At 39.8% G+C, this 72,089-nt stretch overlaps 1 long non-coding RNA gene, 1 other non-coding gene and 1 pseudogene across 2 annotated transcripts; all 3 read left to right on the plus strand.

Annotated features, from left to right (window-relative positions):
- Positions 1–12,258: 12,258 nt before the first annotated feature.
- On the plus strand, positions 12,259–34,852 carry LOC122422841. The gene is made up of 5 exons (XR_006263978.1): positions 12,259–12,268; positions 14,152–14,155; positions 15,469–15,474; positions 19,106–19,107; positions 34,729–34,852. It is a non-coding gene; the product is annotated as an uncharacterized LOC122422841 (long non-coding RNA).
- Positions 14,011–14,082, plus strand: TRNAC-ACA. Its single transcript has one exon. It is a non-coding gene; the product is annotated as a tRNA-Cys (tRNA).
- LOC122422952 lies at positions 34,659–34,849 on the plus strand (annotated as a pseudogene).
- Positions 34,853–72,089: the final 37,237 nt, after the last annotated feature.

The following is a 72,089-nucleotide window of genomic DNA, read 5'->3' on the forward strand; positions in this document are numbered from 1 at the left end:
CTCTTTGTGACCCCACGTACTGCAGCACACTAGGCTTCCCTGTCCACTATCTCCCTGAGTTTGCTCAAACTCATGTCCACGGAGTCAGTGATACCACCCAAACATCTCATCCTCTGTCACCCCCTTCTCTTCCTGCCCTCAATCTTTCCCAGCATCAAGGTCTTTTCCAATGAGTCAGCTCTTTGCATCAAGTGGGTTATTAGTGGGAATGCAGAAGTGATGTCCCCTGACATTCTATAGCTAAGAAATGAGTTAAATTTAAGAACACATGAATTGGGGGATTTGTGGTACAAATGGATGGGAGATTCATACTCTGGGTTCTTGGGAAAGATGTCCTTCTTTCAATCTATCCCTCCCCATAACGTACAGAATAGAATCCAAGCATTCTAAGTGCCAGCCTACATTCAATGAGTTGTATCCTACCTTCCCCATAACAAAGCCTTCACTCCAACCAATCAAGCTCAATCACTGTTCTCAGTTCATGCTTTCCTCTTTCCCTCCCAGTGGAGATTGGAGCAGGCAGAAATTCTGCTGGAGGTAGCTGCAGAATCGGCTCCATTATGTGAGGGATGTTTCCAGCACCACACAGTGAGTTCCAAAGTCCCAAATCATATTATCAATAATCAAATTAGCAACTGAAGGAAAGACTAATCTCAGAAATAAACATCTAGAAATAGACACCTGACGCAAGGTAATGAGCTAAAACAACAGGTAGCCTTCCTGAGGGAGCTAGATGCTGTGGCTTCAAAGCCATTTCAGAATGGATCAGGCTTTCCTTTTAATTAATTCTTATTGGAGTGTAGTTGCTTTACTATGTTGTGATAGTTTCTACTGCACAGCAACTATATCAGCTTCCCAGGTGGCGCTGGTGCTTAAGAACCCACCTGCCAATGCAGGAGACATGAGGGACGCGGGTTCAACCCCTGGGTCAGGAAGATTCCCCCAGAGGAGGGCGTGCAACCCACCCCCATATTCTTGCCTGGAGAATCCCATGGGTAGAGGAGCCTGGTGGGCTACATACATACATGTGACCGTCAGGTCACACACATCACCATTAGTACCGGGTAGAGTTCCCAGAGCTATCTAGTAGGCTCTCGTTAGTAGTGTATATGTGTTAATCCCACTCTCCCAATTCATCCCACCTCCAAGCTTTACTGTGAAAATGGCATGCTGACCAAAGATCTAGTTAACCTAATCTTTGGTACCAAATGAGAGATGAAAGCATAATAAAGCAGTAATAATTGTTGTTGTTGTTCAGTCGCCCAGGTGTGTCCGACTCTTTGCGACCCCATGGACTGCAACACGCCAGGCCTCCCTGTCCAATAGCTAACATTTATTTACCACTTGCAGTGCACCAGGCACAATTTTAAATGCTTTACATGTATTGATCCACTTAATCCTCATAGGAGCCTTCTGAAGTAGGTAATGTTTATTATGTTCACATTATAGGTGAGAAAAATGAGGTCAGAGGTTCAGCAACTTGCTCCAAAGCACACAATACCTAAGTAGTAGACTCGGAATTTGACTTCAGGCTATATAATTTAAGAATCTATGCTCTTAACTCAGTAGCCAGGAAACATCGACTATAGGTAGGACTATGTACATGAAGTGAATCTTGATGCTTCAGGTTTTCTGGGATAAAAATATTTACGGATTAAAAATCAAGAGGAGGTATAGGCTTATTTTTTATACTCGGTGAAATATTTTCTTTATCCAACCAAAACACAAACGACAAAAAAGACTTCCTACCAAATACATCTTCAGACACAGGAAAGATGAGCTAATGCCTTGGCCCAAATTACCATAAAGTTTAAAGAATTGATCAAATTTTTCTCCAAAAGTCTAGACAAAAGATGTACACCCTGACCTACAAAGTTTACTGTGAATTTATCCCATTTGGCAAATATCTTAATGTGAAGGAAACTAATTGGTTTTTAGAAGACTTTTCACAGAAAGAAAATATGAAATTTTATTGCACCTTACATCTCCCTCAGCAGTCCTAAACATGAATCATAATAATCCATTTGTAACATGAATCCTTCACTTGCTTGTTTCTGTTATACAATGGAATAATATGCATCTATTAAAATCAGCTTTACAAACAGTTTATAATTAAGAGATTAAAGAGTCTTATACTATAGCTTTAAGTGAAAAATGACACACAATTTTATATTTAGTATGAATACATGGCTGGGAATACACTTTCATGAGAAATAGGCAGAAAACAGTAATGTTAATAAAACAGTTGTCTTTGGTGGCATGTTTGGATTTTTTTTATGCTCTTATGTATTTCTGTCTCTCAAGATTGCACATCTCTATGTTTGTAAGAAAAGAAAGCAAAACTTTAAAGTAAATATGAACAAGAAAGTCATTAGCAATCCAAGTTCTGTTTCTACTCTCAGCCCTTTTAAGGAACATTTTACCATCTAGTTAAGAAAATTCTCTTTGAACCACACACCAGATGTAAGTTTACCTTTATGAGACCGCTCAGCATTTTATAGACAACCACTAACCCAGAATAATAAAGAAAATCAGACATTCTTTCTCTTGGGGGGGAAAACATTTTTCGTTAATTGAGAAGAAATAAAATGGGCTTTGGACTACGTTTGAATCCTGGTTCAAATACTTCAGCAAATTAGTTAAGCTCTCTGAGCCTCAGCTTTCCCACATGTAAAAAAGTTCTTGTTAGAATTAAATTCAATAGCATCAGTCAAGGGGCTAACTCAGGTGACTGCAGCCCCAGCCCACGTCTGCCTAAAACTGCACTGCTAGTTGCTTTCCTCTCTTAGCCCTTAAACCTAGTACAGCATCCAAAATTGGAAGAAAACACAAGTGAATTTCACATGGGAACTTCATGTTAGATTCACCTAAAATACTGGGGACTCCAAAAGTAAGGTACAGAGAAAAGTCAAGACTATTTTCCCATCAACATGCTTACCATTCTTGTCAATATAGAATGATTCCAGTTCTTAAATGAGAATTTAACTCTCTGAAGAAGAATGAAAAATTAATCTACTTAATTTTAAACATATGTTTCATAAGATAATGTGTTAAATTTACCCATCTTGCTTATCTTGGGGCTTCCCTGGTGGTTCAGGTGGTAAAGAATCTGCCTACAATGCAGGAGACCCGGGTTCGATCCCTGGATTAGGAATATCCCCTAGAAAAGGAAATGGCAACCCACTCCAGTATTCTTGCCTGGAGAATCCCATGGACAGAGGAGCCTGGTGGGCTACAGCCTATGGGGTCACAAAGAGTCAGACACAACTGAGCAAGTAACATTTTCACTTTCTAGCTTATCTTCTGTCTGTCTGCTTTTTCTTCTATTATAACTTTATTATAAAAATAACTTCTATTATTTTTGACAAATGGGGAATGCAGTAGCTACTTCATTAAACGCCCAAAATACTAAGTATTTTCTTGTAACTGGATAGTCAATCAGGCACAATTTTATCTAAAAGGTTAAAATATATTATAATTCATATATGTCAAGAAATATATCAAAGAAAAGTCTTCTGCTTAGTATGAATGTTTAGTAGAATGGGTTAGAACTCTCACGTGATACTTCAAACAGGCATTTTCTCTTCAAAAACATTTACAATCTTTTTCATCTCCTGACCTTCAAAGTTTCCTTAATAGCATTCTATTCCTCATAATATAGTTATTTTAACTGGTTTTACAGATCATAAGTCCTTCTTACCTAGCATCAGTGACAGGACAAATATGAAAAAGGATTAGATGTGTATAACAGATTTTATCATAAGAATGTCATTTGTATAAGCATTCATTATTTTTATATTTGTGGAGTTGGTAACTCTTCTCTCTGCCTTGATAATTCCCACTTTTTAAAGATTTTATATACAAGTAGCATTTTCTGAACTCCTACTCCTCCTCTCAACTCACCACCTCAGATGAAGTTGGTAGCTCTAATTATGTCTTTTCATTATACACTAGGTTACTTTACACCACTATCCCTACAGTAACTAAACCATTACTAGTTAATCCTCCACTAATGTCTGTCCATCTGAATAAACTATGATTTCAATGGAATAAGGGTGTGCTTGTCTTATTCATCTTTGTACCCCAGGTCCTCCTGTGCTATCTAACCTGTAAAAGATGCTCACTAAACAATTACTGAAGAAACGAGTGAATGAAGCCTTCACTTGGTGCCAGTAGAAACAGCCAGTTTTCTGCTTTCAGTTTAGGGTAAAACACCCTGAATCTCAAGGGCCCGTTTAGAATCAACTGTACTCAACTCACTGTATAGTTTAGTAAAAATATGTCAAGGAACCATTCTTCATCTTCCAGTAAATATCTATGCCAAAATAAGCAAAGTTTGGCTGCCATTCACACAAGTTTTTGTATTACCAAAGAGTATTTACAACTGCAGAGTTGGTAGCAAAAGATGCTTTCTAAATCCAGATGTGGACAGGCAACTGCTTTATCAGTTTTTTTCTTCTCTTGAAGATTTACTATGAGAATTAATGTAATGTCCACTTTCAGACATGACAAGGGCTATTTCTGATAGCTATCAGAAAGATCATATGCAATGAAGATGAAGTATATTATGAAACATGAACACAATTAAAATCAGAAATATGGAAGTTCTCTAGTGAAGTAGAGTCAGAGGCTCAAAGTTGCCCTATACCCCACATCAACAAACAAGCTCAAACAGCCAACATGATCACTTTTACAGAGCAGAGTGAGCATTTTGAGCTAATAGAATGTTCACCACGGAGGAACCTCTAGGTTTATACATTACAAACAGTGTAATTCAGGTTACTCTACTTGCCTTCTGAAGTCATGAAAAACAGCTTCATTCTGGGACAGGCATGGGTGTCAAGTGGACAACTTAAACTCCCGCCATGTGCTAAAAAGGAAATAACGAGAACACAGGAGTGAAAAGCCAAGATCCAAACCCTCGTTACAGCAGGCGCCAGACAGTTATCAAAAAGTTACACCAAAGGATTTGAGACAATAACATAGGATTTTTCCTAACTTTGTTCAACAAATAATTATAGACTTTTATGTGCCAGGCATTGAGCATGCTTTAGTGACAAAGACAGGCTCACATCTTCACTGAGTTTACAAAATGTCTTCTGAAATACAAGCAAGCAGCACTAATTTCTAAAGAGTGTCAGTGAATGCCGTTTCCTTGCTTGTCATTAATGAATTGCACAAATGGTATGCCATGTGTCCCAGTCACTTAGAATACCTTTCAAGAGTTAACAAGTGAGTGATCCAAATGATAAAGACTAAGAGAGTTCAAAACAGAGGCCACTCAGAACAGCAAGGTGGGGACGTTGTCATGTGAGAGGTGGGGCTTGAGCCGGGCTTTGAAAGAATACAGAAGAAGGGAAAAGGGAGGAGTGACTGTGACCTTGAGGAGAAGAGTGAATTGGACCATGAGGCTGTGAGGAAAAAGAAGTGGGAGCAGGAGTGTTGATGGCATCAAGGAGAAAGAAGGTGGGTTTGACTGACTCCTCAAATACCTTATACTTTACACTGTAAAGTTCTGAGCTTTCAGAAGAAAAGGTTGAATCTGGTAGTAGTTTCTAAAATCTGGCTTGAAAATTGGTGCCAGCTGGTTTAATTAGAATCTTCTGGGGCACTTTATGAATACCACAGATCCCAGGTCCTACATGCCCTCATTCCTAGAAATGTAGACTATAACTGAGAATGGATTTTTTTTTTTTTTTCACTAGTATCTTAAGTGATTTCCTATGTGATTCTGAAGCACAGCCAGGTTTGGGAAGAGCTGCTACCACAAGATGAAATGAAAGTTCTGACCGCACTGGCTTAGGAAAAATGATCAGGGCCAGGCCTAGAGAGAGTTTAGCTTCCCTGAAAGACAGGCAGACTGCTCAACCTAAGTCAAAACTATGAGGTCTAATTGACATCTGGAAATATTTGTAGGAACTTTTGACCCCAAAAAGTACATTACTCTTACATTGCTGGGCTCATTGTTTAGAATAAAAGGTTTATTATGCAAGGACTCTAAATGAATCAAAAAAACTACATCTGCACATCTTGACTCCATCTGTTTTCTCCACTCCCTTTCCCATAAAGAGAAGGCAAGTTCCTGGAAGGCAAAGAACCCACTCTCTGCTCAATCTCAGCCCCTACAATGGTGTTAGCACAGACTAGGCAAGCAATCTTTTATTTTTTAAACAAATGAAGAAAAACCAGTCTTCTTGATCACTGAAAAAAGCAGCTGACACTCACAGATCTTTGGGAACCATGTCTAAAATACTCATTTCCCAGGTAAAGATAGAAAAAATTCAATTATATCCATCATGAATACTGAATGCTTTTGTATACGCTTGAGGGTTTCAAGATAGGAAAGAAGCCCGGGAGAAACCTCAAAGAAAACAATGAGACAAGGCAGCAAGAGTAGCAAAATCCTCATTGTGGGCTAGTTTCAACCTGATTATGAAGTGTCTACCATCTGTAGACATTAAGCATTTCTGGGTTTTTTTCACCTCCTAACATCTGCAACAGGGAAGAGGATTGGCTCAGAGGTTAAAGCGTCTGCCTGCAATGCAGGAGACCTGGGTTTGATCCCTGGGTCGAGAAGATCCCCTGGAGAAGGAAATGGCAACCCACTCCAGTATTCTTGCCTGGAGAATCCCATGGATGGAGGAGCCTGGTGGGCTACAGTCCACGGGGTCACAAAGAGTCGGACACGACTGAGTGACTTAACTTTCACTTTCACTTTCAACATCTGCAACAGAAACTCTGGATCATAAAGGAATTTCTTTTCTTCCCATTTAAGAGTTCTAGAAGTTTGAGAGACTATCTTTAAATGTCCAGCATTACTATTTGAGAGTTAATAGACCTCACATATTTGTTTTTATAAAAATGAGCAAAGCTATCATAGTTATATAATCAATTATTATTCCTTTAGTACAGATTTTTGAAAATTATCCTAATTTGGCATAGTTAGTTGAAATGACCATGTTGTTCAATTACCTGACTAGTTCCTTTATTCATGACTTTTAGGAGCATCAACCTGACTTTAGGAAAAAAAGAGGCCAGGAGGCCTGGAGAGTTGACTCTGTGTCCAAAGTTTCAATGGTTACACAGTTTCAAAGCCACCATGACAACCAAGGGCTTTGCATCAAGAGTAAAGCAGTTATACAGAGTGAAGTCAGAAAGAGAAAGACAAATAGTATATATTAATGCATAAATATGGGATCTAGAAAGATGGTACCAACAATCCTACATGCAGAGAAGCAAAACAGACATAGATGTAAAGAACAGACTTCTGGACATGGTGGGAGAAGGAGAGGGTGGGATGATTTGAGAGAATAGCATTGAAACATACACATTAACGATAACCCTATATGCAAAACAGAAAAAGAGACACAGATGTACAGAACAGAATTTTGGACTCTGTGGGAGAAGGCGAGGGTGGGATGTTTCGAGAGAACAGCATCGAAACATGTATATTATCTAGGGTGAAACAGATCACCAGCCCAGGCTGGATGCATGAGACAAGTGCTCGGGCCTGGTGCACTGGGAAGACCCACAGGAAATCGGGTGGAGAGGGAGGTGGGAGGGGGGATCGGGATGGGGAATACATGTAAATCTATGGCTGATTCATGTCAATGTATGGCAAAAACCACTACAATATTGTAAAGTAATTAGCCTCCAACTAATAAAAATAAATGAAAAAAAAAAACACACACATTACCATATGTAAAATAGATAACCAGTGCGAGTTTGCTGTAGCATGCAGGGAACCCAAAGCTGGTGCTCTGTGACAGTCTGGAGGGATGGAGCGGGAAGGGAGGTGACAGAGGGGTTCAGAATGGAGGGGACACATGTATACCTATGGCCAGCTCATACTGATGTACGGCAAAAACCATCACAACATTGTAATTATCCTCCAATTAAAATAAATAAAATAATTTTTTTAAAAAACAGTAAAGCCAACAATACAGTGCTTCCTCTCTTAAAACAAACAAACAAAAAGCCGAGGATTTAATGCATTTTAAACCTAGCAGTTTTTCTTATATAGGCACTTTTCTTTCAGTAATCAAGAAGCAACTTAATGAGAAACTGATTTTTAAATTTTTGTGGCTAAGATTGCTAATTTTAAATAATTCCATTTCACCAATTAAGAGAGATTAAATTGCCCTTATGACAGATTAGAAGGGGAAAGCATAACATATAAAAATAAAGTATGTTTAGTTTCTCCAACACAAGTTTTTAATAGCATTGGTTAGGGGTGGCACCTGCCTCTGCAGGTAGGAGTATTTCTATTACATTGCACTGTTTAAAATCACTGGAGCATGATAACAATACAAAGCAGGCCGACCTAGTTTTATTATTGTTTTTAAATTCTATATGGATAATGTTCCTTCCCCCCACTGACTGCACCTGGGGCAGCCGGCTCCCACCATGACCCTTTGCAGTCCAAGATGGCTTCCCAGGAGGCCCAAGTGGTAAAGAATCCGCCTGCCAATGCAGGTAGACATAAGAGACACAGGTTTGATCCTTGGGTTGGGAAGATCCCATGGAGGAGGACGTGGCCACCCACTCCAGTATTCATGCCTGGAGAATCCCATGGACAGTGGAGCCTGGCGGGCTGCAGTCCATCGGACACAACTGAAGTGACTTAGCACGCACACACACAGAGTAAGGAGCTGCACTTTGAGATAACCCAGTGACACAAATCCCTGCCACAAACATCATCACCAAGGGTAGCAATGATATTCAAGGATCACCATAAAAACATTTGAGATCTCAGTAAAGGGTATACAAATGGGTCACACTAAACAGAAAGCAGTTGAAAGCGTATCTTGAGTGATGTGTTAAATGAGAGAGCTCTGAGTATATGGCACATGAAAGTTACACAAACTAAATGAAAGACTGTTCTAAGGGCAGCTCTTCAGCCTCTCAGACCACAGGAACTGGCCTTCAGCTTCCTCGTTAGGAAGGTTTGCCTCACCATCCGTTTACTAATGTGTAAATCATTCGTTGATAGATTAATGTTTTAAAAACATAGTGAAAGTAGATATACAGAATAAATTTTATGATGCTGAAAGAACAGCTCGCAATGTGGCATGGAGGAAGGGTCCCCCTGCAGTTCACCCAGCCTCTTCGATTCCTGACTTTGTGCTGTTCAGGATGCCTGTCTTGGTCATCCATTCCTTCCAAAGCCCATCCCGTGTGGTAGGGAAAACACTGTGGATTCTTGGGTAGGCATTCCAGGACCTATTTACTAGGCAGGTGTCGCTTTCTTCACTCCCAGTTCAGGTGTAACCCTCCTCTGAGGTATAAAATGACCATCACAAACAGGGAAATTGACTTTGGCAACATATTCTCCCATTCTATGGTCAAGGATTCTTCTGTCCAGGTTTTCAAGGTCAAAAAGTGAAGGTCAAAAAAAAAAGTGAAGGTCAATGCTACGTACTATATACTCTTCTCAGAAAGTCACAATACAGTTCAGTCATATCACGGGCTCTAAGAATGTGAAGAAACATGTTTAACTTTGTTTTATCAGGTATTTCTGCAAAATCAGTAGAGCACAGAAGCCTTTTTTTGTGGACCAGTATTCTGAATTCAGAACCAAGTGGAATTCAGGTATTCAACCTTCCTTCCAAACATATTTTCTGAAACAGAACAGACTTATAGAAAAGCAAGTACTCACATTTGGTTGTACAAATAAAGGAATGACTTGAATTATAGAATTCCAGAAGAAAAAGGCCAGGCTAAATGAGGCCAGACTTGAAAGTAGAAACTCATTATTGTATTTCTGGTGTTCATATATATGTTAAATTTAATAATGGCAGAACAATGTTGAGTATTTAATTGTATGTACTCCACATACAGGCTTTCCCAGTGGCTCAGCGGTAAAGACTTCACCTGCAATGCAAGAGACCCAAATTCAACCCCTGGGTCAGGAAGATCCCCTTGGAGAGGGCATGGCAACCCACTCCAGTATTCTTGCTTGGTGAATCCCACGGACAGAGGAACCTGGCAGGCTACAGTTCACAGGATCACAGAGTCTGAGATGACTGAAGTGATTGAGCGCGCAAGCACACACTCCACATACACATGGATATACAAAGCCCATGAGCATTTAATTGTTCACCTCAACATTTACCCCCAAAGAAGTCTCTGGTTATGAATTCTTTTTTGAGTTGTAAATTACCAAAAGACTAAAAAATGAGAGGTTTTTATTCTCAATTTAAGTCAATGACAGTTTTTTAATGTATTTGAATTCAATCTCCAGTTTACAAAACAGCCACACATTTCTTCAAATGTATGTGATCATTTAATAGAAAGTTATAAAGTTTTGAGAACGCATGGGTATCAATTTAATTAAGGTGCTTTTTAAACACATTTCTAACCACCTGTTATTCTGACACTACATTTAGCAGATGTTATCTCTGAGACCAATTAGTTTTTTTCATCCAAGAAGGGTGTGGGAGGTGACAGATTGTTGTTGCCATGCAAGAGCAAAACTTCACATTCATTACTCTCAATTTAAAGCCCATTTTTTCTGGCACCTTTAATTTTTTGTGTCACATTCTTTCCTTTACCCTTTAATAACAACCTCCATTAGTGGACTTTCTCTCCTTGGGAGCTGTTAGTTATAAGATGCCCTGAATCAGATGTCATTAGCTAATACGACATTCATCTTCTTGCAGGATTAGAAAAACCACCAAATAATGATTAGAGACAGAGTGTTTTTAGATATCCTAACCATATATCTCAATTCAATATTGATTTAAGTGATTAATTTTTCTATGATGATACAGCATCCTGACCAATAAAATATAATGCTTACAAGGTGCATTAATCATAGTTTACAGTTTTCTTATACATATGATGGATGGTGAACATTTTATGAATCAATAAATTGACAAAAAAGTATTCAGGACTAGAAATATGGGAGCCCACACATGACTTGCTCAATTTTTATATGTTTTTAAAATTCCAGCAGTCTCTCAATTATATACTGCATTTCAGTTTATATTTAAGGTTTTCTTTTATCAGCTTGTTTTCAACAATATGGAGCAATAGAAAACAACTTCAAAACTTTAATACAATGTCAAACTGAAAATAATAGCTAGTGGGGTGATTTATCCAGAAAAAAACAATATTTTAAGTACAACTGCATAAAAATGATCTGTATATGTTTCATTTCCTTGGAGAACAGTCAAGATTTGAAGATTAAACCTAAAGTATAGTGGGCAAAAATAGATCAAGATTTTGCCAAGAAAACAGAGGTATTGAGACAATAGAGGTTTCTTCTCACAGTTCTGCATGATCATATTTCTTTTTATTGTTTTATTCTTTATACTAATTCATATCATTTTCTTATGAATAATTAATTTTTAACTTATTTTGATATAATTTTAATTGTTGCCAATTTCATCATGTGTATTTTAGTTCCATATTTTATCCTTCTTGTTGGAGTCCAAGAATTACATGTATTAAGTTCCAGAGGGCTTTCTACACTTTCAGCTTAGCCTGTTTCTAACATCAGGAAATTGCCTACATTGTTCCAATGGCTGCTCCTTCCCTGGAGCAAATTTTCCAAAGGCAGAATTTTGAGCAGCAGCTCCTTCATTTTGACATGTGCTGGAATGGAGCTTCTAAATACATGAAACCGGAAAGGGGATCTCAAGGGGAGAACAGGGTCATATCATTTGTTTCCTGCACCTCTAGCCAGTGCTACTACAATAGAGCATAATTATGCGAGGACGAGTATCATGATAAGAGGTGATGCATGACCTCTCATATTTGCAACACATGTAGCTCTTGAGTTCCAAAACCCCGGGCTGATTTGCCCAGTGAGCAAGGAGGAAAATGGTGTCTACTGCCTGTCAGCAGACAGTAATCAAGGACTGATCCCCAGACAGCATGCTTGATCTTAGGAAAAGACTCTTGGAAATTTATCTGAATTAAAAAATGTTACCTCTCTGAGTTTTGCATTTAATTGGTCTCTTCTGAGAGTTTTCAACAAGGAGATGCTTCCATTATCCAGAAAACAGCCCAGTACTTGAGAAAAAAGAAACTGAAAATTCTCTTATGCTCCCAGTGATATCCCAAACACAGGATTCACTTATCCTTTTGGGGGTACCAGTTTAATATTAGAGAAGGCAGCTTGAAAATATTATTTATGACATCATCTTTTCATTGTGTTTTATTTACCACTTATCCAAAATCTACTATGTAACAGGCATTTGCTTTATTTACACTGAACACTGAAAAAAAGGATAAGACAGTCCCTGCTCCCAAGGAGTGCAGAGTCTAGGAAGAGAAGTAGACAAGAATACAGATGCTTTGGAATAGATGCGCCAGTGCTGTGACTCAAAAACAAATAAAGAACAGTAAATGTTTAAGGTGTGAGAAACTGTTCTGCCAGAGGAAGTCAGAGGAGACTCCACAGAGGAAGTGAATTTGAACTGAGTGTTAAGGAATTAGTAAAAGTTTTCCAGAAGAGGAAACATGTTCCAAGAAGAATGTGTTGCAAAAGCAACATGCCAGAACCTGGGATATTTTAGGAATGATGAAAAGGTCCCTGAGGCAACACCATGGGGTGTTTAAGGGTTAAAAACAGGGGCAGGAGATGAAAGTGAAGGAGACAGATGTAGAGCAACAGTTAACATCTGTTGTTTGCCTATTGTTGGATCTTTTGAGGAAGCACTCCCCTACTACTCCTAGCTGGGAAAGCTGACAATACCTTGTTTTTGGCTTCATTTGTGGACAGGTGAGCCAGGCCTGGCCAATCAGAGTGCTCCATACACTGGACCAAGGGCTATATTCAGGGATCCATGCCTGAGCCAACCTGGGCCAACCAGAATCCCCATCAGGACTATGAGCAGACACAGGTGTGTGACCTGTTCATCACAAACCTGTGCTCAACAGGTTTACAGGTTTGGTTTAGTGTTCTGTCCTTGCCATTCTGAAGTTCTTAATAATTTTTCCTTTGAACTTGTGTTTTGTAAGAGAAGCCCAGTGGGACAATGACCATGCACATGAGCAGAAGAAATACAGACTTCATTTTCTGCATAGCACTTATGATGCCCATCAGCATAGCATTCTAGTGGACCTACAATGTGAGACAATTCTATGAGACTCAAAGTGAATACAAAGTAAGTATGTTATATTTAAAACAATAAGTGACAACCCCAAGAGGCCATGTTTTCCATATTAGCCAGAGCTTACTTTCAGTGCAAAAGGAAGCAGCAGCATTTTACAAAACAAGATCGAAGAACTTCACCATATTCTTTCGTACATGAGTTACTTCCCTCTATTAGACAAACTCACTGAGAGGAGCCAAGATGGCGGAGGAATAGGACGGGGAGACCATTTTCTCCCCCACAAATTCGTCGAAAGATCATTTGAACGCTGAGCAAACGCCACAAAACAACTTCTGATCACTAGCAGAGGACATCAGACACCCAGAAAAGCAGCCCACTGTCTTCGAAAAGAGAGAGAAGAAATCCAGCTCCACCCACCAGAACACCGACGCAAGCTTCCCTAACCAGGAAACCTTGACAAGCCAATCGTCCAACCCCACCCACTGGGAGAAACCTCCACAATAAAAAGGAACCACAGACCACCAGAATACAGAAAGGCCACCCCAAACATAGACAAACTCACTGAAAATTATGACACAGAAAGAAAAACCCCATAATTCCCTTTCCTTCCAGTTCTTCCTTACTCATCAGTAAGCTGAAGAGCATTGGCAGAATGTAACAGTACCAAGAAGTGAAATGAAAACAATTGAGTTCATTTTATACAACACATCCACTAATCTACTAAAAACAAAATACATATACATATATGAAATAAAACTATGCTATTTTGGAGCTTCCATTTTGAGTTAAATGCACTGAAAACTGGCATTGCACAATATAAATGGTAAGATTCATATTCATAATTTAAAATAGTTTTGTAACTTCAAATGATGAAATATTTATAAAAAGGTATAAATAATACTGGTGAAAAGTAGAAAAATATCAATAAAAATGAATGAGCTTGACTTCCCTGGTGGCTCAGACGGTAAAGCATCTGCCTACAATGCAGGAGACCCGGGTTCGATCCCTGGGTTGGGAAGATCCTCTGGAGAAGGAAATAGCAACCCACTCCAGTACTCTTGCCTGGAGAATCCCATGGATGGAGGAGCGTGGTGGACTACAGTCCATGGGGTTGCAAAGAGTCGGATACAACTGAGCGACTTCACTTTCACTTTGTACTTAACGTGCAATTTAAAAATTTCTACCAGCGCCTCTGAGGCACCATAAGACCTCCCCAATCTCCCCCCCGACCACTCCCACATACCCACCCCAAGGTATCCATCTGAACTTGGTAATTAGCCTTCTCTTGCTTTTCCATATAATTTAGTAGCTTTCCCTAGTGAACTGTGGAAGAGGAATTGGAGGAGGCTAGTCTGGAAGCCAGGCTTCCCTGGTGGCACAGAGGTAAAGAATCCGCCTGCCAATGCAGGTTTTAATTCCTGGGTTGAGAAAATCCCCTGGAGAAGGAAATGGCAACCCACTTGAGTATTCTTGCCTGTGAATCCCACAGACAGAGAAGCCGGGTGAGCTACAGTCCATGGGGTCACAAAGCGTCAAACACGACTTAGCGACTAAACAACAACAACAATCTGGAACCAGGAGATCAGATAGGAGAAAATCTGAGTTCAACTGAGCATCATTTGTGAGTGATTGGTGTAGTCACCAGATCATGTTTTGTCAACTAAAATTTGGGCAACAAATTCATAAAGTGACATTTTTTCACAAGTTAAAAAACAAAGCATCTTTGTCCTTTTTTATGGGCAACTATTTAATCAGGCAAAAGTAAAAGCCTCACTATACCATGGCCCAGTTACTCAAGTCTAGAAATGAACTTTGGGCGTTAGGTTCATGGATTTGCTGCCTGCCTCATCAGTGGCAGTGAGAAAGGGAAGTAGAAAAGAAGAGGAGGAAAGAAGGGGCAAAGACATAGAGCAGTTTCTTGTCTCAGGCCACATTATCCTCTCTCAACACGTTAAAGGCTAGCTGATAAATAATATGGTGCTTCTCATGACTTTATGTATAACTGCCCTTCTCTTTCCATCATATCCATTTTCAATAAATCACAGGGCTAAGAGAAGAAATAACCCAGATAAATGATTCCTAACTGTAAAGCTTTGTGCAGTGTGGCACTTAGTTAGAGGTATGTAGGAACGGAGCTTCCTAGTATAAGTGGAACCTTCCTTTTATGTCCTCAGATTCTTGCAGGCTCTCAGAGTAAGAACTTCTGCTCTAGCTGTGGAAACTGTAGCTATCTGGATCCTACCCACTGGCTTCCAGGAGAAGGACCAACTTCCTGTGACTTGTGCTGAGAGCCTGACGTCCTTGGTCCACTCTTCACCGCTGGGCAGGTCAGCGATGCAAGGCCGCCAGCGGCCTCTCGGTGTGCGCTGGGCCACGGTCTTCCAAGAAGACAGCAGGGAAACAGTGCTCTGTAGGCACAATCTGTCCACCACAAAGGCCTCACCAGCTACACTTGGAAGAAAGGGGAATAGGAAGTCCATTCTGGCCCCACATCTAAGTCTAGTCCTGTTTTGCTTTTTTTTTCCTCAGTGTCCATTTCCTATGTCTGTTTCCCAGTTGATTCAAAACTCAGCTGGGAGATGTAATGAACAGATTGACCCCTTCAAACCCCAACACTCAGCATCCCTCATATTATATAATTCAGTTAACTAATTTATAAGACTGCTTTTTAAGCATAGAAAATTTTCCCTCCTTGTGAAGAAAATCAAATGGTACAAAAAGTCATGTAACACAATTCTAAGGAGTATACAAAACACAGATATGTAAATTCTTAATATGAAAATTTATTTTCTGCCTAACTTATAAAGTATTCAATAAAACAATACTATTCTTCCCACTTTTCTATAAGCCATGACCTCCTAAAATACAAGTTCAGGATTTGTAATGCTCTCCAGACTTCATGAAACAATCTCCAAATACTTAAGTCAGCAAAACAAATTTACCAGTGAGCAACCTAGGAGCTGCCAGCATCAATTAAAAATAAGTGGTATAAAACAAACTGATGAAGGATAATTTTGATGCAATACCATTTCAGCTTATATAATGCCTTCCATCTCTAAAAATAAACAGACCTGAATAACAAAAAAGAAAAAAATTTCCCTAAGAAACAAACATTTGTTCCATTCAATAAATATAAATGGCTTTTATATTATCTGAAAGGGTTCAGTCAAACAGAAATATTGGCTTGAATCACAACATTTGAATATTTTGGCAGAAGTGCTTTTAAACCACTTCTTTACATGATTTAATAAAATGGTGCTACCACTGGAAAAACAATGGAACAGAAAACTTTGCAACATATAATTGAGTTACCATAAAATGTAAATAAGCTTTATTATGCTAATGGTTTATATGGAACTTATCCCTAATGCCCCTGAAATTTTATATTTTAAAATGATGAGTTTTAAAATAACATGACTCCAAAATCTACAAAAGATAATTTTCTATTTTAAAACTATTGTCTCAAATCAATAAGGAAAAGCTGTTTCTAAATAAGTCATCAGAAATCCTTATGTACTGAGTACTTTTCAGGGCCAGTTTCCCACTTCCCATACTGAGTTTAAATTCCTTTCCTTCATTCCTATTATGATCGCTCCAAATCTTCTCCATACTGCTCAGACACACTGCTGTGTCCTCTACCTAACTAGTGGTGATGAACTTGTGATACTAACAGGCTCTCATGTTCTTTCCTCTTCTCCCCAAATTTTCTATCTTCAAACACCCTCTTTTTCCTTCCCACTTCTGTGTTCTTATTCCAGACTAACCCCCAGAAGCTCTTCCTTTATTCCACCTTCCCCTCTACCTGCTCCAATTCCCTGCTATCCACTCCCCACAACAGCCTCAACATGGACTTCTCCCCCTGCACCTCTGCTAAAAAAAAATTCAACCAAGTAAATCTGAAGATCTAATTGGCTTTATTCAGCCATTCATAAATTGGGAAGCATCCCATCTAGAAAACAGAAGGGCACTCTGAAAGGCTGTGAAATGAGTACAACTATGTGGTAGTCTGAACATTCTTTGGCATTGCCTTTCTTTGGGATTGGCTTGAAAACTGACCTTTTCCAGTCCTGTGGCCACTGCTGAGTTTTCCACATTTGCAGGCAGCAGTTTCACAGCATCATCATTTGGGATTTGAAATAGCTCAGCTGGGAATTCCATTGCCTCCACTAGCTTTGTTCGTAGCGATGCTTCTTAAGGCCCACTTCACTTCGCACTCCAGATGTCTGGCTCTAGGTGAATGATCACACCATCGTGGCTATCTGAGCCATTAAGATCTTTTTGCATAGTTCTGTGTATTCTTGCCACCTCTTCTTAATATCTTCTGCTTCTGTTAAGTGCATACCGTTTCTGTCCTTTATTGTGCCCATCTTTTCATGAAACGTTCCCTTGTTATGTCCAGTTTTCTTAAAGAGATCTCTAGTATTTCCCATTCTATTATTTTCCTCTATTTCTGCACACTGTTCACATAAGAAGGCTATCTTATCTCTCATTGCTATTCTCTGGAACCCTGCATTCAGTTGGGTATATCTTTCACTTTCTCCTTCATCTTTCGCTTCTCTTCTTTTCTCACCTATTTGTAAGGCCTCCTCAGACAACCACTTTGCCTTTTGGGATTTCTTCTTCTTGGGGATGGTTTTGGTCACCTGTACAATGTTACAAACCTCTGTCCATCGTTCTTCAGGCACTCTTGTCTATCAGATCTAATCTCTTGAATCTATTTGTCACTTCCACTATATAATCATAAGGGATTTGATTTAGGTCATACCTGAATGGCCTAGTGATTTTCCCTACCTACTGCAATTTAAGTCTGAATTTTGCAATAAGGAGTTCATGATCTGAGCCACAGTCAACTCCAGGTCTTGTTTTTGCTGACTACCTAGAGCTTCTCCATCTTTGGCTGCAAAGAATATAATCAATCTGATTTTAGTGTTGGCCATCTGGTGATGTCCATGTGTAGAGTCTTCTCTTGTGTTGTTGGAAGAGGGTGTTTGCTATGACCAGTGCATTCTCTTCGCAAAACTCTATTAGCCTTTGCTCTGCTTCATTCTGTACTCCAAGGCCAAACTTGCCTGTTACTCCAGGTATCTCTTGACTTCCTCCTCTTGCATTCCAGTCCCCTTTGATGAAAAGGACATCTTTTTTTGGTGTTAGTTCTAGAAGGTCTTGTAGGTCCTCACAGAACCGTTCAACTTCAGCTTCTTCAGCATTAGTGCCCCTTGGAAGAAAAGCTGTGACAAAACTAGACAGCATATTAAAAACAGAGACATCACTTTGTCAACAAAGATACGTATAGTCAAAGCTATGGTTTTTCCAGTAGTCATGTATGGATGTGAGAGTTGGACCATAAAGAGGGCTGAGTGCCAAAGAATTGATGCTTTTGAACTGTGGTGTTGGATAAGACTCTTGAGAGTCCCTTGGACTGCAAGGAGATCCAACCAGTCCATCCTAAAGGAAAATCAACCCTGAATATTCGTTGGAAGGACTGATGCTAAAGCCAAAGTTCCAACAGTTTGGCCACCTGATGTGAAGAGCTAACTCATTAGAAAAGACCCTGATGCTGGGAAAGATTGAGAGCAGGAGGAGAAGGGATGACAGAGGACAAGATGGCTGGGTGGCATCACCGATTCAAGCGACATGAGTTTGAGCAAGCTCCAGAATATTGTGCAGGACAGGGAAGCCTGGCGTGCAGCAGTCCATGGGATCGCGAAGAGTTGGACAGGACTGAGCGACTGAACAAGTGAAAGGCTATACAAAAACTGGAGGTTCTTACAAGCAGGAGGGTGGGGCAAGAAGCTATTAGCAAAAGAAAAGAAAGGACTGTTTCAAGCCAGGTCATCTTCTTTTGAGGGAAGAGCAGAGGTCTATAATGCAGATTATTATCTTCTTCCTTTGGGGGGCAGGGGTGGGCAATAGAGAGGGCCCACGGGACAGATTACCTCCTTGATGCTGATCAGAATATTCCAGGTGGGCTGACTAAGGTTCTGTTCTGGGGAAGGTTGAAACTACCACTAAAAGTGAAAGTGAAAAGTGAAGTGGCTCAGTCGTGTCCAACTCTTAATGATCCCATGGACTGTAGCCTACCACGCTCCCGGCAAGAGTACTGGAATGGGTTGCAATTTCCTTCTCCAGAGGATCTTCCTGACTCAGGAATTGAACCCAGGTCTCCCACATTGTAGGCAGACACTTTACCGTCTGAGCCACCAGGGAAGCCCTAACTGCCACTAAGTCAGGTGCTAAATCTAAGTTTGGTATGGGCTTTAACACAAGGGATGCCATTCAGGGCTTTTGGTTTCCTCTTTAACACCTACAAAAGGAGCCCGGGGCTCCTCCTCTCCCTTCCACACCACCTAACAGATATTTGCATCAAGTCCAAGTCTTAAATTCACTTTCCTACAGAGTCCAGGGAGTTCATGCACATGAGAGAAATGAGCTGAGTGGAAAGGATAACCACAGGGACAGGACTGTGTGGTGAACCAAGAAAGCAGTTATTTCTAAGGTAGATGACCAATTATTGCCAACAGGAAGCAAACACTTAGTATCAGATCTCCCAGTTCTTTCAAGAGAAATAAAAAATTATGTTTTATATGAAACTGCCCAAGTTATAAGTGTTGAAAACTATTTCTGTAGCATTTGAATGCTTTGAAGGACAATTCTGTGAAGGTCATTCAAAGTACATTTGTGAGGCACATGCGCCATCAGTTGATCACCTCTGTCAGTACTCACTACTTCCAGGTTTTCAGGCTCCTACTCCTTACTTATTTCACACACTGTCTTCCAAACACCATATGCTGAAACTCAATGCCACCCTCTGGCTTCTTCTGGCTCCTCACCATGCCTAAATCACCACAGCATCTGGCCGTGACAGGCACTGATGACCAACTCACACTTCTGAAGGCCGCTCTATTGGTGACCTGGCCGTGGTGTTTCCCTGGTTCCTCTTCCCTCTCTGACTTCTTCTTCCCCAGTCCCTCGAGCTCCTCCACACCTCCCACATCTTTCTATACCGCCTTGTAGTGCAGCATGGGCAGGTTCACACAGAAAGAATGCCTGCACCACCAACTCCACAAGGGCAGTTCAAGAGGACAATACTGTTTGAGCGGCAACAATGCTTTTCCCTCAGAGGGGATATCTGGCTGTGTTTCTGACCCTTGAATGCATATTAAAATCCCCAGAGAAGGGGAATGCATTTGGTCTGTATAGTACCCTGGCCTAAGGATTTTTTTAAAGTTCCCCAAGTGATTCTTACGCACAGCAAAGTTGAACACCACTGGTACACATGGTGTCTAAGTAAGTGGGTGATAACTCAAAATTGGTGGGTCTCACCTTGAGCACCGTGCTGCTTTCAGGGTCCACCAGACACTGCAGCTCCACATAGTCATTCAACCAAGATTTCTGAGTGCCAAGATTTCTGCACCACAGACCTAAAGGAAGGCAACAGAAGGCGGAGCCAGCATGGGTGCTGAGCATCCTCTCTCAAATTAGATCTTGTAAGATCTTAATCAAACTCTTCTGTGAAAGCAAACTGTTTCACTGGAATACAGTTTGTAGAACCTTCTATTATACCAAGTTTTTCCCCTTTGGCTTGTAAATGAAACTTTCCAAATTTATTCTCTGTCCCTCTAATTCTGAATGCTCTTTTAACTTTTGCCTTTCTGCTGTCAGTGAATTTAAGGTCCTTTCTTCCTCGCAAAAGAATTCAGGGATGAAATGATAGCTAAGAAATGTACTTACTTAGACAGAAACATACTCCACGGAGTGTAAGGCCATCTCAGAAGATGAAAGGAAATGACAGGGTCCTGAAACACGGCATGGTTAGTTTTTATGGGCTGGGTAATTTCACAGCCCAGTGAGTGGGAAGACCATTCCAATTATTTCGGGGAAGTGAGTGGGGATTTCCGGGAATTGGGCCACTGCCCACTTTTTTGACCTTTTATGGTTGGCCTCAGAATGGTCATGATGCTGGTGGGTATGTCATTTAGCATGCTAATGTATTACAATGAGTGTATACTGAGGCTCAAGTTCTACTGGAAATCAAATCTCCCACCATCTTGGACCTAGCCATCAGTTCTAACCAGTTTTTGTCATGTCCTATGGCCATGTCATTCTTCTAAAGGTTGTGCCCCGATCCATTACCTCCTGTCCCATTTCCAGCCTCCTGGTAGACACTGTCACATCTCTTCTCCTCCTCCTCTTCCCTCCCACCTCCCACCTTTCTAATATTCATTCTTCTAATTCCTCTAAGATTGATTCTTCTCTCACACTGTCTCTGCCATCTCCCTTCCCACTACACCTTCCAACTTAAGACACAGCTACTTCATTCCTCACCTATGGCCATGGTCCTCAATGGTCTCCCTGCTCTCAGCCTCCTCCTTAACCAATCCATTGTGCTCTGAAACTGTTTTTCCCGCTTCTTACAAACCTTGTTTGCACCCTGCAGGAATAAACTCAGACATGCCTACAGCCTAGATCTCCTCAGCGTGTCAATTCCACCACCCAATCTCTTGAGTAAAGACTTAGAGATGGGCTGAGCTTCTTCTGGAACAGTTTCTTGCACCTGGTAAGCAAGTATACCCAAGCCAGTGTCTACAACACAGTCAGACAGGTGGCAGGAGGCTATAAAACCCGCCAAGAATGTAAAGGTGAACCTCTCACTCCTGGCCAACTCACCACCAACAGAAATAGTCAGCAGCAGCAGTGCCCTCTACAGAACTTTGGGAGACTTTTGCTTCCATGTGGGACTATGCCAAATAGACTTCTGCCTTATGTAGTTATTCCAAGTGAGGCTGTTTCTGGGGATCCTTTGCCACTGAAGAATTTTTCACCCTCTTGTTGTGTCTGTTGGTATCTTTCTATATTCCATATCATGCTTCCAAAGTGACAGCCCCACAGATTTCCAATATTCAACAAGTAAGATCCACTCTCCTCAGGGCTGGCATACCATGCCTTTTCCAGTCTATCATCACCAGTCCTTCTGACCTTGGCTCCACTACACCTGGGCTCTGGTCCTATTGGGATTTTGGCAACATTCATTAAGGCCAAGATATATGTCAATCATGAAATACCCCATCCAAAAACCTATGACCTTCCATATTTTCCATTAAACTGTGAAAACACAATGTATCTGAAACTAATAATCTAGCATAATGTGCAATGTTGGAAATTATAATGAAAATTAATCTTGTTGATTTTAATAAGCTCTATGTCTTACGTTAACATTATAATTTTACATAACACTGATGGCACTTGAAAAGGTCCTTTGCTTACATTATCTCTTTAATCCCTTCAACAATCCTATGAATATTTACAGTTGAGAAAGTGGAGACACACAGATATTACTTTCATTTTGCCAAGGTCACACAGTTTCTGGGAGACACAGATGGTTTCCAATCACACATATGCTGATTTTTTAAATTCCATTAACATTCTACCACCCAGTCTTGCTTTATTTATCAATGTAAATCTCCACAATGTTCACCTAAACTAACAATGAAAATTAATGAAACAAACTACTCATCTTTGCAAATTTCAATACAAAAACTATGCTTTCTTGACACTGTTCTGATTCTTTTAGTGCTATAATAAGGGGTATATGCCTCTCTGCAGATCAGTGCCACTAGAAACCTCATACACTCAACCAAGACTGTCCACAGATGGAGAAATGAAAGCTTGTAAGAGGCACTAGAAATGAACGAAAATGATAGTAATGAAAGGGTAGGAAGACAAACAGTATTTCAGCAATTACACTGTTCTGCACCGATAGTTGCCCAGCATCAAATATTGGCTTCTTTATGTTGTTATGCAAACATCTAATTGCACCATTTACCTTCAACCGTGCTGAAGAGAGACCAAATGAACCAAACACTATTTCTGTATTTGTCACCTGCCATGGATTCTAACGCTAGAAGGGAGGAATGGAGAGCATATAAAACTGCAAGAATCTACTCCGTCCTGACACAAGGGAAGAGAAACATCCATCCCCAAGAATCTACTCTGTCCTGATACAAGGGAAGAGAAACATCCATCCCCAAGAATCTACTCTGTCCTGATACAAGTGAGGATAAACATCCATCCCCAAGAATCTACTCTGTCCTGATACAAGTGAGGATAAACATCCATCCCCAAGAATCTACTCTGTCCTGATACAAGTGAGGATAAACATCCATCCCCAAGAATCTACTCTGTCCTGACACGAGGGAAGAGAAACACCCATCCCCAAGAATCTACTCTGTCCTGATACAAGTGAGGATAAACATCCATCCCCAAGAATCTACTCTGTCCTGATACAAGTGAAGAGAAACATCCATCCCCAAGAAGCTACTCTGTCCTGACACAAGGGAAGAGAAACATCCATCCCCAAGAAGCTACTCTGTCCTGACACAAGGGAAGAGAAACATCCATCCCCAAGAAGCTACTCTGTCCTGACACAAGGGAAGAGAAACATCCATCCCCAAGAATCTACTCTGTCCTGACACAAGGGAAGAGAAACATCCGTCCCCAAGAATCTACTCTGTCCTGACACAAGGGAAGAGAAACATCCGTCCCCAAGAATCTACTCTGTCCTGACACAAGGGAAGAGAAACATCCGTCCCCAAGAATCTACTCTGTCCTGACACAAGTGAGGACAAACATCCATCCCCAAGAATCTACTCTGTCCTGACACCTGGGAGGAGAAACATCCGTCCCCAAGAATCTACTCTGTCCTGACACAAGTGAGGATAAACATCCATCCCCAAGAATCTACTCCGTCCTGACACAAGGGAGGAGAAACATCCATCCCCAAGAATCTACTCCGTCCTGACACAAGGGAAGAGAAACATCCATCCCCAAGAATCTACTCCGTCCTGACACAAGGGAAGAGAAACATCCATCCCCAAGAATCTACTCCGTCCTGACACAAGGGAAGAGAAACATCCATCCCCAAGAATCTACTCCGTCCTGACACAAGGGAAGAGAAACATCCATCCCCAAGAATCTACTCCGTCCTGACACAAGGGAAGAGAAACATCCATCCCCAAGAATCTACTCCGTCCTGACACAAGGGAAGAGAAACATCCATCCCCAAGAATCTACTCCGTCCTGACACAAGGGAAGAGAAACATCCATCCCCAAGAATCTACTCCGTCCTGACACAAGGGAAGAGAAACATCCATCCCCAAGAATCTACTCCGTCCTGACACAAGGGAAGAGAAACATCCATCCCCAAGAATCTACTCCGTCCTGACACAAGGGAAGAGAAACATCCATCCCCAAGAATCTACTCCGTCCTGACACAAGGGAAGAGAAACATCCATCCCCAAGAATCTACTCCGTCCTGACACAAGGGAAGAGAAACATCCATCCCCAAGAATCTACTCCGTCCTGATACAAGTGAAGAGAAACATCCATCCCCGGTAAAACCCTTGGCATCCATATGGAATGTGGATTTGGGAAAAGCAGGAGTGAGTGAAGGAGCATAAGATGTAACTCTCAGGACCTGACTCATGGCACATACAGGAGGGCCAAAATGGCTCCATTTAAAAATATAAAATATGAATATTTTTCACAGAAAAAATATTCACTCACTTTTAAAAAGAAATGACTCCCATATCTTTAAACTCCTTACTTCTAGGAGTTTACTTGAAAAGAAACACACACAGACGCACACATCCATATGTTACAAAAGTTTCAATGCACACGAACACACTCACAAACCCCTGTATGTAATAAAAGTCTGGCTGAGATTGAGAAGGGTATCAGAGGAAGACAAGGAAGGGTTGGAAAAGATTTAATTTTTACTATATCTTTTTGTACCTTTGGACTTTTCTCCAATGAACACCTATAATCCATACAATAAATTAACTAATTTAACAAAAATATTTAATCCATGCTTCAAATACACATACCCTGTAATCCAGAAATATCTCCTTTAAAAATATTTACTGGTTAAGAACTTGCCTGCAAGGCAGGAGACCTGGGTTTGATCCCTGGGTTGGGAAGATCCCCTCGAGAAGGCAATGGCTATACACTCCAATATGCTTGCCTGGAGAATTCCATGGACAGAGGAGGCTCTTCTGTCCACTGAAGTCACAAAGAGTCAGACACGACTGAGTGAGTAAACTTTCACTTTCAAGCCCCAAGAAGTTTATACAAGGATATTTGGTGCAGTAACATTTGTGATACAAAAGATTAGATGGAATCTAACTTCTTCCCATCAATAGGGAAACACTTCCACTCAGAGTAAAACTCTGCAGCCATGAAAAAGAATAATATATCCACAGGCAAAACAAATCATTTTTAAAGCAAAGTGAAGAACAACATGTATAACTTACTACCATTATTGTAAAAATAGTGACTATATATAGATATAAACTTCCTAGAAGGAGACTAAAGAAACGGTCTAAGTAAAAGCGGTTAACAGTTGAGAGGGTTTCTGAGAGGTTCATGATTTTCAGTATATACCCCTTTTCATTTCATTTTTTATTTTTTTGCTTTTAATTTTTTAGTATCAGTATGCATTAATTTTTCAATTAAAAAAAGATCTTTCAAAAATCAGTGCCTTTCCACAATGATACAGAGAAAATCCACAGCAGCCACCTTTATCTATGAACTTTGTTCTTTAATTATGAACCTGAGCAGAAAATCAAGCATTAATGGTATCCAAGGAACAGCAAGAATCCAAGAGAAAAGAACCAAGACAAGTAAAGAAAACACTGACCTGATACAAAAGAAAGCCACTTAGTATTCCCAGAGATAGCTAAGATGATATTATAAACATTTCCTTCCAAAAAAAAAAAGCAAATAGAAAACAAATTGTCCTTGGAAACTAAAAATATGATTGACAAATATAAAAGGGTCACATACATTATACAATCAAAAGAAAAAGAGAAAATATGAAAGAAAAGTTAATGCATAGAAGATAAATCCTCTAGAACACATTTGTATCTCATAAAAAGTAAGAAAAAAGAGATAAGATAATGAAATAAATAAAAAATTACTGAAGAAGATTTCCCAGAGCTGAAGAACAACATGAGTCTTCATATGAGAGTGCCAGTGACAGCCAAGCAGAAGACCTGAACCAACCCCAGTGAATTTCAAGAGCCCCAAGGATAAAGTCGTTGCTATTGTTCAGTCACTAAGTTGTGTCTGACTCATTCCAACCCCATAACTGCAGCATGCCAGGCTTCCCTGTCCTTCACTGTCTCCCTGAGTTTTCTCAAACTCATGTCCATTGAGTCAGTGATGCCATCCAACCATCTCATCCTAAGTTTCCCCCTTCTCCTTTTGCCCTCAGTCTTTCCTAGTATCAGGGTCTTTTCCAGTGAGTTGGCTCTTTGCATCAGGTGGCCAAAGTACTGGGGCTTCAGCTTCAACATCAGTCCTTCCAATGAATATTCAGAGTTGATTTCCTTTAGGACTGACTAGTTTGATCTCCTTGCTGTCCAAGGGACTCTCAAGTGTCTTCTCCAGCACCACAGTTTGAAGCATCATTCTTCAGCACTCAGCCTTCTTTATGGTCCAACTCTCACATCCATACATGACTACTGGAAAAACCATAGCTTTGATTATTTAGACTTTTGTCAGCAAAGTGATGTCTCTGCTTTTTAATATGCTGTCTAGGTTTCTCATAGCTATTCTTTCAAAGAGCAAGCAAGCAGCTTTTAATTTTGTGGCTACAGTCACCAACCGCATTGATTTTGGAGACCAATAAAATGAAATCTGACACTGTCTCCACATTTTCCCCATCTATTTGTCATGAAGTGATAGAACCAGATGCCATAATCTTTGTTTTTTGAATGTTGAGTTGTAAGCCAGGTTTTCCAATCTTCTCTTTCACCTTCATCAAGAGGCTCTTTAGTTCCTCTTCACTTTCTGCCATTAAAGTGGTATCATCTTTTGCTATGGTCTCTTTAGTTTCTTTTGCATTTATTTCTGCCCTCATTTTTAAGATTTCTTTCCTTCTACTAACCCTGAGGTTCTTCATTTCTTCCTTCTCTAGTTGCTTTAGCTGTAGAGTTAGGTTATTTATTTGACTTTTTTCTTGTTTCTTGAGGGAAGCCTGTAATGCTCTGACCCTTCCCCTTAGCATTCCTTTTACAGTGTTCCATAGGTTTTGGGTTGTCAGGATGGCTGCTACCCAAAAGTCTACAAGCAATAAATGCTGGAGAGGGTGTGGAGAAAAGGGAACCCTCTTATACTGTTGGTGGGAATGCAAACTAGCACAGCCGCTATGGAGAACAGTGTGGAGATTTCTTAAAAAACTGGAAATAGAACCGCCATACGACCCAGCAATCCCACTTCTGGGCATATACACTGAGGAAACCAGATCTGAAAGAGACATGTGCACCCCAATGTTCATCGCAGCACTGTTTATAATAGCCAGGACATGGAAGCAACCTAGATGCCCATCAGCAGACGAATGGATAAGGAAGCTGTGGTACATATACACAATGGAATATTACTCAGCCATTAAAAAGAATTCATTTGAATCAGTTCTAATGAGATGGATGAAAGTGGAGCCCATTATGCAGAGTGAAGTAAGCCAGAAAGATAAAGACCAATACAGTATACTAACACATATATATGGAATTTAGAAAGATGGTAACGATAACCCTATATGCAAAACAGAAAAAGAGGCACAGATGTACAGAACAGACTTTTGGACTCTGTGGGAGAAGGCGAGGGTGGGATGTTTCGAGAGAACAGCATCGAAACATGTATATTATCTAGGGTAAAACAGATCATCAGCCCAAGTTGGATGCATGAGACAAGTGCTCGGGCCTGGTGCACTGGGAAGACCCAGAGGGATCGGGTGGAGAGGGAGGTGGGAGGGGGGACAGGGATGGGGAACACATGTAAATCCATGGCTGATTCATGTCAATGTATGACAAAAACCACTACAATATTGTAAAGTAATTGGCCTCCAACTAATAAAAATAAATGGAAAAAAAAAAGTGGTATCATCTGCATATCTGAAGTTGTTGATATCTCTCCAGGCAATCTTAATTCCAGTTAGTGATTCATTCAGTCTGGAATTTCGCATGATGTACTTCTGCATAGAAGTTAATTAAATAAGCAAGGGTGACGAGGGTGACAATATATAGCCATGATGTACTCCTTTCCCAATTTGGAACCAGTCCATTGTTTCATGTTTAGTTCTAACTGTTGCTTATTGTCCTGCATACAAGTTTCTCAGGAGGCAGTTAATGTATCTGGTATTCCCATCTCACTAAGAATATTCTACAGTTTGTTGTGATCCACAGAGTCAAAGGTTTTAGCATAGTCAATGAAGCAGAAGTAGATGATTTTTGGAATTCCCTTGCTTTATCTATGATCCAGCATATGTCGGCAATTTGATCTCTGGTTTCTCTGCCTTTTCTAAATCCAGCTTATACATCTGGAAGTTCTTAGTTCATGTACTGCTGAAGCTAGCGTGAAGGATTTTGATAATCTTGCTGGAATGTAAAATGAGTACAATTGTACAGTAATTTGAACATTCTTTGGCACTGCTTTTCTTTGGGATTGGAATGAAAACTGACCTTTTCCAGTCCTGTGGCCACTGCTGAGTTTTCCAAATTTGCTGGCATAATGAGTGCAGCACTTTACCAGCATCATCTTTTAGGATTTGAAATAGCCAGCTGGGAATTCCATCATCTCCACTAGCTTTGTTTGTAGTAATGCTTCCTAAGGCCCAACTGACTTCACACTCCAAGGTTTCTGGCTCTAAGTGAGTGACCACACCATGGTGGTTATTTGGGTCATTAAGAGCTTTATTGTACAGTTCTTCTGTGTATTTCTTGCCACCTTTTATTAATCTTTTCTGCCTCTGTTAGGTCCTTGCCATTTTTGTCCTTTATTGTGCCTATCTTTGCGTGAATTGTTCCCTTGGTGTGTCTAGTTTTCTCAAAGAGATCTCTATTTCCCATTTTATTGTGTTTTCCTCTATTTCTGTGCATTGTTCACTTAAGAAAGCTATCTTATCTCTCGTTGCTATTCTCTGGAACTCTGCATTCAGTTGGGTATATCTTTCCTTTTCTCCTTTGCCTTTCACTTCTCTTCTTTCCTCAGCTATTTGTAAGTCCTGCTCAGACAACCACTTTGCCTTTTTTAATTTCTTTTTCTTGGGGATGGCTTTGGTCACCACTTCCTACGCAATGTTACAAACCTCCAACCACAGTTCTTCAGGCACTCTGTCTACTAGATCTAATCCCTTGAATCTATTCGTCACCTCCACTGTATAATCATAAGGGATTTGATTTAGGTCATACCTGAATGGCTAGTGGTTTTCCCTACTTTCTTCAATTTGAGCCTGAATTTTGCAATAAGGAGCTGATGATCTGAAGACCTTCCTGAGGATGAAACAAACCACATGAAGCAAAGACAGATTTCACCCATAGGAATGAGAAACATAATGACACTAGATTTAACATCAGTCACACAAAGTGCTAGAAGACAGACAAACAATGGTCTCAAATTCAGAGGAAATAATACTGAATCCGAAATTCAATACCTAAGAATCCTATCAACATGAGGGTAAGATAGACATAGTTTAAGAAGTAAAAGCCCGAGAAAATTTATTTCCCTTGTACACTAATATGGTCAATCTGTATTAAAGAAAAACTATGGTTAAACAGCTGACAATGTTAGGTTAGGCTGTCTTTCTTATATAAAAGACAAAGTGTCAGGAAAAACAAATATGAAAAAGAATGAGGTCCAAATAAACAGTGGCATGATCTTGAAAAATGACAGAGTGTTAAAACAAAAAGTCCATCTGAACTTTGTGCTTATGACATTCTTTTATAAGCAACACTAATTTTGTGCCATTAAAATTATACCTCTCCCTAAGTCCAATCATACTATTTGGTTTGGCAAAGAAATTATTGATATATTATAAAAACTCTATTGGGACTTCTCTGGTGGTCCACGGGTTAAGACTCTGTGCTTCCACTGCAGGGGCCCCGGGTTCAATCCTTGGTTAGGGAACTAAGATCCCACATGCCATATGGACAAAAAAAAATAAATAAACAAACCAAATGTGCCTATTTTTAAAAAAGAATATTTAAAAAAATAAAATAAAAACTCTCTGTTGATTTTCTATTTTCACAATCAACCTACAGACCAACATGTATATCCAAACACAATACAAATATGATATATCTTGACAATGTACAAGTAACATATGTGATAATAGTTGTGAGTTGGTTATATGGGAAGAGGAATTGGAAAGGATAGGAATGCTAATTTGTTCATGTCAATCACAGGGAGCAAGACTTTGTCTAAATCATATCAAGAAATAGGGGTTAGGTATATAATTTAAAATTACAAAAGTAATCAATAGAAACACTAAAAAATAATTAACTCAAATGAAGCTAGTGTGGTGAGGGTAGAAAGAAAATATGCAAGCAGCCTTAATTCACTAATATTTATGGTGTAGGGTCAATTGACACTATTTAAAGTTGATAAATCACCTTAATGAGTATTCTGGAGACATTTTACATAAAAATTAATTTTTAAATATTTTTCAGAGGCTTCCTCTGGGAAGTAAGGTTAGGCTGTAGGACAATAAAGTCTTTTCATTTTTGTTTTATTCACATTTATGCTGTTTGAATTTTCACTTCAATGTTCTTAGCTTTTTCATAATTTTTTATAATGTACTTCTTGTATAATTCAGCTGCCTCATAAACTCTAATTAAGACATTTATATAAGTATTATTATGACAAAAATCATGAGTAAAAATATATTTTACTGAGATCTTTTTATGTACTATAGGTTATGTGAGCACTCCCATTGATTCATCACAACAATCCTATTATAGACACTGTTACCGCCTACATTTTATGCATAAGGAAACTAGTCTTAGAGATTAAGTAATTTCCCATAGTAACACATCAAATAAAAACCAAGGGTAGCTATGGCTTAAACTCAGGACTGTCTGACCTCAAAGTTCATGCTTATAACCATTAAATCCTGCTGCCTGCACTTATCCTATCATTTTGAACATGCAACTTGCAGACTCCATTGTCTCTATCAATTGTATCAGTTCTGACAGTTCTTTACTTGAATTCCAGGGTACTTTGAAGACAAATTTCAAGACCAACACTTTATATACCAGTTGCAGTAAAGGCTAGAAGGTAGAAAAGAAATGGCCACAAATTCTGACAGCAGATAATTTTGACTAAAATTCAGCATCGAAGTATCCCATCAAATGTAAGGATGAGATAGAGATATTTTCAGATATAAACAGGACTGAGAATATTTATTTCTGTTGTATCTTTTCACAAAAAAAAAATCACCTGAAGATTTATGCTAAAGAGGGGGAATACACATATGCAAAATTAGACTACTTGAGTTTAATTTTTTTTTTTAAATCTGTCATTCCACTTCCTACGGGCTTTACAATTAGGAAAACAAATAAAAAGTCACCACTCATTACTTCATGTGACAAGTTAGTTGGGTTCTACCTTTGACAAATGGGAACAGATTCTCGTTATCCTGTCATTCAACAGGTGTTTGGAATCACATTTCTTGGTGCTGGGGATATGACAGTGAACTATAGAGCCAGTTTTGAGTTGCTCATCATAAAACAAATTGTGGTTGGAGGGGTGCTTGAAACTCCATCATCTCAACCAGCATCTCCATGCTTACTCTCACTACCATTCTTCTCATTTTTCACAAAGATTTTAGCACTAGGCAAATAAAACTTCAAGTCCTCCATACATTCCTCCCCTCAGAGAGATTGCAGCCCCTAGGCCATCCTACATGAAAATTCAGAAACCATTATGAGAGCTTAGTCTTGTGGGGACAGACAAGCAATTAACCAGAATTATATTCACATACACAGGTAATGAAGTAAAGGGTTCTTAGCTTTTTTATTATTATTTATATGATTTTATTGTTACAGTAAGTGGAAGAATGAGAAGTTATGGGCCACGCCATGCAACATAGTTTCAAAGTAAAGGATTAGAATAATCAGTCACATTTCTTATCTACCATATACTTTGATAAGCTATAAACTATATTTTTACATTTCAAACGTGTTTAAAATTTCCACATTTCTTCTATAGGTAGAGACACAAAAATCTCTTTGGGAACCACATGCTTCTATTTGCCAACTTCAAACAAGCCTCAGGATAGATCATATTATTAAGATAACACAAAATGCATCCTTTTTTCAGAATCCTCCCCATAAACTCCACAGTCAGATATTCTTCAGAAGTCTCACCTTAAAATAGAAATTCTCTTCTATAGATAGCTGAAAAAGATTTGAGATGAAGAAGGTTAACTGCTCTTTTGTGGGTCACAGCACTGATGCACTTCAGCCCTCACAGCACTGCTGAACTTTTACTCATTGACTAAAGTAGTTAGCACTTCCTTTCCCTCAATGTCTTTCTGACACATTGGTTTATTAATACATTGGCCCATATGTGGTAAATTCATTTGATAGCTCCTCCCAAACCCTTCAGGCTTCCCTGATAGCTCAGTTGGTAAAGAATCCCAATCCCATCATACTAAATATTGAAGTTTGATTAGAGATGGAAAAATGATGCTACTTATAGTAGAAGAAACCAAAATCCAGTTCTCTCTTTTCCCTTTTGCTAAAAAGATGCCTATATTGTTTGGGTATCTCCTCCTCTCTGTACATTGTGATGCTCAGGAGAGGAAGGAAGACCTACTCCACTCTGCCTGGTTTCCTGTTCTTATTGTCAAGGATTAGTTTGAATATGCACATGAGGTATAATTCTGGATACTATGATGTGTGGGAAATTTTGGAAAAGCTCTCCTTATTAACAAAAAAGATAGTTGGGGATAACCACCAGCTGTGCCCAATGTCACTGTGTTGGTAATGATTCCTGGAGCTATGGCAGCCACCTTGCAACCATGTGGGGAACTAAGTCAACAGGTCCAAGAGGGCAAAACAGAAAGATGCAGGGAACTTATATTCCTGCTCTTGTTGAGTAGTTGAATCAACAGCTCCAAATCTGGAGCTGTTCACATTTGGACTTACTGCCATGTGAGATAATAAATAGTCCTTATTGTGTAAACCATTTTGAGTCAGGATTTTCTGTTACTCAACAGATAAACATGTCCAAACTTGTCCACACAGATGAATTCTGTTATCCCCTTCTTCCTCCACCCAGCTGCCATCCTTAACATAGTCCAATTGGTATCAACATTTTTACACAGGTAGACTTTAGCTTTCTTCAGTGATAAATTTAAATTCATCCTCATATTTTATACTTTACTTTGGGAATCTAGTTTAAGAAACTTAATCTTATCAATGATATCTGGTTATGACACTCTTGGGGCACTAATAATATTCCTAAGGTCATAGGAATAGCACTAGGTCTTTTGATAACCTAACATGTCCATTTGGACCAAGGACTCTTTTCCCAATTAAAAAGGACAGAAAATAAAAAACTGAGTTATATGGGAAGTATTCTAATTCTTACCCCAATTTATTTCTTTTTGGATAGACTTTCGTTATAGCACTCTAAGCCTGACTCTTTGGCTTTCACAGTTTAATTTCTTAGCTTTGAGTTAACACTATTGCCTTAATCTCACTAATCCTCTAAGAAAGATGAACATAATGGTGAACTTCATAGAAGAAATACTCTGTTAAATTTGAAATTATTAAATTGTACACATAAAAATAAAATATGAATCTACATTGAATTTATATAACTGCCTGCCCATATTCCTGAATTTTAAGCCATATTTCACCAACACCACTTCCAAATGTCTCTCTATGTGAGCTTATCAAGACGAGTATCAAAATTCATAAAATCAGCCAAAGCAATTGAAAGGCCCATGCTAACAATAAACCATAATACAAGTCAAGTTAATTACAATTAGATTTTAAATATTTTGCTTGAGGATGCTAAGCTTATTTCGTCTGGAATATAGTTTTAAAATGAAATGCTTGCATGTAAAAGATTAACAGTGTCAAACAGCTTCAAGGTAGAGGGAGGAACCCTACCTGGCACCATTTAAACATTACAGATTCATCTCCAAAATAACAAAAATAAGCAGTTTGACTGCAAAGTTATTCTCAGGACTTTTAACCTTAAAAGAAAAAAATGTAACGGCTGTAATCTCTTAAGCACTTCTGGGCAATAACAATTTTTTTAAAATTGTAACCTAGGGAAAGCTAAAATACCAACATTCATTTTTTTGGATTTTGCAGCCAACTTTGTCACACAAAGCGCTTTACTAACATTTCTTGTTTTCCATTTCTGTGTTCTATTCTAAGAGGAATTCTCTAGAACAAAGCCTTAAGCTTAAATCAAAGACAAATTATTCAGAACCCAGCCTACCATATCTGTAGTGTTTCTCTAGCTCCTTATAAGGAAAAATACTGGAGATGCTGCTGCTGCTAAGTCGCTTCAGTCATGTCCGACTCTGTGTGACCCTATGGACGGCAGCCCACCAGGCTCCTCCGTCCCTGGGATTCTCCAGGCAAGAACACTGGAGTGGGTTGCCATTTCCTTCTCCAATGCGTGCATGCATACTACGTCGCTTCAGTCCTATCTGACTCTGTGTGACCCTATGGACAGCAGCCCACCAGGCTCCTCTGTCCACGGAATTCTGTAGGCAAGAATACTGGGGTGGGTTGCCATTTCCTTCTCCAACTGGAGATGAGGTTAGAATTTTTAAAAGTAAATATGAGGCCACGAGGAGGAGACGCAGCGTTCTCTCCTGAGCGTGAAGCCGGCTTTTGGTGTTGCTTCTGCAGCTGCTATTAGCCATTGATGATCGTTCTTCTTTTCCTTTTTGGAGATGAAGAGGGAGAGAACGTAGTCTGAGTGGCTTCGGGTGAAAAAAAAAAAAAAAAGTAAATATGAGGATGTGGTAAAGAATTATCTTCTCCAATCTGTAAAGTGGGTATGGGAGTTTTAAAGTCCAAGAATAGTGGACAGTCTCATCCAAAAACAGAGACTGAAGACATTCCTTAAGTTAAAAAAAAGAAAAGAAAATTCCTTAAGGAATGTTTGAAGGAATTTTGAGAATTTCACTTCAACTAGGCAAGATATAAACATCTAGAGGATCTGAGTGGAGAATATGTACAGTTCTTATTTTTAGTAATTTTTTTAAAAGTCTAAAATTATTATAAAATGAAAAGTTTTTCAATGTTTTAAAATCATTACTATTTTGGCATGAGGAATTAATTCATCTGTCTAAAATGTTTTATTTTCTAACCAGAGCCATAATATTAAAGAATATTATTGTGCTAGAAAAAGTTTCAACGAGTGATCTACAACCTCGATTCCTATCTTGGTTCTCAGTGGTATTTAAAGACATCCATCTCCATCAGTAGATTTTCAGACAGATGAGTTCAACATAGAAGAAATAATTTAAAAGTTCCATGTAATATATGTTAATTATTTTTCAATAAAACTGGGGGGGAAAGCTCCATGGACATTTGCCTGGTTTGGTTGGTATTTAAAATCTGACTTAAATACACAGCTTTTTCATTTGGTGGCTTATGAGTTCCTGCCAAATTATTTCATAACATTCCTATTTTTATCAGTACTTAAAAATAAAACACAGGGATTTTCCTGGTGGTCCAGTGGTTAAGACTCTAATGCTTCTAATGCAAAGGACAAAAGTTGGACCCATAGTCAGAGAGCTAAGATCCCATACGCTGGGCAGTGCAGCAAAATAAACAGATAAAAGACAAAATTGTTGACCTAAACTGGCTACAATCGTAGACTCAGACACTCTCGGAGCTCACAACAATATTATAGATCATCCTGTACTGAACAGGGATATAAAGGAACTTATCCAAAGCCACACAGTGCAACCTAACATATCACATCAGAAAACAGAACACACCAGCCAATTGCAACGTAGGAACCTAGACTGGCTTATATAAAAGACATTCTTGTAACAACTAGAGAAACTTAAATATGGAATGACTACTAAATAATCTCTCTGATTACTGTTAACTTCCTTAAGTATAATAAACTATTGCCATTGTCTTTACTGTTAGATGATACATGTTGAAATATTTATAATTTTGGAATTTTACTAATTTTCAAAAAGTACAGCATATGTGTTTGCATGTGTTAATATGTGTGTGTTACTACACTGAGGGTGAAAAAAAGAAATGATAGAAAAATGTTAACAATTATTTTTATTTAGGTGGAGAGCACATAGGAATTCAAACTTTCTGTATGTTTAAAAATATACAGTAGTCAGGAATTCCCTGGTGGTCCAGTAGTTAGGGTTCTGCAATTTTACTACCAAGGGCACAGGTTTGAACCCTGCTAAAGGAACTAATAATAAGATCCTGCAAGCCACATGGAGTAGCCAAAAAAAAAAAATGCACCATAGCACTGTGCCATAATAGCTCCCACAACAAAATGTACTAAGGACTTTGTTTAGAGCCTTAGAGATTCTTTTTAAGCAGACAGTTCTTAATAAAGTTGATTTGTCTGTTTTTCTTTAGTACAATAGACTAGAAGTAAAAGTTAAAAGAGAGAAATGGATATTAGAGGCAGTCATTCATGGTCCACTTGACAAACATTTATAAAGAGTCTCTCAGACTTGGGAGACAGCAACGGCCACAACATGTTCTTGGCCCTGAGGAAGCCTACAATCCAGTTGGTAACAAAGACATGCAAACAATTAGCCATAATGGATAACTAAGATACCTAATACAGAGAAATAATATGAAACAGTAGATAACAACTGCATTAGCAACCAGTGCACAATGAGAATCATAATGACTATCCCAAGCCATAAGGGAAATGTCAAATTTTATTTCATATACATTAAGAAAGTTAGAGAAGTTAACACTACATTTTATTAATATTATTGTGAAAGTATTGTATTATGCAAAGTTTGAAAGTTTACAGAGAAATTTTTTTACATATTAAAAAATTTATTTCCCTGGTTAGGAAAAGTCAATACCCTTAAAATATTAATTCTCACCAACTTAACCTTAACTCCAAAATCACTGCAGATGGTGACTGCAGCCATGAAATTAAAAGACGCTTGCTCCTCGGAAGAAAAGTTATGTCCTACCTAAAGGGCATATTAAAAAGCAGAGACATTACTTTGCGGACAAAGGTGAATCTAGTCAAAGCTATGATTTTTCCAGTAGTCATGTATGGATGTGAGAGTTGGACTATAAAGAAAGCTGAGCACCGAAAAATTGATGCTTTTGAACTGTGGTGTTGGAGAAGACTCTTGAGAGTCCCTTGGACAGCAAGGAGATCCAACCAGTTCATCCTAAAAGAGATCAGTCCTGGGTGTTCATTGGAAGGATGGATGCTGAATCTGAAATTCTAGTACTTTGGCCACCTCATGCGAAGAGTTGACTCGTTGGAAAAGACCCTGATGCTGGGAGGGATTGGGGGCAGGAGGAGAAGGGGACGACAGAGGATGAGATGGCTGGATGGCATCACCGACTCGATGGGCATGAGTTTGAGTGAACTCCGGGAGTTGGTGATGGACAGGGAGGCCTGGCGTGCTGCGATTCATGGGGTTGCAAACAGTCGGACACGATTCAGTGACTGAACTGAACTGAACTAAATCTTTGACAAAGAAACAAGGACAATTCAGGGGAGAAATGATAGACTTTTCAACAAATGGTATTGTAACAACTGGATATCCACATGCAAAAAAAAAGAAGAAGAATCTAGACACTGGCCTTACACGTTTTGCAAAAACACTCAAAATGGATCATAGGCCTAAATGTAAACTGTAAAACTATATAACTTCTAGAAGATAACATCAGAAAAAAATCCAGGTGATTTTGGGTTTGGCAATGAGTTATAGAATAACTACATATGCACAATCTATGAAGGAAAAAATTGGCTAGTTGGACTTCAAGAAAATCAAAAGCTTCTGTTATGCAAAAGAGACTGTTAAGAAAATAAAAAGACAAGCCAAAGACTGATATAAAATATTTATAAAACATATCTGATGAAGGACTTATATACAAAGTCCTTCAAAGAATTCTTAAAATGCAATAATAAGAAAACAACCCAATTACAAAACCGGCAAAAGATCTAACCAGATATCTCACTAAAGAAGATAAACAGATGGCAAACAAGCATATAAAAAGATGTCAAACATCATATATCATTAGAGAATTACAATTAAAACATCACTTGGATACCACGACATATCTATTAAAATGGCAAAAAAATTTTTTTATTGTTTTTATTTTTTTTTCCCCATTTATTTTTATTAGTTGGAGGCTAATTACTTTACAATATTGTAGTGGTTTTTGCCATACATTGACATGAATCAGCCATGGATTTACATGTGTTCCCCATCCCGATCCCCCCTCCCGCCTCCCTCTCCATACCATCCCTTAAATGAACAATAGCAAATGCTGGCATGGATGTGGAACAACAGGAATTCTCATTCATTGCTGACAGGAATGCAAAATTTTATAGCCACTTTTAAAAAGTTTGGCAGTTCCTTACAAAATTAAATATAGTTTATCATACAATCCAGCAATCGCACTCTTAAGTACTTAGTCAAATGAGCTACAAGTTACATCCGTACAAAAACCAACCCACAAATGTTTATAGCAGCTTTATTCATAATTGCCCCAAACTGGAAGCAAACAAGATAGCCTCCAAAAAGTGAATGGATAAGCAAACTGTGGGACATCCATACAATGGAATTTTATTCAGCAAATAAGAAGAAATAAGCTATAAAGCCATTAAAAGGCATAACAGAATCTTAAATGCATATTTCTTAGCGAAAAGAACAAGTCTGAAAAGTCTACACACTACATGATTACAATTATATGATACACTGGAAAAGCTAAAACTATAGTGACAATAAAAAGATCAATTGCCAAGAGTGGGAATGGGATGAATAGGTGGACCATAGAGGATTTTTTTATATCAGTGGAACTATTCTTCAGGATGTTAAAATAATGGACACAAGACTATGCATTTATCAAAACCCATAGAACTTTATGACACAAAAATGAGCCCCAATGTAAACTAGAGACCTTAGTTAATAATAATATACCAATATTGGCTCAGTTGTAATAAATATACCACACTAATGCAAGATGTTATCAAGAGGGAGCACTCTCAACAGGGGAGAGAGGGAACTCTGTACTACATGCTCCAGTGTCTGTAAACCTAACTGCTTTAAAATATAAAGTCTGTTAATTTTTAAAATTTGTGTGTGTGTGTATGTGTGTAACACTCATTTTCCCCAAATGCCAAATAATGAAGCTCTATTAGAGTAAGCATGTGTTGCTCACAGTTAAGTCTTTACCTACACTAAACTATTTTTTTGTGAATCATCAGTCACTTTTAGAAATGCTCAAATAATGAGCACATAAATTATGGGTAGGCCCTGGGCAAAGTTTCGAAAAGTGTGGTCTTCAAACCACCTGCACCAAAATCATTGGATGCTTGTTAAAAATCATATCCCTACTAAATCATAACCTCAAGGGGTGGGCAATCTGCATTTTTAACAAGTTCCCTGGGGATTGTGATACATGACAAGTGTGGGAAGCACTGCATTAACGGTGTATAAGGATACTTAAGGACTACTCCTTTTATTTTACTGCTTATAAAAAGCAAACAATTAAAACATACCAGCTGCCCGGTAATTGAGAACAGGTTTCCCTTCATCTCCCTGTCACAAGCTGACTTATTTTGCAGTTTCAGGAACTCCAACCATAAGGACTAACTTCTCCAGAAGCAATTTATTATATAACACCATGGTTTTTAAAATTCTGGTCTTTCAAGAAAGAAATAACTAGACAGTGAAGGCTAGGATGATGCTTATGGCCCTTTTGTGCTTTTTTAATTGAAGACTTTTAAATCATACTTTTAATAAAGGATTAAAGAAGAAGCTTTCTGATGCTTTTATCATTTATTATTCCCCAAATTGAATAAATATTTTTAGATAAAAATTTTCAGAGAACATTGTCAACCCCTTTTTATCTGAGGAAATTAACTTCTTTGAAATAATTTTTGTCTTGCCCATTTCTGGAAGATATTATTTTACTGCATCTAAATCAAAGAAGGTCACAGAGTCAGAACCCAGGGCAATAGGTTCATGATCACGTCCCAAAACAATCATAGAGCGTGCCTGATCAATCCCGGCTGTCATCATTTCTTTGACTCTCCACCTTGCCCTTTTGTGACCTCGGCAATCCACCTTTAAGCAGTGTGGTATTGTTACTGCCCCAATTTATCCAGTGGTCAAACTTCAAGCAATCTTAGTCATTCAGAACACAGCAGAGACATGTGTCTTTCAAATCTTTGCCTTGTCTTTCTACATCCTTTCCCTCTTCAACAAATCATTTATAGTCCTTCCCTAGTGGAAGCAATCTGAGCTTCATCATTTATAATCTAGGGCAGAGCTGCTCAGACTTAAGCATGCATAACAGTCATCTGGCGGGCTTGTTAAAAGACAGATTGCTGGGCCCTGTCCCCAGTTTCTGATGCATTGAGTCTGATGCGGCCCGAGAATTTGCATTTCTAATAAATTTCCAAGTGATGCTGATACTGCTAGCCCAGGGACCACACTCTGAGAACCATTGATATAAGGAATTTGCCGCCTTTGTTCTGGTATTTGCACCAGAAAATGTTATGACAGGTGTTGTAATTTATATAAATTGTTACAGGACTTATCAGAGTGGTAATCATAATCAACAAACCTTGGATGGTATATTAGAGACTATGCAAACTGACAACTCCTTTTGACAGTGGTCAAGGCTACTATGTAGATACACCGGTGTATATAGATACACCGGTTTGGCCAAAAAGTTCATTCAGGTTAAGATGTTATGGGAAAACCTGAACAAACTTTTTGGCCAACCCTGTTATTACTTTTCCATTGTCCCAGAGAAAATCATGCAACAAAAATCTCAAGTTAGCTTGTCAGAATTCTTGCGTTTTATTTATTAATCAGCTCTTAGCTAGCCAAACCACTCACCTGTCCCTGCCCCGCACACTTTCACTCAATTTCCAACTGCCTGCCTTGCAGTCTTGGCTAATCTGTTGGACTTGGACCCACTCCATGAAGACCTGCCCCTTCCCACCACAGACCCATGCTGCCACTGCCACCCTGCAGAATCCAACCTGGCTTTCCGAGTCTAGTCATGGATCTTCTCCATCTTTCTTCCTGAGGACCCAAGGAGTTCTGGCCCAATTCCTCCCAGGGCTCCCAGGCTTCTAGATGCGTCATAGATCTCTGGCATTAGTCCCCTTAGCTGCCTTACTAGGCATAATTTGGAGAAGAATGTTTATTCTCTTTTAAAGGGAATTGGCAGAATGCCAGAGCCAAGGCGAGGCCAGGGCCACTCTGGGAATTAGATAGTGAAAGTGCCCTCGTTATGTGGCAGGAGAAAGGGGAACGTTCACACACAGGAGTATATTGCAGAAGAAATATCAAGTCCTACATTCTTTGATTTTCTCTGATATATTCCTTATGTGAGGTGCCAAACAGAATGGTTTCTCACCTTCAAATAACAGCTGCACACTCAGCTGAGAGACGTTGCACTAGGAAGATCAAGATCAAATCCACAAGAGCTCAAGCAACAATAAAGGTGGGCTACATGGACAGCAGAGGGCGGCAGACCACATCACAAGAGGGACTCCATCCTCAAGCCGTGCTTCCCATAGGAAGTTCAGGTCTGCTGAACTACTGGGGTTTCAAATGGGAGTACATTGGAATATTATTAATTACTTCCATTTTATTACTCCTCATGGCTGGATGCTAACAAGAAAATGCCAGCATAAGAGAAGAGCACTGGATTTGAAGTCTAAAAAGCCAGATTCTAGCATTTTCTCTTTGACTTGGCCAACAACCCAGAGCCTCTGTATTCTTACCAGTGAAATGGAGGGGGGAAATATTCAAAAGCAATCAATAGCAATCACCTGTGGTTCATAAGTAAAAGGAAAAAATCCATATGTACAAACATTAGTTATCTCCCAGGTTGTAAACTCAAAACAAAAGATGTTCATCTCGAAAGGTCACCTCAGCTCTTCCTTCCACAAGCCCAATGCTTGAGAATCCTTTAGCCTTTATAACTATTGTGGAGAGATATTCTAGGCACTGGCCTGTAGAAATAGAGGGGATTTCTGGAGTAGGAGCCCATTCAGGGAGGCACTTAAATCCCACTCCATAATTAACGACACAGACCACGCCATCCCAATCCCAGGTACTTAAGCGAGGCTGGCAAAAGAGAATCCAGGAGCCTCAGTGCAGAGAATTGGGGGGGGGGGGGGGGGCAGATTAAAGAGAAAGACTAAATCTAGGGCTGTCTTTTCCAAACAATTACTGGAAAATTGCAGAACCAATCTGCCCCAGGGAACCTCAGGGAAAATATTACTTTGATTGTGTGATTGCATCTTTCACCGAGCACACGAGCACCCTGGCCAGCATGGCAAGGCAGAAGCGTAGAGCTCCAGGGGTTCTATGATGCCTTTGTGGAGTTGCCATGCTCAGCTAATGTTGAAAGAAGCACAAAATTTAAATGCCAAAGTTAAAATCACAAATTCTGGAACAAACTACAAGACAGAATTCCAGATATTTCATTCCATTTTTGTGTGACAGGCTATTTATTAATTGCCATCACTGCAGAGAATTTTTATTTTAGAACAGCTAAGATTTCTGTTACTTCCAAGCACAACCAACACTGTCCTCTCTTCTGCTAGAGAAATTTCTCTAACCAATCTTCCTGTCATTTGCCTCAAGGGCTTACTCAAATTGACCCTGGGGAGTTAATTTACACCTTCCTATTTTACAAAAACAATCCCAGAAGTACCAGATGATCTATCCTACTTGGATTAAAAGTCTAAATTCTAATTTTTGGTCTTTGCTATGGATTATATAAATGGGAACCCTCATAGAAGCTAGGAAATTTTTTCTGTCCTTTATTTTCTCAACATATCTGTGCTGGTTACTTTTAAATCTGTCTCTTCCTCAAAATCTAGCTAACAAACATATCATTATAAATGCTGCCATTTGGGGGAAACAAAATATAAAACCACTGAATTCTTCTATAAGAAAGTAATTGATTCAGATAACTGAATTTGACCAATTTCCGGAGCAGTCATATCTTTTCTGAACCTTAACAGATCTAGGGCCCTTTTTAAGTTGTAGCTAACATATATTGGAATATTTTTAAGCTAACGTATACTTAAGACCAACATAGGTTTCTTCTAAATGTATGTGGTATTAAGCTATCCACTGACATGCCTGTTGCCTGCCTTCTGTACGCGTGGTGATAACATATTTCCCTGCCCCAGTGAGAAAGCAGGGCCAAGTGAACTGCTTTGGCCAATGAAATGAGAGGACAAGCATGCATCACTTCGAGGCAGAAGGCTATAAGAACCAATGCCCAAGGGGCCCATCCACTTGCCCAGTCACTGTGTCCAGTTATCTACCTGGACTCTGAGTGAACAAACCATGAATCAGAAACCCCTTAGAGAAAAAATGGACATGTGATGCCAAGGGTTATAAACAATTAATCTTTGCTGTTTTAAACCACCGAGATTTTGACCTAATACAGCTTAATCCAGCCAATCCTGACAGGGCAGGTTCAAAACCTGGCTCTAGCACTTATTATCCTTGACTATACAGGCAAGTTCTTAAACTCTCTGAGCCTCAGTTTCTTCCACCATAGTATGAGGAAAATTACATCTTTCTTAAATGAAAACCTACATAGTAATATCTTTCACATAGTAAATTTTCAACATGGATTAATAATTGCTGTTATCATTATCACATGTTTATATAAAAGAGAATCCGAAAATGGGCAGTACAAGAGCAGAATAAACATTTCCACTTGTTCTTCTTTGAAAAATGTTAGGCTAAGAACGACCACTTACATTTTCTAGTTAAACAAGCCCTGTACAGGAAATATAAATTTTATTAATAGCAGTACTGGCATATTATGAATGCAGAAAACAATGAATATATAGATGTTAAGTACTCAGCAATGACAGAGAGGGATTTATTTATTTACTCAATTTAGGAAATTGTGACCTTGAAACTCTTATGCAAAAAATCCATTAATTCCAATTTGTAAAGTACATGAAACTAGCAACAGGAGTGGTAATATAGATAAAGGACAATGCATGAAGAATTAGAATGACTTTTAAAGCAACATTTGTCTGCTCCCTTCTCATTAAGCCTGTTTTAAAAGGTAAGGTATGTTCCTGACCCTAAAAATTAAAATTCCTCACCCCAATCAGTCTGGTTTTGTACATTGAGATATATTGCCTTCCTCCACAAGCACTAAAAGATTTCATAAACCCCAGGGTAACCAGAGATAAATTTCTTAATAAAAATTCAATTTGCAGGGTTTAGATATTATTTACTTCTTGATTGGAGAGCAATTTGTGAACCTTACTCAACATGGCTATGTAACTTCTTCCTCTGGCAACAGGAGCAGAATTGATTGGATCCTTTCATGGAACAACACATGGATTGATCCAAATTTTTTTCTCTCACATCTCAATATCGCCTTGCTATTTACTTTCTGTCAAAATAATCCTAACATGCCAGCCACCAGGCAAAACATAGATTTTTATGTAAGATTTTCGTCTTTGTTTTGTAAATGATCCTGTCTGTAGCAGATTCTTTCTGCTTACCAAATTCACATTTTAAAAAGAGAAACTCAGATTTGTCCATGTATTCCACCTTTGTAAAAAACTTGCCGACACAAGTCCTTGCTTCTCATTCGTATAATATTAAGAACTCCGTCCCTCATTTGCACATCCAGAGCTATTAGTTCTCTTCAATAATCACTCAGGACTTAATTATACCCTCAGAGCCAGAAAAGATGCGTCTACTAGCCACAGCCACATGCCTACCTCTCAGTTACACAGGCCAGTTGGAGGCCTTGGCTCTATGCACTTGGCCACGTTTCACGAAGCACTGGCAAGACAAGACAGTCCATATGGGTACTACAACACAGGACTTTCAGAGCCTAAAGGAAAAGAAATCCTATTATGTTCTCTCTGAATGTATCAGTTCAGATCATAAATACTTGGACGGTACCCCTCTTTCCCATGAGGGAGCTGTTGCTGAGAATGAGGATCGTGAACACATGTGGCTCTGCAGGGGCATTCCCAGTAAGCTGGACCCCCTGAATGATCTCTCTGGCCAACTGTGACTCATTCAGCTACACTTCAACTGAGAGAACAAATAGCAATAAAAAACTAAAACATTCAAATCTCATAGCACATCATAGGATAATTTCATGCAGTGCCCAGGAGCTCAATAACACAGAGAGGGTATTTCAGTATTGAAAACTGCCTTTGATTCTCTCTGGGGATAGGACAGAGTACAAAGTAACAGAGACACCTAATTGAAACTGCCCAGCAGCCTCCAAGTGCTTCAGGCGGAAACCCACCAAGCATGATGTGGAAAATGGCTATGTAGTCTGCATTTCCTTTGGACCACAAACCCTGAATATGGTTATAATCGTGACTGTTACTGGTCAGAATTATTAGACTTTGGTTGATGGTGTATGAAGTAGTATAAGGATATGGGCTTTTGTGTGCAATGTACACAGTTTGTGGACTTTTCTCTCAAATTCCCACACCATGCTCATCAAAACAGCATAGCAGCTGCCCCAAAGAGGAACATTCATCCAAACAGTCAGTTACAAGAGAGGCCAAGGAAACTGCAGCCAGAGGAAGAAAGTCCAACATGACAGATGTTTGACTGTTGTTAAGTTCAGAAAAGCAAAGAAAATGAGAAACAGAAGCCTAAAGCTGAGGTTATAAAGTTTTCTCTCCTGAATGTCTTGCTCACAACTCAGGAAGCACAAATTGCCACAAAGACCCCTCTAAGAAGATAATCAACAAGAAAGCCTTACCCAGAATGGTAAAGATCAGAGGGTTGAAGGCATCTTAGTCCCAACCTAGAACATCACAGATCAGAGACACCTAGCTTGGAAGCCTTTGGTAAGATTATCAAAACAATCACAGTGTATTTTGATAACATGCAATCTAAAGAAAGATGTGCCTCCTCCTGCTTTACAACCAGCCTCACTACAGAGCTGTTTTAAAAAAACAAACAAACCAAAGCGTAACTCTGGATCATTGCAGAAGACTTTCATTGAGAGGAGCTGGTTGAGGAGCAACAGAGGTCTAAATTACAATACTGTGAACAACACACATGAACACTTTCTAAAAATCCTCCTTACTCATCTCTGTCCCCCAAGTTCTGTTTCTTGGCAGAGCTGCCCTTGTTCTTATTCTCTCTCTTAAAATATTCCAGCATCAATAAGCTCTATTTCTCATTAATCTGTCAGCATCTTTTCCTTTATTACTCAGATAGTTTTAGGCTCTTTCTTGTGTTCAGTCATCAATCTTCTGCAGTTCCTTCAGTTTTCATCTCCAAACATTTCCCCAATTATATCCAGTAGTTCAAGGAAGAAGCTTGTTTCTTGACAAGACAGGAGGAGGAAAAGTTTGCCTTTTGAATATTCATTCTTCATTGTACATATGCAGAGACCCTCATACACCACAGTTACAGGCTATCTACAGAAGCTAAAGTCATTAAAATATTTACCAACGTACGGTTTCTGTTCATCCCACAATTCTCACAACCTCATCTATCACTATTGTCCTCTCTGAGGTCAGCATTTTGATTAGTATCTGGCTATATCAGATTCTTATTACTACAAACTAAGTCCCTTAAAACAACACTCATTTTTTCTTTTACAATTCTGGAGATCAGAAGTCTAAAATGATTCTTGAGGAGCTAATATCAAAGTGTTAGCAGGGCTTCTTCCTTCTGGAAGTTCCTGGGGGGAATCTGTTCCTTGCCTCTTTCAATGTCTCGAGGAGGTGAGCTTTCCTTGGCTTAGTAACTGCCTGTGCCAACTCTTGCTTCCATCATCCCATTTACAACTCACTCTGATCTCCTGCCTTCCTCTTATAATGACCTCTGTGATTGCATCAGACCCACCCCAACAATCCAGGATAAGATTCTGACAATCTCAAGAGCCTTAATGATATCTGCAAAGTCACTTTTGCCATTTAAGGTGACATTCACAAGTTCTACACATTAGGATGTGGACATCCTTGGTGGGGGGGAGGGGTTATTCACACTATTAGATATCACAAACTACAGAAAAAAACAGTACAAATTCAATGCAAGACAAAGTAAATTGCCAGACTTGCAAAAGATGAATGAATTCATAAAGTCAACAAAAGTTATAGTTGAGAACTACAGAATCATGAGTAAAGCTATTGATGAATCGTAATTCAGCAGAGATAGAACCCTGTATATATATTTTAAAATATATATATATATAAAATAAGCAGGGATAATAATAGCTGAGTATAGCAAAGAAAAAATATTTAAATACCATCGGATTAATAGAGAATCCTTGGAAAACTGATAAAGCCCTCAAATTTTTTACTTATGATGCAAAATGTGAAATAAATGATATCATATATATATATAATCATACAGTTGTCTTAGAAGAAAATCTTTTTTTACCAAAAATGAATCAAGCTTGATGAATTCCTTGTTCACTCAAAGTTTACAGTTGGAATTTTGCTAATATTATTCCAATAAGGAAACTTATTTTCAAAAGTTTTAGTTTTCAAGACAAGTAATTAGCTTTAATTTTTTTCTCTATGTACAGAAAGCACATTCCAGGGGCAAGGGAGGAAACAGCAAAGTCACAGAGGAACTGAAGTCTTTCCCACCATAAAGCTGTTTTTACTACAGCAGATTTCTGAGCATGGTTGTATGCCATGACAGGTGTACTCCCGGACCCGTCTCTCCCTTTCACAAGGGGACAGATGAGACTGGTTAGATGTGTAGACAGTGTACTGTGATAGAAAGAGATCAACTATGTAAGGGAGAAAATCTGGTCCTAGGTCCTTTCAAAACTTGTCATTTTTGTGACTTTGAAGAATAAGGATGTTTGGAACCTCTCAAAGCATTCTCAATTCTCCTCTATAAAATGAGAATTTTATTCATACTTGTCCTCATACATTTGCTAACTTCAAGAAAAATCACCTTGAAATTTTGATGAATAGCTTGTAAGACTCAATATTAAAGATGCCCATTTAATGCTATCCCAATAAAGACACTAATAGGAATATTTTCAATGAAACAATCTAATTCTAAAGTTAATAAAAAATAAACTCACAAAAGAGTCAAGAACATTCTGAGAAAGGTCAGTAATGAGAAGGTAAGCCCAACCACAGAAGGAAAGAAACTATAAAACTATACTAATTAAAGCAGTATGGTATTATACCTGAAAGTACAGAACAGGAGAGCAGAACGTAGAGTTCTGAAATGGACTCAAACACATACAGACATTCAGGATATGATAAAAGTGTCCCTCCAAATCAATAGGTTAAAGAGAAATTGTCCAATAAATGTTGTCAGAATTGAGTAGCCATCTGGCAGAAAATATATTTCTGTCTTTTTTACCTTTCACAGAAATAAATTATGGATGGATAGATTTCAACATACAAAAAAATAAAGATTTCAACATACAAAATGAAACCATTATAATTGCTAAAAGAAAACATGCGAGAAAATTTTACTATCTCAGATTATGATGGTCTTGAAACTATCTTAAAACTATAACATAAAAATGATGAATTGACTACACAACAATTTTTAATTTCTACTTGAAAAGAAATCACAAAGTGGAAAAAGATAGCCTCATTGTTCTTTCTAGTCTTCCTGCTTGCCTCAGGATATTTTCACTTGCTATTCTCTCTGCCTGAAAATGCTTTCTCCCACTTGCAAATAACACAGGAGAATGTATTTGCAACACATATAAACACTCTAACAAATCAATAAGAAAATATCAACATCTCAAATGGGAAAAATAGACAAAAACAGTGAGTCACAGAAAATTAAATACAAATAAATGACTTCCCAGCATATTAGAAGATAGTCAACCTTACTCAAAATAAGTGAAACTCACTTATGACTCCATTTTTTTTTAACCATCAGACTGGAGAAAAACAAAAATTTAACTGTGTATTAGATTGAAAAGGTGAAACAAATACTCTTTCATAATGTTGGTGGGATATAAGTAAAACAACTGTTGGTTCATAACCTCAGGAGTTCCCAGGTTAAATCAGAAATTGGTCCCTATACAGGGTGGGCAAAGAGAAACTGAAGAGGCAGGCAGAAGCTCTAGATTGGTAGTGGAGGTTTAATAAGCAAGGGAACTTACTTACAAAGCTTGTCTTGGGCAGCTGCAAGATGAGTAGATCTTCACACTCACCCACCAGAACCTTAAAAGTTTACTCAGAGGTCTTAACCGCATTCAGTCACACATACTGTTCAGATGTCTCAACACCACATTTTTCTCAAAGCTGTGTCGTTAAAACAGCTCCATCTATGGGAACTCTGGGCAGAATGTACATTCCATGAGCAGGTGAGGGTATGGTGCTACTGCTAAGTCACTTCAGTTGTGTCTGACTCTGTGCGACCCCATAGACGGCAGCCCACCAGGCTCCCCTGTCCCTGGGATTCTCCAGGCAAGAACACTGGAGTGGGTTGCCATTTCCTTCTCCAGTGCATGAAAATGAAAAGTGAAAGTGAAGTCGCTCAGTCGTGTCTGACTCTTAGCGACCCCATGGACTGCAGCCTACCAGGCTCCTCCGTCCATGGGATTTTCCAGGCAAGAGTACTGGAGTGGGGTGCCATTGCCTTCTCCGAGGGGAGGGTATAGGAGCCTGCTATTTCCAAGGTCCAGCAGTCACATCCTCTCAGTACTTCCTCCAACAGCACTTTACAGTGATACTTGGGAATATTTGTCAAAAATATAAATACACAAATTTTTAAAATTTATTTATTTTTAATTGGAGGATAATTGCTTTACAATGTTGTGTTGGTTTTTGCGATACATCAACATGAATCAGCCATAGGTATACATACGTTCCCTCCCTCATGGAACTCCTTCCCACCTCCATCTCATTCCACCCCTCTAGGTTGTCCCAGAGCACCAGGCTGAGCTCCCTGTGTTGTAGCAAATTCCCACTGGCTATCTATTTTACACACGGTAATGTTTATGTATCAATGTTATGCTCTCAATTCATCCCACCTTCTCCTTCCCCTCCTGTGTCCACAAGTCTCTTCTCTGTGTCTGCATCTCTACTGTGTGCACGCTAAGTCACTTCAACAGTGTCTGACTCTTTGCAACCCTCTAGACTCTCGCCTGCCAGGCTCCTCTGTCCATGGGATTTCCCAGGCAAGAATACTGGAATGGGATGCCATGCTGTCCTCCAGGGAATCTTCCCAACCCAGGGATCAAAACTGGGTCTCCTATGTCTCCAGCATTGGCAAGCAAGTTCTTTACCACTCCTGCCACCTGGGAAGCCCTGAAGCTCTATTGTTGCCCTACAAATAGGCTCATCAGTTAAATGCACAATTTTTGACATGTAAGTTCCACTTACATTAAATTTAGAGTCTATGAAAATTTTACAGACACTTATTCTAATCCTAATGTTCAATATAAAAATACTTTCACAAGTGTACAGATAAGTATGTAAATGAAAATTAAATTGTAACATTTTTGGCAATAGAAAACAATCAGATAAAAATCAAATGCCCTTCAGTGGAGAACTGGTTAAATAAGTGCTAGTATACACATACAATGAAATATTCTGCAATTGATAAAAGCAGTAAGATATATCTAAGGGTATAAGATTATTATTATAAGAAATAAATCAAGGTGCAGAACAGAACATGTGGCATGCTACCACATTTGTGCATTTAAGGGATATATGTATACAGTTACATGTATACAATTGTAGGATCAAGGATGGAGGAAATCTTTTTAATTTTTCAGTCATGTTCATATATTATCTATTCAAAATATTAAGAAAAAACGTTCAAGCAAGGCCTTGAGACATTAGGCAATAATCTGTCCTTTAGCGCTGCTGGCACCACTGAGTCTTGTTGTTGACATAGATAATGAACAACAGACTGTATATCATCTCTCATTGTTCATCAAGCACTAAATTCAGTGAAGTCTGAAATTCAGTGGGCAAAAGCATGATGCAGTGTGAATGCACAACAAGTATTTGGAGTTAGAAGATCTGAGTTCAGCCTTCAGCTCCATGTCTTAAAAGCTAAGTGATCCTCCAAAAAGCACTCACATTTTGAATCTCAGTTTTCTCAACTATCTGGAGGGACAAATACTATAGGGTTTTCTTAAGAGCTTCCAACTGGGTAATATTTAGGCTGGTACAAAAGTAATTGCAGTTTTGGACCTTGAATTTTAAATCATTATAACTAGGCTCAAACACATCTTTATTAATCAAAATAGGAACCATGACAATCAATACATTTTTGCCAACAAGAAATGCTTGCTTACTCCTGTAACATAAAAATCGATGTTTCAGAATTCAGCAAACTCTCGGAAAGCATTTTCTGCCTCCTGCTAGTTGTGGAAGCATTTTCCCTACAAAAAGTTGTCAAGATGCTTGAAGAAGTGGTAACTGGTTGGTGAGAGAGGTCAGATGAATATGGCGGATGAGGCAAAATCTTCATAGCCCAATTCATTCAACTGTTGAAATGTTGGTTGGGGAGGTGTGGTCAGGGGTTATCATGGAGAAGAACTGGGCCTTTTCTGTTGACCAGTGCTGGCTGCAGGCATTACAGTTTTCAGTACATCTCATCAATTTGCGGAACATACTTCTCAGATATAATGGTTTCGCCAGAATTCAGAAAGCTGTAGTGGATCAGACTGGTAGCAAGCCACCAAACAGTAATCATGACCTTTTTATGGTGCAAGTTTGGCTTTGAGAGGTGCTTTGAAGCTTTTTCTTAGTCCAACCACTGAGCTGGTCATCTCTGGTTGTCATATAAAATCCACTTTTCATTGCACATCACAATCTGATTGAGAAATGGTTCACTGTTGTTGTGTAGGATAAGAAAAACCACTTCAAAATATGATTTTTTTTATTTGTGATCACTTCATGAGACACCCACTTATCGAGCTTTTCACCTTTCCAATTTGCTTAAATTGCCCAATGACCACAGAATGGTCAATGCTGAGTTCTTCAGCAACTTCTCATGTAATTGTAAGAGGATCAGCTTCAATGATCCTCTCAATTTGTCACTTGTCAACTTACGATGGCCAGCCATTATAGTCCTCATTTTCAAGGCTCTCAACGCTTTTGAAAAACTTCTTGAACCACCACTGCACTGTATATTCACTAGCTGTTCCTAGGCCAAATGCGTTGTTGATGTTGTGAGTTGCCTCCACTGCTTTACAACCCATTTTGTACTCAAATAAGAAAATCGCTCAAACTTGCTTTTTCTCTAACATCATTTCTATAGTCTAAAATAAATATAAAATAAACAGCGAGTAATAAGTCATTAACAAAATAAAAGTGAGAAATGAGCATTAAAATGATGTATAGCATAACCACATGTAAGAATGTATTCCAATATCAAATGGCAAAGTTCAACAATGCAAAACTGCAATTAGTTTCGCACCAACCTAATGATACACTTGAAGGTGACAGGTGAACAAAGTGACATAAACATGCTAGTTAATATCTAACTGATACTGTTACCAAAAACAGAAGTTCGTGTGCCCAATGCACAGTGAGGCCAAACAATACCAAAAGGTCAGAGTTTGCAACAGGGGTAGGTTTACTGAGGCCCATGCAAGGAGACAGGTGACCTTAAAAACCCCAAATTTCCAAAAAACTTTCAGGAAAGCCCTTTTCTAAGAAGGGTGAGGGAGGAACGTGGTTAGTTGTTGCAAACTTCTTGGTGTTAGAGCCTTTATTCTTGAGGTCAGGTCATGGTCAGGTAACCATGTTCCTATAAATCTCTCCCAAACAAATGTTATTCTCTGACAAGAGCGAGCAAGGTCCCAGGCACAACTTTCCCCCTCTGAGTTCCCGGCCCTGGAGAAGAGGAGGCAGATCCCAGTTGGCAGCTCCCTCACGGCCAGGTCTCCAGAGCCTGCCCAGCAGCTGTCATAGCTGAGGGAGCCAGATGCCCAGGACCCAACTGGCCCTCAGGCTCCTTAGGCCACCCAGCGTGGCAGGGGAGGTGAGTGGGAAGGGGGTAGGTAGGTCCCACAGACTGCGACCCAGGCAGACTGCCGTTGCTATTAAGTCACAGAGACAGGGATGGGGGAGAGGGTCGCCACTGTCTCAAGGCCTCAATCCAGCCAGTGGGTGGCCCTGGAGAGGACTCTGGAGCCATGCAGGAGACAGCCCCCAGTTTGTTCTTGAGCCCCCCCAACTCACCCGCTGGCCCATTCCAGTGGGCTGGAATGCTGGGGCAGGGTAGGGGAAGGCCAGAATCTGCCTCTCACCTCACTCCTCACCCCACGACCACCATTCCACTGACAGTTGGCTGAATGCCCCACTCACGGTCACTCTTGGACAGTTGGTTGCTTGTGGGCGGGGCCCACTGTGGCACTGACCAATGGCTGAGCAGGACCATGGCTGGTGCTATGGTAACCACTGCCTGGTAACGGGGTGTGGGATAACGGGTGCCTGGCAACAACAGCTGTGTGCTGAGGGCTGTACTCAGCCTTGCTCTGTTAACAACATCTGACAGTTTATTGCCAAAGGGCTTCCCTGGTGTCTAAGCGGCAAAGAATCTGCCTGCAATGCAGAAGATGCAGGAGATTCGGATTTGACCCCTGAGTCAGGAAGAGCCTTTGGAGGAGAACATGGCAACCCACTCCTATATTCTTGCCTGGAAAACCCCATGGATCTCGGAGACTGGTAGACTACAGTCCACTGGGTCACAAAGCGTTGGACGTGACTAAAGTGACCAAGCACACACACAGCACGTTAACATTAAGAAACATAAACAAGATGGTTAATATGTATGTTTCATTTAATTAAGAAACTCAGTGGCCTGACTATAAGACAATAACCTGGAAAGTCTTGACTACGGAGTGTAGCCCACCAGGCTCCTCCGTCCATGGAGATCCTCCAGGCAAGAACACTGAAGTGGGTTGTCGTGCCCTCCTCCAGGGCATCTTCCCTACTCAGACATCAAACTCGGGTCTCCTGCATTGGTAGGTGGGTTCTTTACCACTAGCATCACCTGGAAAGCCCAGTTACACAACAGTGAGGATTAAACAGAAAAACCCTCCGTGGCTACAGACCAAGATGTTCAATTGGCCCAAGTAGAGGGTGCTGTTCATATATTTGTCCAAAGAGTGGCCATTTGGTTTGTGTGTGTGTGTGTGCGCGCGTGGGTGTTTATGTGTGTACTGAGAGCAGAGGACATACTTTTTTTTTTTTTTTCATTTCAGCTTGATCCCCACTCAAGAAGTTTTTCTTCCTCTTGAAGAAATTCAATGAATTTAACCGCTTTCTCTGCCCTGGCAGAGATGTTAAGCACAAATGTTTAAGGTGTTAAACAAATGGACATACACCAGAGGCAGCCTGCCACCCAGGCCAGAGCTCAGTGACAAGCAGGAAATTCTGACAAGCCATCTCCAGCAGGGGCAGAAGCATTTCATGAAGTAAATTTGAATGTCAAAACTCCATACAGCTGTTAGAGATACATTATTTAAAATTTATATCACCAGATGGTCAACACCAAAATCAGATTGATTATATTCTTTGCAGCCAAAGATGGAGAAGCTCTATACAGTCAGCAAAAACAAGACCAGGAGCTGACTGTGGCTCAGATCATGAACTCCTTATTGCCAAATTCAGACTTAAACTGGAAAGAGTAGGGAAAACCACTAGACCATTCAGGTATGACCTAAATTAAATCCTCTTATGACTACACAGTGGAAATGAGAAATAGATTAAGACAGATTGATGATAGAGTGCCTGATTGAACTATGATGGAGGTTCGTGACATTTGCACAGGAGGCAGTGATCGAGACCATCCCCAAGAAAAAGAAATGCAAAAAGGCAAAATGGCTGTCTGAGGAGACCTTACAAATAGCTGTGAAAAGAAGAGAAGCGAAAAGCAAAGGAGAAAAGGAAAGATATTCCCATTTGAATGCAGAGTTCCAAAGAATAGCCAGGAGAGATAAGAAAGCCTTCCTCAGCGATCAGTGCAAAGAAATAGAGGAAAACAACAGAATGGGAAAGACTAGAGATCTCTTCAAGAAAATTAGATATACCAAGGGAACATTTCAAGCAAAGATGGGTTCGATAAAGGACAGAATTGGTATGGACCTAACAGAAGCAGAAGATGTTGAGAAGAGGTGGCAAGAATACACGGAAGAACTGTACAAAAAAGATCTTCACGACCCAGATAATCACAATGGTGTGATCACTCACCTAGAGCCAGACATCCTGTAATGGGAAGTCAAGTGGGCCTTAGAAAGCATCACTACGAACAAAGCTAGTGGAGGTAATGGAATTCCAGTTGAGCTATTTCAAATCCTGAAAGATGATGCTGTGAAAGTGCTGCACTCAATATGCCAGCAAATTTGGAAAACTCAGCAGTGGCCACAGGACTGGAAAAGGTCAGTTTTCATTCCAATCCCTAAGAAAGGCAATTCCAAAGAATGCTCAAACTACCACACAATTGCACTCATCTTACATGCTGGTAAAGTACTGCTCAAAATTCTCCAAGCCAGGCTTCAGCAATACGTGAACCGAGAACTTCCAGATGTTCAAGCTGGTTTTAAAAAAGGCAGAGGAACCAGAGATCAAATTGCCAACATCCGCTGGATCATCGAAACAGCTAGGGAGTTCCAGAAAAACATCTATTTCTGCTTTATTGACAATGCCAAAGCCTTCGACTGTGTAGATCACGACAAACTGTGGAAAATTCTTCAAGAGATGGGAATACCATACCACCTGACCTGCCTCTTGAGAAACCTGTATGCAGGTCAGGAAGCAACAGTTAGAACTGGACATGGAACAACAGACTGATTCCAAATAAGAAAAGGAGTATGTCAAGGCTGTATATTGTCACCCTACTTATTTAACTTATATGCAGAGTACATCATGAGAAACACTGGGCTGGAAGAAGCACAAGCTGGAATCAAGGTTGCCGGGAGAAATATCAATAACCTCAGATACGCAGATGACACCACCCTTTTGGCAGAAAGTGAAGAGGAACTAAAAAGCCTCTTGATGAAAGTGAAAGAGGAGAGTGAAAAAGTTGGGATAAAGCTCAACATTCAGAAAACTAAGATCATGGCATCTGGTCCTATCACCTCATGGGAAATAGATGGGGAGGCAGTGGAAACAGTGTCAGACTTCATTTTTTGGGGCTCCAAAATCACTGCAGATGGTGACTGCAGCCATGAAACTAAAAGACACTTACTCCTTGGATGAAAAGTTATGACCAACCTTGATAGCATATTAAAAAGCAGAGACATTACTTTGCCAACAAAGGTCCATCTGGTCAAGGCTATGGTTTTTCCAGTGGTCATGTATGGATGTGAGAGTTGGACTGTGAAGAAAGCTGAGCACCGAAAAATTGATGCTTTTGAACTGTGGTGTTGGAGAAGACTCTTGAGAGTCCCTTGGACTACAAGAAGATCCAACCAGTCCATCCTAAAGGAGGTAAGTCCTGGGTGTTCATTGGAAGGACTGATGCTGAAGCTGAAACTCCAGTACTTTGGCCACTTCATGCGAAGGGTTGACTCATTGGAAAAGACCCTGATGCTGGGAGGGATTGGGGGCAGGAGGAGAAGGGGACGACAGAGGATGAGATGGCTGGATGGCATCACCGACTCGATAGGCATGAGTTTGAGTGAACTCCGGGAGTTGGTGATGGACAGGGAGGCCTGGCGTGCTGTGATTCATGGGGTCGCAAAGAGTCAGACACGACTGAGAGACTGAACTGACTGACTGAACCTCAAATTAAAACAGAAAAAAAAAATCTACAAATAGTACTAAGGACCCTCATCTAAGGAAAGAGAATGCAACAAGGATAAAGAGAATGATCAGCAGAACACAGAAAAGTCCTAAAAAGGCAGAGGCAGCATGTAAATTCATGTCTGCAAATTCACTGACACTCTTGTCATCTCAAGATGGGTCTCCAAGTTCCATGCCCTTGACCTTATTTGACCTTAGTGATGGGTCCAGCAGGAGTACATGATGATAGGGACACAATGTGACTTTCACAGCTGTGGGACATACGACATCATAGAGGGCAGCATGCCTCTCTCTTGGTTTGCATGTGCGTAATAAGTCGTTTCAGTCATGTCTCTTTTTGTGACTCTATGGACTGTAGCCCAACAGGCTCCTCAGTCCGTGACATTCTCCAGGAAAGAATAGAGTGTGTTGCCACGCCCTCCCCCAGGGAACCTTCCTGACCCAGGAACAGAACCCGTCTCTCTTACATCTCCTGGACTGGCAGGTGGCTTCTTCACCACTAACGCCACCTGGGAAGCCCCTCACTTGGTTTAATGCTCTGCTATTACAATCTTGAGATTCTTAGCAATTTTTGAACAAAGGACCCACATTTTCCTTTTGCACCAAGCCCCACAAATTATAGAGCCAGTCCTGCTTCTGAATCTGGGTCATAAAGGCAATACGGCATTCATTTGGTATTCTAGAACATGCATGCCTGAGCCCTAAGCTACCACATAAGCAGTCTGAATTACCCTGAGGCCACTATGCTATGAGGAAACCAAACTATCCCAACCAAGGGGAACACGAGTGCTGAGACGACATGAAGAGAACAGTGCCAGGTAGCACCCAGCTACTCAAGGCCCCTGAGTTCCATTTCCAGCCACTGTCTGATGTAAACCATGAGAGACCCAGAGTTAGAACTGTCCAGCTGAGCCCTCCCCAAATTCCTTATTGGGAATTGTCAGAGACAATAAAATGGTTGTTGATGTTCTAAGTCTTTACAATTTAGGCTGTTAAAAAAAAAAAAAAACAGTTAACTAGAACACTGGAATATGCCAGACTAGATTTACTTCCTTAAATCATACCTCCTTAATCTTTTTGTATGCAGCAAAGGGGAGAGGAGCAGGTAAGAAAGAGTAGAGACACTTTCTTTAGATCTTTTCTCTGAGTCAGTGAGTGAGTGAAAGTCTCAATCGTGTCTGACTCTTTGCGACCCCGTGGGCTGTAGACCTGCCAAGCTCCTCTGGCCATGGGATCTCCAGGCAAGAATACTGGAGAGGTTTGCCATTCCTTTCTCCAGGGCATCTTCCCAACCCAAGGATCAAAACCGGGTCTCCTGCATTGCAGGCATATTCTTTACCATCTGAGCCACCAGGGAAGCCTTTTCTCTAGCTGCTTGCCATTAAACAAGAAAGGGAGACAGTCTAGGGGAGCAACTGGGCCGGGGATGCAGGAAACTAGGCACACCCACCCAGTCACTGTCTGGGTTGGTGCCTTGAGCTGGAACCTCAGAAGCCAGGGGTGCATCAACTCCATAAGCCTAACTGAAGGAGGTAAAGAGAGTAAAAAGAGACCGTATCTCATTAACCTAACTAAGCTCCATGAGGTTTGTGTGTCTCATGGCATCAGCTATCACACTGCTGAATCCTTCTGCAACTCCAACCTCTGATGGGGTCTGCAGGGCTCAGAGACAAGGGCGACCATTCATCGAGGACTCAGCATGGGTCAGACTCTCCACCTACCGCAGCTCTAATTCCACAAACTCCATGGACAGGGGTTTATTGTCCCCATTCAAGGATTTAGGAAGCAGAGCTTAGAGTTGAGAACTGATGCCTTTTGAGTGCTGACTGCATGCACGCCCTGCTGCCTGCTCCATGTGCATTATCCCGCTGACTGCTCACAGCTGCGCTCTAAAGTAGGGCCTAGCATCATCCCTGTTTCCAACAGAAGATACCTAGTTCCAGAGAGGTTAGGAAACTTGCCCAGGGTCAACGGTGGCCTTGAGAAAGCAGCTGGAAACCTTACTCAGGGCCTCTCTGCTCTGGTAACTGGTCCCACGGACCAGACTCGGCCCATGAGACATCTCCCTGCCTCCTTGCAAGACTCCCTCTTCAGAAAGAGGGATCAGCATAAACAGTATAATCTTTGGAGAGGGAATAGGGATATGTCCCCACTCCCAAGGTCCTGTAATGAGACTACTGACATACACAATCTTTACAGACTGGGACATTCACAAAACCTATTTTATAATAGATATCACCATAAAACTTCAGTGAGTGCATCTTGCTTCCCACAAAGTCTCCCATCAAAGAAGTGTGCCATTCAGATTATGTATGGCAAATGGTATAGTACACAATTTAGTCTGGGGAAAGTGCTCTGGAAACACAGGCTCCTCTCGCCTGTATTTGGCCTGAAATGTTTTCTGTGTTTATACACAGCTGCTGTTTGGTTCCACTTCTCTCAGACCAGCAAGGCAGTACTGCTTACAACAACCACCAGCTATACCATCCAGGCCAGGCCTTGTCACCATTATGTAGGTGATGGGGAGCCACACAAAACCGAAGTTTTTCCTGTCTTTTTGGTTTATATTTATAAGTGTTTTATAACTTTCAGAGCCAATTTGTTGACAGTTTCTAAGGTTAGCAACATCACCCCCATCAAACACCTCTTGGCCATCTCCTAGATGGGATCTTACACCATCTATTCCCAATCATTGCTTCTTGCTTATTGTGTAAATTGCATTTATCACTCTAAAAGGACTTGAGACATCTTGACTGTTTTCTCCTATGTGGAACTTGAAGTGCATCGATTTCTGTTGCTACAGCCCTAGCTATATGTTTATTATCTGTCAGTTCTACTTTACACGGAAGTTACCTCAACAGAACTTAACAGTCTAAAACCAGCTCACAAAATAAGAGAATCAAAGCCAGATTTCATTCACATATTGACATCTGTCATTCACCCTCCCGCTTCTACTCAACATGATGCTACCAGAGAGGCCTCTGGCATCCAAGGGCTCTCTCTCCCTCAGCAGTGGCCAGCAGAAAAGCCTCATAAAAGCCTCCATAGCTAGGAGAGAACAAAGTTGTCACTTCTTGTGATCAAATGCAGCACTTCCTGTTCTTCCGCCACCATCATGAATGTATGTTACACAGAAAAGCCACATGAGGCTGAGTCCCAGGACTCCCATAAAGCCAGGAATACAGTTATCGGCAGGCAGTTCCAGGGTAACTACTGCAGGTAAGTAAAGGCAGGTCTAGAGGGCAGCAGGTGGGCTTTGGGGTTACAGATGTGGTGTTGGTAAAGTCATTTAACTGTTCTTGAGGGGTAGTTTTCTTCTCTATACATGGTGATGCTAATTCAGGGTTCATATAAAAACTAGAAATAAAGTCTCTAGGACTTCCCTAGTGGTCCAGTGGTTAAGACTCTGCCTTCCAATGCAGGGGATGAGGGTTAGATCCCATGTCAGGGAGCTAAGATTCACATGCCTCCTGGCTAAAATAAAAACAAACAAAACAGAACATGAAAGCAATATTGTAACAAACTCAATAAAGACTAAAAAAGTGGTCCGGTCAAAAAAAAAACTTAAAAAAAAAAGGAATAATGTCTCAAAAAACTTACTTTCATGACTAACAATGTCCTCAGTAAAGAGTAGCTATTATTGTTATGAAAAGAATTTAACATAATATCTTTCTTTAAAATGTTACTTTTAACCAAGTTACACATGTGAATATTTTAAATGGTCAAATGGGGCAAATAGTCCTCTTATAAAACACTATCTCTTACCTTATGCCTACTTTCCCCTCCACATGTAACACCAAAGTGGTCTGATACATTGATATGCCCACCAGGCCATGGGCTCTTTGATTCTGGAAACTCTTGTCCTTCTGTACTGCAATGTTTTAAATATTATTTTTTTGTCTATCTTCTGGCTTATTTCTTCAACTTTATCTCCATGTCCTTTCACTGACTTTTCATTTCTTCTCTCATAGTTTAAACTTTTAGGATCGCTTATTTTTTTCTGAATGTTATTTTTATAGCCACTATTTTTTTGGCCCATGGCTGCAGTGTGTTCTTCCATCCCTGATTATATTAGTAATTTCTTCTGGTTCTATTTTCTTCTTCTATTGCCTCCCTAGTGCTTATTCCAAGATGCTTTTTTTAGGTTGTTTTCATCTCTGTCTTAATGGACATTTTCCTAAAAGGCATGAAGATCTCTGGTTGTCTGCCTCTATTTAGAGATCTTTCACTGTATACCTGGATGAGGTTTGGCAACTTTGTTCTTCTGTGTAGTCACCTGCCAAGGTCCATGCACTCAATGTCAGAAAATGAAGGTCTTTCTCTTGGGTTGATCAGATTTTTCAGACTCTTTCAAGTTTCCTGCATATAAGTAAAGCCTGACTCTCTAACCTGGGAACTGACAGGAGAAGTAAAAGGGGAATTGGAACCACATTACCAGTATGTAAACATTCACTTAATCTATTTTTAGTATGCATGTGGACATGTTCAGTCGCTCAGTCATGCCCAACTGTGCAATCCCCATGTACTGAAGCCTGCCTGGCTCTTCTGTCCATGGAATTTTCCAGACAAGAGTATTGGAGTGGGTTGCCATTTCCTACTCCAAGGGATCTTCCTGACCCAGGGATCAAATCTGCATCTTTTGCATCTCTTGCATTAGCAGGTGGATTTTTTACTACCATACCACGTGGGTATGGTCCTGGATAAATAAACCTCCCGTGTTCTGCCATGTAGGCAAGAAGCAGTCACCTGGCTGTGCAGAGTTAGAGAGAAGGTCCTAAGATCTGGTTTTTTTTGTTAATTAGGAGGATACTTAATTTTTATCTCAAAAAATAGTTCAGAAGTTGACAGATGGTCATGGGTGGGTAGGTTATGCTTCATGAGGAGAAAAAAAGGAAAAAAAAAAGAAAAAGAAAAATCCAGGGGCATTCTAACTGTTGCTCCACCTTCTCCTAGGAGGTCCTCCTCATCGGTATGGGCATGGTCAAGGTTAACGCAGCATGATATCTACACTCCAGCCCACAGGAAGAGAGGAGAGAGAAACTGAAGGGCAATTAACTTCTTTTCCAAAAGCCTGACCCATCACATCCCATTAGCTAAAACTGATTCACGTAGCCATCTCTCCCTGCAAAATAAGTCCAAGAAATGCCAGTTGCTCTCTGGGCAGTACATGCGCAGCTAAAACTCGGTGATGAGGGGGTTCTGTTTCAAAAGGAAGCAAGGAAGATTGGATCTGGGGAGAGAAGCTTTAACACTTACCAGACAGATTTTTCAATCAGTGCCCCTGTCCTTGGTCCACCTCCACGTCTCCTTCCAGAACATGTGACACCAATGGGAGGCTTTATCAGAGTTTTGCAGTGCTACTCAGGATGCTTTTTTAACTTTCCCAACTCTGGGCCAGGCTTCAGACTTCTAGAATCTGCTTCGGCATTTGTAAAGAGTCCATCTGTTCTCCAGCATCTGAAATTTCATGGCTGTTGTCTTCTCCTGATCTCCTTTTCCTTGAAGATGTATTCCTTGTTTAATAAAACCTTTTACTCGTATTTTAGAGGGGTTGGGGGGAGAATGGTGGTTAAATATGTGTGCTCAATCAGCCAATTTTAAACAATTCTGATTTTACCAATTCTAATTTTTAATCAGGATGAAAGGTGACAGACATCTATTTTGGGCCTGTTCATTGGTCATATTTCATATAGTCATTAATTAATTCCACAAACATCAATTAAGGGTCTGCCATATGGTAGTCATCATGCTAAACACTGGAAAGACAATGCCTTTACCAACCTCATAGCCCAAGGCAAAAATAGATAAGAAGTAGATTTTTAGAAGGTAAACATGAAGTAAAAATTAAGAAATATGCAATAAAGAAAACAAACATTACACTGAGATAGAAGACAAAGAGAAGGTCTCTGAAGTGGTCGCATTTGAGTTGAGACTTGCAAAAAACCTAGAAGTTACCAAAGCAAGGAACATGTGCTAAATTTGCTTTGTTTGAGGAGCTAAAAAGATATTATGTTTTTAAGGCTTCTTTACAACTTCTTACCTAGTGACCTCTAAATAGTCCCATAAAGTTTTTCTTGCTTTTTTCCTCCCAACTTACAGTTGGTGATGGCATAATAAATAGGACATCTTTTGACTCAAAAGACAGGGGTTCAAATTCCAGCTCTCCCATTTTCCAGTTGTGTGACTCAGTCAAGTTATTCAACTTTTTCGAATTTAATGTCCTCAGTTGAAAAATGAAACGTTATAAAAGGCTTATTTCTAGTAAGAATCAAATTAGATAATTCATGTGGAAGTGCCTGGCATTTAGTAGAAACTCAGAAACTGTTTGCTGAAACAAAATCTGAATATTGAACATGTTCTCAGCTAACATTAAACCTGGATTCTCACTGGCAAAAGACTCATGAATTAATTTTCTACTCAGATAATAAGGAAAATAAATGAATACCATCAGTGAATGTTACAAACAAAGTATCCTAGGTAAAGAAACCAGAATGACTGGGTTAATCCCTGCCTTCCCCTACTTATAACTGCCTCTGCTGGGGATATCCAGACCCACGTTGTATGAGGCAGTGGTTATATACTTTGACATCTGTTTCAAGAATAGGGATATAACATCCCTTAACACTCTCCCTGTCAATAATCCATTACAGAACTACAGCTAATGGACTTAGCTAATGTGTTTTCAGTAATTCTGCTTTTTCAGCACATAGCGTGATGTCTTGGAAGGCAGTATCTCCATAAGTTTGGATTTGGAGTACTCTTGTTTATTTTTCCATAACTTAATGTCTTGAATATCGTGAAATGCTCCTAGGGATATTATCTAGACTTAATTTAACAAGTCTTTCTCCTTTGCTTCTTAGACACACAATACTGTCTTCATATAGAGGGAGGAATACAAAGACGATGTGAATATTTGTGGTCTAGAATATAATAAGTTACAGATAATTCCAAACTCTATTTTCAGTGATTCAGAGGGCACTTTATGACCTTACAAATCCCAGAATCATCATTATGAACATCAGTGACTATTCTATATGATCATGCTTGTAAGGAAAGGCTGAATAAGGTCCATAAGACACAAAATAATGGCGGAAGAGTAAGTTGCTTTCTTCATGCTCCCACAAAGAGCGCTCAGCTCCACACGGAACTCAGGAGTTTGCAGTAACTCAGATGCAGAGAGAACTGCCCTCCAGACTCTGAAGTGTTCAGCGGCCAGGTCTCTGTCCTGTCCATTTTTGCATCCTCAGTACCTAAAATCAGGTGCGACACGCGGTGTACACTCAGTGAGTGTGGAGTGTCTAAGACTGTCTCTATTTAGTGCCCTGGAAACTACACAACGGTAAATGTTCACACCACAGACACCCTACTGGAGCACTGGAGCTTGGCATTAGCATTGCCTCTAGTGATGCTACCATTTCTACAGCAGTATGTATAAGTGCGAGCAAAGGGTTAACACCAGGCCGGGCTGAGGCAGGCCTGCCTGAGAATGACCTCGATCTCCCAAGGCCCTGTTTCCTTGGAAACAGTAGAGTTAAGACAAATAGAGAACAGTTGTCTCTCCCTCTGTACTGTGTGAAACCAAAACCTGGGTTGGGGATCTGCGAGCTGGCTTGCAGATCTCAGGCCTGATGAAAACCATATACAAGACTGCTGGGAGAAGGAGACCGTGGCCTCTCTGTAACAAGGCGACCCCACACGCCTTGGCGCTCACTCTTTGGCCTTGCATGGGTGAGGGGCCAAAAAAAAAAAAAAGCTGCTACTAGGGTACCTGCCAGGCCTCCCCGTGAGTTGACGACGCTGTATTTCCTTGCTGAGTCTCTTGTCATCTTCCCTTCCAAAAAGTTCAGTAAGAGCAGTGTTGGATTAAAGCTTGTCTGTGTCTCCAGAATCTGATTTGCCAACTCGGACTCAAGGGCCACACAGTTGTCAAAGTCAGTAGCCTTCATACCTGCTCTCCTGTTCCCAAATGTCACTCTTAACACAGAGAAGAGGTGATGTAAAAGGAAAAACAAAAGAGAAGCAAAATCTTCAATACTATGGAAAATAAAATGTTTGTATAGATCTGAGGTTGCCGTGAACCCCAGGCAGAGCCCAGACCGGCTCCCAAGAGGTCAGCACGCTTGATGGTCATGTCCCAGCAAGATCAGAATGGAGGGGATTAAAATTAATCCAAGTGGCAATGTCTGGAGGAGGCACTGCTCAATTTAAACTGCATCACCAAAGAAAGGCCATTTGGAAAAGGAAGTGAAAAAGAGAAAAAGCAGGATGAGGGTAATTTGATGACTAGGTAAAGGTCAAAGGGGCATATTCACTGAAGGTCTCTCTGGATCAGTGAAACAAGATGGAATAAAAGCACAGGCATGTTCACTGAAGTTAAAGACCCTTTTAGGTTGTCCTCTCTGTTAAATTCTTATGGCTTGAAAATGATTTTCAATTCCTTCCTGAAACTCTTTCCCCTCTGAGTGAATGTGTAGCCACTTTATGCTTAGCCTAGAGTTTCATACATGCCTTCAGCCAGGAAAAGTTTTAACAGGGTCTTCTATTCCCTTTGGACATATGCAATTATGGCAAGCAGCGAACAAACAGGGGCCACAAGCTAATAAGACCTAAAAAGGCCACAAGGGGTGACATCAGACAGAGCGCCACTCAAAGCACCAAGCTCATCCCCAGAGCTCACATTCACTAAGCTGACCATCTTCACGATCCTTCATTCATTACCATCTTTTTTAACTTGTATTGAGAGCCCACCATGAGCAAATCTAAGTGGCCTTAAATTTCTTTTACTTCATTTATTCCAAGTGTTTAGTTCCAAAGAGAAACAAACTATAGGTAGTTACTCTCCACATACTTAAAAATATCTAAACAACCTTCAGTAGGTCAATTAGAAAAAATACTGATAGCTTTAGTTACATCAACATAATACTAAGGTATTCTATGAGAAAAAGCATTTTCCTCCAACAAAGTCCTAAATGCAATATATTTAAAGCAGTCTACATATACGAATACTATTTTAAGTGAAACTGATTATATTCCTGTAGTCCTTTAATATCTAAACATTTTGCATAAATCATCTCATTTGATATTCTCAATAACCTGTGATATAGTAAAGCTGATATTATCACTATACAGCTCTCTTGTTAAGAAAAGTGGTTTAAAAATATCCATTAGAACACAATGTTGTTAAATGACCTTAAACTACAGCCTAGATATTCTGACCTCTAGCAAAATGTTCTATTAGAGAACTTAATAAAAATTAATGAAAAATTTGTATCAGTTCATTTCTTCAAGTTTTCAGTTAAAACAAAAGTTGTTAAACATCTCTCTCCCTAAGTAAAAAAGTAACTAAGTAATTCATCTGTAAGTAATTATGTAAAGAGTCAAGCTTTTGAAAAATATGCAGCCACTTCTGTGAAGCTACTGGGTAAGGAACTTACTCTATTTCTTTTCTATTTTCCAGGAGGGATTTGTTAGACAAATACCAAGTTTAAAAATTCATAAAGCTCAAGCATAAATTCAAAAGATTTAATCCCAGCAATACAAATACTTAAAATTTCCTGGGAAGAACATTTTTTTAAAAATCAAAATTTGGACCCACTTCCTTAAGTACTCGGTTCACCAAGCTCCAAATTTTGTTTCAGAACAATTCTAGTGGGCATTCCATCCCCTTGGGTAATCTTCAGATTTGACTTAATTCTTTTGGAAGATTCATACTTTTATAGCTGGGAAAGGAAATTAATGACTTCTATAAAGGATGGGGGGGGAGTATTTATAATGGGATTTAGGGGCAGGAGCTTTGCAATTAAAAATACCATTTAAACATTTTACTTAAATCCAACCAAACTAGAGTGTCAGCGCAATTCTATTCGTTAATTTTGACATGATTTACTGACTATAATCCCCTTAAGTCAGAAGCTGACCTCCACAGCATTCAAACTTCCTGTGGGATCAAAAGGAATAATAAGAAACATGTTACTACCGTAAAATAAGCAAGGCTGGTGTTGTGTGCAGGTTTCCTCCTATGTTGTCAAATAGACAAGCACGCAGCAAATACTCAGCAATAACAAAATAAATGTCCAGAGACCTTTTCCCAACCAACCAAGCTGACAACTCAGCAACTTCAAACAGATTTTTTTTCTTTCAGAGCCAATTCACTTGCAGTGTAGGCTGATAAAGCAGTATTAATCTCCTGCTTTAAATCAAGTTTCTGTCACTGGGCTCCATTAATCTCCACCCTGTTATCAAGTGTCTCCATGGCAGGAAATTATATTTCTAAATTGAATTTTGCTCTGTTTCGATGTAGTAAGAAATATTTTCCAGACTACTAATAGGATGCATAAAGATTGTGACTCTGACAATACTGTTAGACAAATAAAAGCTATAAATTAAAACCACCTTCATTCACTAACCAGCATAATAGCAAAATAGAAAGCATTGATTACCTGGAAAGAGTAATCAAATAAAAGATTTTAAATGAAAAGTGAGGTAGCAGATGGTTAACTTTTTAATTTACCTTTTTATAGCAATTGCCCATAAAGGTAAAAAGAAGGAAAAAAAATCAATCCAATGAGTCTCTCAGTGCTAATAAAACACATATTGATTCTTAGTGCATATGCTTACTCTACAAGATGCTACAACTTGGTTCTTCCACCCATAATGGAAGCAGATACTGTTTATGAGCACTTCAGTGGAGATACATGAAAGAAATATCTCTGGACATATGAAAGAAACAAATATCTCTGGACTAAATCGATTATCAAAGAACAAAAACTTATAACCTCAAGCAACAAAGAGATTTCATTTTATTGGTTGGGATCCACTCACAGGAGGCCAGGACAATTCAGTCAAATGCAGTTCAGTCACTGGAAAAGGCCTTCAAAATTACAGTCTCATTTTTTGTTGGTGAACAAATACAGTGATTCCACTAAAGTTTAGATTTTTTTTTTTTCATCAATATAAATTACTTTGTATTGCTTGCTTTAACACAGGTCTAGGTTCTCCTTGACAGTAACAATGTGAGGCAAGTCTCTTCAAGATGCTATTGAAAGGATAGTCCCAAGGTGGTCCATTTAAAACTTCCCATGTTTAAAGGAACACTGCACGAAAGAGGGGCTTCCTTCATGGCTTAGATGGTAAAGAATCTGTCTGCAAAGCAGGAAACCCGGGTTCGATCCCTGGGTTGGGACGATCCCTTGGAGAAGGGAATAGCTACCCACTCTAGAACTCTTTCCTGGAGAATCCCATGGACAGAGGAGCCTGACAGGCTACAGTCCACAGGGTCGCGAAGAGTCGACATGACTGAGCAACTAACACTCTCACTTTTCACTTGCATGAAAGAAGGTTTTCCTTGGGTATCAGTGTAAGGAGCTTGTGGAACAAGTAACGAATGCTACCTATACCAAAATGCTTGAAGGATAAGTAGGATTTAACAAATGTACAAAGGAATGGTTGGATTTCCGTTTTCCAGACAGAATAGAGATGAATGGATACCAGCACCTCTTTCCCACTCTGAAGCATGGGAAATAGATAAGATATTCAGATAAAATCACATCTACATTCTTTAAATTCAAATTCAGAATATCTCAAACAATTATCATGGTAAACTTAAACCACTGAAACACATACTATCTTCATTAGCTTAAGTATTTTGAAGCTCCTTTAGATTAAACACATAAAGGTGACTTCTAATGGGTAAAGAAATAATAATAATTTGAAGTCACAGGTCTTAAATTTTACAAAAGTAAAACTAAGAATCTGATGAAAATTATAAAGCATACCTTCGAAGTAAGTATTAACTAGAACTGGAAAGCTAACTGAAATGGAATAAATTACTTTCAGAAGAGAAAGAAATACAATATGTTCTTTTTTTACGTAAATAAAAGCAGGTGTTAAAGGGGAAGCCAGCATTTGACAAACATACATCTTCCTCCTTTATCCTTTGAGTGGATCTCACCTATATGTGTGAAAAAGAAACTCCAGCATCACAAAGCAGAGATCATAAGTCACATTCCCTAAGAACAACCAGCTAGTAATGGTAAGTTTGAAACCCTGTGAAGCTTATCTATCATTATTATTATTATTATTGTCATTTAATATAATTTTGACTAGCAAGCAGAAAATAACATGCTCCCTGGAGGAATGGCAACAAGAGAACAACAATCATTACTTTTTTATATGCTGAAATTTGACAAGATATTTTGCGTAAACACCACCACCAGATGTCTAGCCTCTGGACTCACTTTTTATCAGAAAGGTCAGCCATCTCATCAAATGTGATATACATTTCAAACATTAATATAATGCTCCATTTAATGCCAAAAGGTTTGGTGGGGTTCCACATGGAATTAATTTATGATCCTGAAAGCCAGTTTAGGACATTCTCAATTTTAAGCTAAGTCCAGCTGCCACAAAAAGGTTGCTTCACACATGAAGTGTACTTGCTAGTGGCTAATCTTCAGAAGCATCTCACAGTCACCTACCAGCACATAAAATGTATACTTCAGTTGCTTATTCATTAAGGGGGGAAATCGATAGTACCTACGGAGTACAACACACACAAGGGAGAAAAAGCACTTCAGTGTTTCAGTAAGGGGGTCTCATCACATTTTTAAAAATTTTCTAGCATCAGGCATTCTCCTGGGCTGATTGTTCAAGATTTTCATTTTCACCATTAAATGGTTCCACGATTCTATATGCAAGGCAGCAAAAGAGACACAGATGTAAAGAACAGACTTTTGGACTCTGTGGGAGAAACTGAGGGTGGGATGATTTGAGAGAATAGCACTGAAACATATATATTACCATATGTAAAACAGAAAACCAGTGCAAGTTCAATGCATGAAGCAGGACACTCAGGGTTGTGCTCTGGGACAACCCAGAGGGATGGGGTGGGGAGGGAGGTGGGGTGATGTTCAGGATAGTGGGACACATGTACACCCATGGCTGATTCATGTTGATGTATGGCAAAAACCATCACAAGATTGTAATTATACTCCAATTAAAATAAATTAATTAATTTTAAAAAATAAAAGGACTGCCTTATTTGGCAAAACATATTTAGACACCCACTCATGCTGGTTCAGAGGCTTCTAGTTCTAAATGTTTATAGGTAGAAAAGAGAAAAGTTAGGCGCCTACTTCACCTTGCCTTTCCCTGAAATTTGTAAAAGACTGACCACACACCAGAATGACAAGATGTGGCCAGAGGCTTCATTCTTCTGCTGTGAGACAAAGTCCCCAGGAAGGAAATCTCAAGTAAGAAAGGAATTGGGAAACCAAGGACGATGGCAGTCATCTGTAAAGAGCTCAAACCACTTTTGAGCACAAAATGCTCAAGCCAGTTCTTTTTCTGAACAAAAAAAATCAAATCCCATTATCAGTAAGAAGAAAAAGATCACAAAGGATATTCTATCTCTAGCTGCAAAAAAAAAAAAAAAAGCACCCATTCTCAGTTTTTAAAATGCATCTTTAGTCACTTGCAAATATAGTATTAAATATATTGAGAGTTTTAAATATACTGCTTTGCATAATGGTCCTGGATTTTCTATGGTCATGTGTCCTAGGCCAGGTACCTTGAATGTCAAAGTGCCCAGGATGCTTCTTTATGAGAGCTTCTCTTCCAAAAGATACCAATCCTTAAAACTTAAACTGAGTAGGGGAAGAGATGCTTAATTTTAAAGCATTTTGTCAAGTTCTAGCTGAGTAAAGGGGACAACTCCCAGGGCTAACATAAAGTGTCTTTGAAGATCCAACTTCATAAGCTCATCGAGTGTGAAAGCTTAAAGAGGGAAGAAAGTTCACTGATATAGCTTCTTAATACCAATCTGGCTCCAAATAGCCAAAATTTATACTAAAAGGCTACAGCTGATAACTTTTTGCTTGTGTGTGTCAGTGTTAAGGTCTAGCAAGACCGTCTTCTAGAACTCCTTCAATTATATTCTTTAGCTAAATCCATCACCAATTCACAGCAAGCTGAGGACAAAGCAGGATAAAAACAAATTAAAACATCAGGGTCTCTGACTTTAACAGAGTTTTAAGAGTTTTCAATTCATTGCTGCTATTTAAAAATTTGAAGATTCCCCATAAATTTCCAGATTTCCGTTATTTTTTTTTAATTGGAAGATCCAGCATCACTAGGCCCTCAGTCCAGCCTAGCGATAATTGACTGGCACTGACTGGCTCTGAGTGGCCGCTGTGTAATTCCTGGGCCAGATAATCTCCAAAACCTTTCCAGGAACAAAATTCTGAGTGTCTAAAATATGACTGTAGAAAGTTTGTTAAATTTTTCCATTCAGATTGCATTAGCAAAATAGAATTCAAAAGTGTGAAACTCAGTACACATCTTTGAACTTAAAACGAATTCCAGAATTGTTTATTTAAAATGACTGGGTGGTTCCTCTTAAACTAATCAGCATTACCATGGCAACAACATATCAACAGTAGGGTGAAACTAACCTGTCTCTCCACAGTGAAATTCCAGCTCACATTCTCTATTCGGGTGAACAATCTGACCGTTGATGAATTGTGCTTCACAATGATAAGAAGAGCCAACATCCAAGAACGGAAGAGCAGCATCGCTATGAATACTCGGCTGCCCCAAGTCAGTTATGCCTCTGGTAGCTCTTCTGACATCTCCTACTTAAAATGCAAAAGGTCAGCAGGATCACGAGGCTCCACTTTCATGGTCTGTATTCATATGGACTATCAAGATCAAGGGAGGTTTTGGCCCTCTTCCCTACAGGGGGTTTTGGTCGTCCCAGAGGAGCCTAGCGGGCTCCAGTCCATAGGGTCGCAAAGAGTTGGACTCGACTGAAGCGACTTAACACGCACCCACGCCAAGCTCACCTTAGGATATCTGCGTACTGTTTAACAGGTCTACTGCCCCATGCCGGAGCAGCCTGCTGGCCCCAGCACCTATGTGCTTGTTGAAAGAGATGTTGTGTGGTGGGAGTTCAGTCCTAGTTACTTGATCATGTCTAAGAGAGCTGAGGCATCATCTTTGTCCAGGCTAATCTGCTCCAGACCCACGACCTTGAACTGCAGTCTCTTTAAGATCTTTTTCACAGCCCAGTAGGTCTTACAGTTGAGCTTCTGAACCTCCTCCTGAAGCTCCTTGGACCAGAGGAAATTCATGGCCAGTGGTGAGGAGGGGCAAGGGGAGGTGATGGAGATGGACCAGGCCACGGCTGATGCTGCCAAAGAGGAGGAGGCCGCCCGGAATACGATGCCCATTCCTATGGGACCTGATACAGACGACCGCACTGCACTGTGCATGACC

The sequence above is a fragment of the Cervus canadensis genome, chromosome 20, assembly GCF_019320065.1.
Source record: "Cervus canadensis isolate Bull #8, Minnesota chromosome 20, ASM1932006v1, whole genome shotgun sequence".
NCBI classification, from domain to species: Eukaryota; Metazoa; Chordata; class Mammalia; order Artiodactyla; family Cervidae; genus Cervus; species Cervus canadensis.